Genomic DNA, 72,089 nt, shown 5'->3' with positions numbered 1-72,089 from the left:
GCTAATTTAAACACTAATGACTATATCAAGTGCTCAAAATAAAACTTGTCCAATCAGATTTAACGATGGTGATGCTTATACTCTGCATGGCCCTAGGCTCTAAGGATCAAAGTCACAGACAGTTAATTTGTAGAACACTTTGTAATCAATGAGAAAAACACACTTTAATACACAAAACATTTTCAGCACTTGATCTCTTCAAAATCACAAAAGATTTGCATTCATTTTAGCCTTTTGTACATATAAGATATCAAATACTCTTTCATCATGACCTTCAGGATGTACATAGAGCACAAGTAATACCTCACTCCACATAGGCCTTGTCTACACCAGGGGTTCTCAACCTTTTTCTTTCTGAGGCCCCCCAACATACTATAAAAACTCCAAGGCCCAGCTGTGCCACAATGATTGGTTTTCTGCACATAAAAGCCATGGCTGGCCTTATGGGATAGCAAACAGGGCAATTGCCTGGGGCCCCATGCCACGGGTCCCCCCATGAAGTTACATTGCTCAGGCTTTGGCTTCAGCCCCATGCGGTGGGGGCTTCGACTTTCTTCCCTGGGTTCCAGCGAGTCTAATGCTGGCCCCACTTGGCAGACCCCCTGAAACCTGCTCATGTCCCCCCCAGGGGGCCCCCAGGCCCCAGGTTGAGAACCACTGGTCTACACTACACAATTTTGTCGACAAAAGTCAGGTTTCTTTGACAAAACAGTGGAGATGTACACACTGCAGTGCTCCTTCTTCTGACAAAACTCTCCTGCTTTGCCGACAAAATAAAACCACCTTATCGAGAGGCGTGGAGCTTTTTGTGGCATAGTTACATTGCCAAAGTGTCAGTGTAGACAAAGCACTTGGTTATGTCACTGTAAATGGCCTCCAGGAGATGTTACAAAATGCCCATCCTGACCACTCTGGTCAGCAATTTGAATACACAAGTATCTGCCCCTCCCCCTTTAAAAGCCTGGGAATTTTTGAAATTCCACTTCCTGTTTCCTTGGCTTGGACAGCGCACATCTCATCTTCCCAGCTGACCATGGTGATCCACACAGCAAATGCTCTGCTGCTTGGAGCACACCTGAGTTTTGGGATCTGCTGGCACTGTGGGGAGAAGAGGCTGTGCAGTCCCCAGCTCTGCTCCAGCTGTAGGAACTTTGATACCCTACAACCAGATTTCTCATGGCTTGTTGGATAAGGACTAAAAACGGGACATGCATTAGTGCTGTGTGAGGAGAAAGGAGCGGAGGCAGACATAACAGAAGGCAAGGGAGGCAAACTGTCACTCTGGTGCTGCGCCAAAAACCTGACACTTCTATAAGGAGCTGGATGTCATCCTTGGCTATGACCCCACCTCCCCTGCCAAGAGCCCTGTGGATACTTTGGCAGAGCTGGATGTGGCGGACAGTGAACTCAACACTGAGGACAAAGTCATGGATGAAGAGGTGAAGTTGGAGGACGATATGGAGCGGTGAGTCAGGAGCACTTTTCCACTCCGGAAGGGTCTAGCCTGTCCCAGCAGCCCATCTCTGGCATGCATGATGCAGAAGAGGAGAGCTCTGGTAAGTGATCTTGTTGAGTTGATGCTGCTCAGTTATATGAGGTAGAGCTGTCTTTTTCTCTGTAGATTCTAGAAGTGGGTGAAAGGATAGAAATGTACAAGACTAACTGTGTTTGCATGTGTTCCACATTGTCCTGTGAGGCTAAGCAGTGCAGCAGAACAGTGTGTTAATGCACACCAAGATTTCACAGGAATCCTCCAGAGAAATCTCTAGGAAACTTTCCTGGAGGTACTTGCCAATCCTTTGTTGAAGATTCCTTGACAGAGCTCCTTTGTTCCTTCAGTCATTGTAGGAAACTTTCCCATGCCATTTGGCAATCACTTGTGCAGGGACCAGAGAGGCACACAGGCAAGCAGCATAGGGATCGGGTCTGAAGCCTCACGCATTCAGGAGATGCACCCTTGCATCCTTGCTTACCCTCAGGAGTGAGCTATCAGCTTCAATGTCTCCCGCCTGTGGAAAATGGTGGCAGAATTTACAATGTTGTCCCTATTCACCTGCAGTGATCCTCTTAAAAAAACACATAGGCCTTTTGCCCCATCTTGAACACCCAACCCCCCTTCCCCCAGTGCCAAACTCACCATGTTTAGGGTGTTTGCTGAGATGTGTGCTTGCCAAGGGACATTGAGAAAGTGATTCATATGTTAAAACAGATGTAGTTTACAATAATTATTGTATAGAAATAGAAAGGTGGGACAGAAAGGAGAATGAGGAGCCACTGTAAAGGGCTAGGAGCGGATGACAAATGATGGAGAAGCAAACAGAGACGTTGAAGTTGCTAATCACACTCCAGGCAGAACACATGCATACTCGTCCCCTCTACAGCTCATACAAAACTGCTTTCCATGTCCTCCCCAAACTCCTCCCACACATTCCTTGCAACTTCCTTGAACGTCTCGGTACCCCGTTCACTCATTTGCTTCAAACGGCTTCCAAAATGATAACTGGAATTACACACAGCTATGAGAGCCTACACTGCCCTGCACTCTTATCTTCCTTCCCACCAAGCCTTTTTCATTGTTGTTAATTGGTATTTAATAAGAACAAACTGTCTGAAAGATAACCAATATTTATTCATCTCCTACACATGGTGGTTGCTGCTGATAGTAATACATAGTGGCAGTTTGATCATTTGCTGACTTTAAATCCCGGTCAGGAATCATCACAATTTTCATGCAAGGTGGCAAATTAATAAAGCATGGCAAAGTGCTGTATAAAAAGACACATTACAGATGCCCATGGTCAAAGTGTTACCTCAAAGCCTCCCTGATTTGAATAGCCCCCCCACCCCACTCCACATTCTGCCACTCTAATAGTCTTGGTATCTGGCTGCTCAAATTCATCAGCCAGGCAATCCGCCTCCATGCTCCATCCCAGGGGAAAATGTTCACCCTTAGCCTCACAAATATTATGGAGCGCGCAGTAGGCTGCTATGACCACAGGAATATTTTCCTCATTTAGGTCTAACCTGACATAAAGGCAGTGCCAGTGTGCCTTTAATCTGCCAAAGGCATGTTCTAGGGTTCTTCTGCACCTGCTCAGCCTATTGTTGAAGCACTCCTTGCTGCTGTCAAGATTTCCCATGTAAGGCTTCATGAGCCATGGGAGTAATGGGTACTCTGGTTCTCCCAGGATCACTATAGGCATTTCATCATCCCCCACTGGAATATTTTGGTCTGGAAAGAAAGTCCCTGCTTGCAGCTTTCTGTACAGGCAGTATTCCTGAAGCTGCGCACATCATGCACATTCCTGGACCATCCTGCGTTGATGTCAGTGAAACACCCATAGTGATCCACAAGCACCTGCAATACCATAGAGAAGTACCCTTTTCTATTGACGTACTCCTTTGTAAGATGGTCCAGGGTCAAAACTGGAATATGCGTGCTATCTATCACCCCAATCCAATTGCTGCAAAGCCCTCCAATATTTCACATGCATTGCCAAGAGCCACAGTCCTCCGTAGCAGGATGTGATTAATGGTCCTGCACACTTGCGTTACCACAGCCCCAACAGTCAACTTTCCAACTCAAAACTGATGCACGATTGACCAGTAGCAGTCTGGAGTTGTCAGCTTCCACACAGCAATTACCACATGCTTCTCTGCTAAGAAGGCAGCTCTGTTTTGCTGTCCTTGTGCTGCAGTTGTGGGGTGAGCTCCGCACACAGTTCCTGGAAGGTGGCTTTCTGCATCCAAAAGTTCTGCCGCCGCTGCTCGTCATCCCAGACCTGTATAATGATGTGATCCCATCACTCAGTGCTTGTTTCCCAAGCCCCAAAGTGACAGTCCACTGTGTTCAGCTGCTCCGTGAATGCCAAAAGTAATCTGGTATTATTTTTTTCCATGGCACTCAGCAGGGCAGTCAACTCTGATTCCTGTTCAGATTCGGAGCTTGTGATATACCGCATGACCATCCGCGGTGTGTTCATAACAGTGACCACAACAGTAGGGAGCAGACAGAGATGACAGGTGCACAGTAAACATGGGACATTGAAAAATGCCACGAAAGGCAGTTGGAAGCCCATGGAATGCTGGGACAGAAAGAATTGCATCATGGGAAGTTGACCCCAAACCCATGATACACTGTGATCCACTCCACCTTCCCACAACTCCTAGCTGTTGATAGCTACTCACCGTGCACTGCTCTCACTGTTGATGCTAGAGCACAAACTGTGGACGCGGTCCGCCAACAGAAGGAGCATTGTGTGAACATGCACAAACGATGTAATTATACCTGTTTTTGATTGCCAGCTTAAATTGCATTGACAAAACTCTGTAGTGTAGACAAGGCCATAGTCTGACTGATTTCAGTGGGGCTATAAGTGGTGTAAGGTGCTTTTTGTTGTGAGTAAGGGTGGCAGAATTAGGCCTGTTTTGATCACATTTGTATAGTCTGTTGAAGATTAAGATCTTGTTTAACAGGTGACAAGTTAAATTCTCTGGCGCTACTAGGTATTATGAAGATAGCTTGAAGTAAACGGAACTGTGGGACCACCAAGCTTAGTTCATTGTTTCAAGGGAACAGTCAATTAAACTGAAAACTAGAACATTTGAAACTAATAAAAGAAATAAAATTTTGCAATTTATGGTTATCCTATAGCACTCATAACCATAAGATACTGCTCCTCTTCTGAGTGGTAGCAGATTTCAGGGCCTTGATAGTTGCTTTCCTGTTGGAGGAGAAATCAATGACATGGACATTAGGTATTTGCTTAGTGTAACTGGTTTTATTTCCATTATATACTCTAGAACTTGAACAGAGGTGGTTAAACAGCATACAGACAAAGCCTTCTTTCAGAAATTTCAACCAAAGCACCAATACCCAGCTTTTGGATGCAACTCTTTCTCAAGAATTGACTCTGGTTAATGAGATTAAGGTGGAGAGCAAACTGCTTTAAACAGCTCTGCCAAAAAGAAAGTAAATCACAAAACTAACAACAATGAATCACTTCTTCAGACTGAACAGTACTTGAAGGCATAAAGGGGTAACTGCGTAATGATGATGACAGTATCACTCTGGTCAAGAGCTTTGTGAGATTCAGAAAAGGATTGAACGCTTATATGGATAATGAGAACAACCAGTTTTATTACATAGAATAAAAAAACACACCAGCAGTTTGGCAGGGATATAAACCAACATCATTCAGGGCATAAGCCAAAATCAAGGATGGGAGTTGGAAAGAAATTTCCTCTGTGGGTAGGTTATTCCAGTATTACCCGCTTCAGACTTTTTTATACTTACCTCTAGAGTTGGTAGTAGTGGTCATAGTTGGAGACAGCCTACTGAAGTAGATGGACCAGTGGCATCTTCAAGCATGGCAATGCCCAAGTGGTGACTTATCATTACACCAAAACCCAGCCCAGGAGTAAATTGTGGTAGGAACATCTAGATCTGGGAATGACCCTGGGTTTCTGGCTCTTAATCTGTTGCAGCTCAAGTATCTTAGAGAGGTGACCAGTATATGATTGGCCCCTTCTATTCAAATGGCTCCCTTAGGTTGATACTGAAAATCACTAGTACTCCTTGTGAGAGGAGACTGATTAGTCCCAGCATGATAAACAAGGCTGCAATGGGAGTCACTAGAAAAGACTCTGAAGGGCAGGGCCATGTTAGGAATCATTATCATTCCACCTGCAGTATCTTTAGTTAATGCAGATACAAAGAGAGCCACTCAAGCCAAAAAGAAAAGAAAAAAAAAATGGAGAACTAAAACAACAAAAATCTGTATAAGAAACCCTTCTCAAACTAAAATGAGAACTGGAATGGTAACATAATATAACAAGAAGGTGACTTTTGGCATTTGATGCAGATGCTTCCTGTCCTCCAGCATGAGTCACACACATTGTTGGTTTATTTATAACAGTACTGCCATGTTCTGCAGTAATGTAAATCCATATAATAAAATAGAGAGGGAGTGCACACAGCAGGGTTAGTGCTGCTATTCCACATATTTTCTTTAATAATACCTGGGGGTCTGCAGGAGCTGACAGCTCCTAGAGCAGTGGCTGTTGACAAGGCATAGCACAGCATTACTCCTTAAACTCCTTTTCAAATGCAGTGATCACTGACATCAGCAGAAACTCATTCTTTATGCGTAAATGGAAGGAAGTAACATTAGTGATTAAGCATTTCAAAGGCTGCCGGAGGAAAAAAAATGTCTGTGCTCTCCTTTAAAAGATTCATATATGAAAGAAATGAAAATCCCAGAGTTTGTCTCTTTTTAAGAGCAATGCAATGATATTGGAAAGGTAGTGGTTTGATAAAAGCAACAGGGCTTTGGGATTGAAACCTACTGTAGAAATGTTTGCTGGATCTACCTTTTCAGCTCTCTTAAACTGCATTTTTAAATTCTTGGCCTCACCTTTCGTAGAGGGCTGTACACGTCCCAAATTTGCAAGTCGGCTCAATGTTTGCCTTTAATCAGAAAAATAACCTTTGAAACAAACTCCTAAAATGAAAAGAAATCTGGGGATCAGATGGCTCAGGAGACTGGGAATTGGGATTCAGAGCTGTTCAGCTGTCAATTGGTTCAGGTTGCTAATGACAGAAGGTCATTGTCATAGCATGGTTATTTCATGCCCTAGGTGAAATGTGTTGGGGGTCCCATTGCAGTAATGCTTTTTGTTCAACAATTGTTCACATCACAAAAACTAGTGTCACAGAATTGGTTTAGGCAGTCTTATAATTAAGAATGGGGTGTGAACTACTCTTTCACCTTTAGATGTGGTCCTGGCAGGCAGTGATAAGGATAGCAACTGTAATACCATTGCCAGTGCTGTGCTTTTGGGACCCAGTGCCACTCTCAGATGCATAACCTACCATCCACTGAGTATTGATGGAAGTAGCACTTGTGTTTGCCAGGGCAGAAATGGGCACTTTATGTTGGTTTTATTTACATGGCTGCCAATCCAGCAATTGCCACCAGTCACTTAAAAATATAAAACAGTTTTAGCTTTGTGATGATTTGAAGAATCTGCCTGTACAGGTGATATTATGAAGTTGTTACTATGAAAATTGAAACACGAATGCCTCTCTGTCTGTATATCCACCATGAGCTAGCAGGGTTACATTACATCTTTCCTAGACCAGGACAATGGAGCAAAGCTTGCCGATCCCTGTTCTAGCTGCTGCTGGAATCAGTTTTGACCCCTCAGGTTTCTCCTTAGTTGAAATACTCCCTCTCCCAGAATTCCACCAATGGCGTGAACCTTCTGGATTACAGTTTTCAGAGTAAAAAAAATGAGGAGTCCTTGTAGCACCTTAGAGACTAATACATTTATTTGGGCATAAGCTTTCATGGGCTAGAACCCACTTCATCAGATGTATGAAGCAAAACATACAGGAGCAGGTATAAATACATGAATGCATGGAGGTGCTTTACCAAGTGTTGGTCAGTCTAATGAGCTAAATCAATTAATAGTGGAATACCAAGGGAGGAAAAAATAACTTTTGAAGTGGTAAGAGAGTGGCCCATTACAGACAGTTGACAAGAAGTTGTGAGTAACAGTAGGGAGAAATTAGTATTGGGGTTCTAGCCCACAAAAGTTTATGCCCAAATACATTTGTTAGTCTCTAAGGTGCCACAAGGTTTGGCTGATTGTGGCTCCCAGTGGCTGCAGTTCACAGCTCCAGGCCAATGGGGGCGGCGGGAAGTGGTGGCCAGCACATCCCTCGGCCCACGCCGCTTCCTGCAGCCCCCATTGGCCTGGAGCGGCAAACCGCAGCCAGTGGGAGCCGCAATCGACTGAACCTGTGGACGCAGCAGGTAAACAAACCGGCCCGGCCCGCCAGGGTGCTTACTCTGGCGGGCCGCATGCCAAAGGTTGCCGATCCCTATGCTAGAGCTTATACGCACAAGGCCTGGTGAGTTTTAATAAGTACTCAGACACAAGGCTAAAGTGAAGGGATATTTTACTAGAGCTGGTAGAAAATGAAGAAATTGCAAATGCTGCAGTTATGGTGGCTTAACTAGTTCCTTTTTAAGGTAAAACATAGCTGTCCATAATTTGACCCCAGAGGCAGTACAAAAGAGGGTAGGGCTCCTCAGCCCCAGTATTGGGGGTGCACTTTCCAGTCCATTGCTCTATTAGAGGCAATGAGGTAAGCTGCAGGTTTCTCAGCCAGATTCAGTCTGTGGTGTGTCTCATCTGTGCTGTGCTGTGCTGTGCTGTGCTGTGCCGTTGTGGCAGTATTTCTCACATGGCTTCTGCTAGGTGGTTGCTCCAACCGCACTGGCAATTAGGCTACACGGCCACTCAGGATTCCTGGTTGTATTTAATTGCCTTTCAGAAGTATGGTAACCCCATCTCATGGTTCCAACACTGAGCACTTCCCAGGCTAATCCTCTGTATTTGTCTCGGGCACTTTGGCTGAAATGGTTGGCTGCTATCCCTTTAAGAACCTGGGCTGGCCACTGCCTCTGTCTTGAGAGCTCTCTTCAAGCTTCCCTATACTAAGCCTTCTGGTTGCAGGACTCCTGCCCGATCTCTGCCACTTTCCTCAAGTACTGTACAGATGAGTATGCTGCTGCAGTGCCTCCCAGTTACAGACAACTCCAAATGTGGCTTCTCAGTTTCCACTCTGCATGAGGCTCCTCAGATTATCTGCAGCCTGGCCCTGTTCAGCTCCTCTCTTGCCATGTAACCCCTCCAGCAGCTCTTCTCTTTCCGCTTCCCTCAAGCACAGTTCCCAGCTAGCTGTGTGGCCTCTGCAGCACCTCTACAGCTCTTCCTTCTCTACTCTGCTTCTGGTTTGCCATGTGGCTCCACAACCCGTCCTGCTGTGCGGTTCCCTTCTGGAGAGAAAGATCACTTCCTGGGTTAGAACTTTTCAAAGAGCTTCTGCTCCCTCCCCCTATGGCCATGAGGGAGGAATCGGTTTTCTCTTCCACCTGGAGGGCCACAGGTTGATGAAGATGGGGTTGAGGAGAATTATAGTTTCTTGTTGAACAGATTCAATGTCCTCTAGGTTGTGGACTCCAGTCTTCTTCTTCAGTCTTCTACATTCAACTTGACTTCTGTATAGTATGAAATCAAGGATTCTTCTAGCTTATAGCACCCTGATATGGGATAGGTTCTTCAGTCGTCTGGTAAAGCCACCTCTTGAAGGTACTGAGCTCCTTTGAAACTGACAGTTTTGTTTTAAAAGTTGCCCATGTTGTGTAGTAAAGAAGTCATGCAGTTTAAGTGCTTTGTAGTGTGTACAGTGTGGTAGAGGGAGAGAGCCTGAGACATGAGGCCTGGTATGAGGCCTGAGGCTGAACTAAAGTATTAGTCAGGCACTGCTGATATAAAGCAAAGTTAGCAAAATCAGGCTGTGAGGAGAAGTCAGGCCCTGTCACAAAGCATGCCTGCTTGCAAGTTCATAGACCCTGGCATGAACGGAGCTGGCACTGCAAAAACACTCCCCAAAGATAACAGGGAAATTCACTCCCCAAAGATAACAGGGAAATGACAATTCCTCTTAAAGAAATGTCCAGGAGGACAGTATGATGGATAGGGATGTTTTGATCAATCTTACATGAACAAGGTAAAGGGTGGTAACTAACTAGGTCAGAGGGGTAATAGGTAATTTGTTTGTATTGGTGTATAAAGAGGGGTCTCAGAGGAAGTGTCTTTGGCCAGCCAAAGGGGGAATGGAAAGTCCCACCATTCACTGAGCTGGTCCCCGAGCATACATGTGTTAGTGATCCTGTAGAGATACTAGGAACATGCTTAGTTGACAATAAATCTGACCAGGTGCCTTCGCTGCCGAAATGGGTCTGTGGCCTTTATGGGCAGTTCGATTGAGGTCTGCTGTGTCAGCTATCTGTGCAGAGCTGGCACAGTACACAGGAAGAACCCACATGCAGCCAACAACTAACTACATACAGCACCTAGTGCAATGGTCCTGGTCCATAATTAGGGCTGCTAGGTGTTATGCTATAATAATACAAATAAATTCAATGGATACATTTGTTAAGGAAAGGTAAATGGTAAGGATACTTTTGATAAGGATTCATTTGCTGGGTTTGAATTCTAGCTCAATTTAGGATGGCTGGATTAATGAGGCTTCAGACTGCATATTTCCATCTCAAAGAGCTTACAAATTCTGTGTTGTTGAAACTGAAGGAGCTTGTAAGTCCCACAAACTGAATGGCTCAGATTTTCTTTAAAGATCAGGGACATAAATGGGATTAATGGATCAGTAAAGTTCATAAATCAAGCATTCAGAAATCAGGAAATTCTAGTGCTCCACCTTAATTCTGTCATCTTGTACATAATTAGTCAAATGCATTTTATTTTTATATCACCCTATATTATTTATAAATAATATTTGATATAATACAAAGTGGAATTCCTTGTAGAATTTGACACTTAATATGTCAAACCAACCTAATTTCCTCCTTTGACAGGGTTACTGGCTTAGTGGATGGTGGGAAGCAATAGACATAATATATCTTGATTTTTAGAAAATGTTTTCACATAGTCTCACACACTCTTAAGCAAACTAGGGAAATGCCATCTAGATGAAACTACTATAAGATGGGTGTACAGCTTGTTGAAAGACGATACTCAACAAGTATTTATTAATGGTTCACTGTCGAACTGGGAGGGTTTATCTAGTGGTCCTGGGCATGATATTATTCAATATTTTTATTAATGACTTGGATAATGGAGTGGAGAATATGCTTATAAAATTTTCAGATGACACCATGTTGGGAGGGCTTGCAGTCACTTTGGAGGACTGAATAGAATTCAAAATGACCCTGATAAATTAAAGAATTGGTCTGAAATCAACAAGATGTAAGTCAATAAAGGTAAATGGAAAGTATTTTACATAGGAAGGAAAAATCAAGTGCACAACTACAAAATGGGGAATAACTGTCTAGGTGGTAGTACTGCTGAAAAGGATCTGGAGGTTATAGTGGATCACAAATTGAACATGAGTCAAAAAATGTGATGCAGTTACAAAAAAGGCTAATATGTACTAAGAGGCATGCTGTGTGTAAGACAGAGGAGGTAGTTATCCCACTTTGCTTTGCACTGGTGAGGGTCAGCTGAAGTTTACAATTTGGGGTGCCACACTTTAGAAAAGATATGGACAAAATGGAGAGAGTCCATAGGAGAACAATAAAGATGATAAAGCAATTAGAAATCCTGACCTGTAAGAAAAGGTTTAAAAAACTGGGCATGTTTAGTCTTGAGAAAAGACTGAGGTGGTGGTGGGGAACTGATAGTCTTCAGATATGGCAAGGGGTGTTATAAAGAGGATTGTGATCAACTGTTCTCTGAAAGTAGGACACAAAGTAATGGGCTTAACCTGTAACAAGGGAGACTTAGGCCTTGTCTACACTGGCAAGTTTCTATGCAGTAAAGCAGCTTTCTGCGGTGTAACTCCCGAGGTGTACACACTGCCAAGCCACTTAGTGCGCAGAAACTGTGCACTTGCAGTGCTGTTAAAAAACCACTCTGACGAGAGGCATACAGTTTTCTGTTCTGGGGCTACAGCACCTTGGTGCCAGTGTAGATACCCTGGGCCATTACAGCACTGCAATTGGCCTCTGGGAGGTGTCCCACAATGCCTGTTCTCACCTTTCTGGTCATCTCTACTGCCCTGCCCTCAGGTGATCAACCATGAGCCTCCCTCCCTTAAATTTCTTGGGAATTTTGAAAGTCCCCTTCCTGTTTGCTCGGTGATGTGTGCAGTGGTTTCAGTGCATCTTTCCAGGTGACCATGCCTGCTCCATGCACCAGGTAATCCCCCCTTGGAGCAATGCCAAACTGCTAGACCTCATCAGTGTTTGGGGAGAGGAGGCTGTCCAGTCCCAGCTGATCTCCTGCCATAGGAATTATGATACCTACAGACAGATTTCATGATGCATGACAGAAAGGAGCCATAACCGGGACACAGTGCAGTGCAGGAGCTGTGGAAGGCCTACCACAAAGCACTGGAGGCAAACCGCTCCTCTGGTGCTGTGCCCACAGGCTGCCAGTTCTATAAAGAGTTGGACGTGATACTTGGTAGCAACCCCACCACCACTGCGAAGGCCACTGTGGATACTTTGGTGGCTCGGGTGCCAGTCGAAAGTGGACTGAGCCAGGAGGAGGAAATCTTGGTCGAGGATGTAGAGATGGAGGGGGACCCAGAGGCAGAGGATGACTCGGAGATCAGAGATGCATGGAGCCAGGAGCTCTTCTCTACCCTGGAGGAGGCTAGCCAGTCACAGCTGTCGAAGCTTGGTGAAGCGCAAACAGGAGAGGAGCCCCCTGGTAAGTGACTTTGATTTGGAGAATAGCTGAAGCGAGTTGTTGAGGGCAGGAGGGTTGCAGAAAGCAGGCTCATGTCTGCATGATGCGCATACAACCACATGCCTATTCTGAGCGGTGGAACATGGTATTGATTGATTCCCTCACTTCATGGGAATCTGCCTCAGAGATCTCCAGGAAACTCTCATGGAGATACTGGGCTATCTGCTGCCACAGGTTCTTTGGAAGTATTGCTTTGTTGCTTTCTTGCCCGCGCCACTCTACCGTCACTGGGGGGGACCATTGCTGCACACAGGCGAGCTGCATAAGGGCCAGGGTGGAAGCTGCAGTCTTGGAGAAGACCCTCCCTTGATTTCCTATGCACCCTCAGCAGCGAGAGATCTTCCATAATGAACACAGCCTGTGGAAAATGTGGGGACAGTAATGATTATAAGCCCCCGCCCAGTGCTGGCTCTCCCCAAGAGTCACATGCCCAGTGTACAGTACAGTCCTGGAACTCTGCTTTCTCCTGCCCCTGTGGTTACTCACAATTTTGGGAGTCTTGTGGCTCATGTGTGCTTGCATTAGTTCAGCTAGTTAGTGACAGGTATGTGAATAGAATCCAAAGCCTTCTCTCCGATACCACCTGTGTAGCCATTCATTGACGTCCACGATTCGAAGGTCTCTACCCATGCCTTTTCCTTGCACAGGGAGGATGGACAAGAACACCACTTGCACCTCAAACTCCTTTATCCTTCCCAGAGTCATGTAGTCTGCAGTGATCCGCTCAAGGTCATTCTTGGCAGTATCATTATTGGTCCATCAATGGCTATTAGCCAAGTTGGCCAGGGATGCAACCCCATGGTCTGGGTATCCCTAAACTTCTGAGTGACAGAAGCTGGGACTGGATGTATGTGGGCTATAGGTAAAAGAATTTGCTAGGTAATGCATAAATATAACTTAAGGCAGTAATGTAATGTGCCTACAAGGCCTATAAGACAATATCTTAGCTAAACAAGGTATAAGGCCCAAAAGCCTTAACGTCAGCAGCTAACTAGGAGTAACCCTAGATCATAGGATATCACAAGACAGAAAGACTAAACTGCTGACAGGTAACCACAAGATGCTAGTTAATAGCAGCTTGGGGTATTTTAAGTTAGGAACATCAGCAGATGTGTGACTACCAGAATGCCATGGTAACTAATTGAGGTATAGGCTAATAAGCTTGAGAGAAACAGGTTAGTAACCTGCTGGAGAAGAGTACCCGAGCATTAGCAGGGTGAGGAAATACAGATAAAGAAAAGCAGACAAAGCCCCTAATGTATTGGGCACAGTGGCATCAGCATAACACACTATAAAAGTTGAATCCCTGGCATGTGTGCCTTGGGAAATGTAACTCTTGAGAGAGGCCTAGATGATGACCACTGGTGGTGGGGTTGATGGTGAGGATGATGATGAGGATGACAAACACTTTGGATCCTCTTGTGTGATGGTGTGATTATATGCCCAGGTGCTCAGATTACTTTCTGTATTAGCTTTATCTACCTTGCTGTGTGAGTGTTTGTATCTTTACTAATTGTGCTAATAAAATTATTGCAAATTCAGAAGTTTTTTCCTAAGTGTGACTATTACAACCATACCCGCTGGGGTTCTGAACTGAACAGTAATTCTAATAATACTGAGACTGATCTTGGGATAAGAACGCGCCAAGCCTCAGACTGTTTACTGTGAATTCTTAAGTAATCAATATAATTAATACTCAATCAATAGATGAGGCAACATGACAGGGAATGGATCACTTGGTGAATTGGCCTGTTCTGTTCATTCCCACTGAAGTATCAGGCACTGGCCATGGTAGACGACAGGATACTGGGCTAGATGGACCATTGGTCTGAGCCAGTATGGCCATTCTTATGTTCTTATGTTAATACATACTTTTTCTAGCGTAGATAGTCCCTCTGCCCCTAATCTTTTTTAATACAGAACTGGTTGCTAATGGAAAATAACTGTTTTAAAACTCTATAGAGAGCTGAGGCCAGAATTGGCACTGAAACCCAAGAATTCCTGGTTCCTAGTGTCTATGATCTAGTTACTAGACAACAGTGCATTTTTTCTGGAATATATTAGCAGGAGTGTTGTAAGCAAGGCACGAGAAGTAATTCTTCTGCTCTACTCTGCGCTGATTAGGCCTTAACTGGAGTATTGTGTCCAGTTCTGGGTGCCACATTTCAGGAAGGATGTGGACAAATTGGAGAGAGTCCAGAGAAGAGCGACAAAAATGATTAAAGGTCTAGAAAACATGACCTATGAGGGAAGATTGAAAACATTGGGTTCGTTTAATCTGGAAAAGAGAAGACTGAAAGGGGACATGATAACAGTTTTCAAGTATGTAAAATGTTGTTACAAGGAGGAGGGAGAATAATTGTTCTTCTTAACCTCTGAGGACAGGACAAGTCACAATGGGCTTAAATCGCAGCGAGTAAGGTTTAGGTTTGACATTAGGAAAAACTTCCTAACTGTCAGGGTGGTTAAGCACTGGATTAAATTGCCTAGGGAGGTTGTGGAATCTCCATCATTAGAGATTTTTAAGAGCTGGTTAGACAAACACCTGTCAGCAATGGTCTAGATAATACTTAGGCCTGCCTTGAGTGCAGGGGATTGGACTAGATGACCTCTCAAGGTCCCTTCCAGTTATATGATTCTATGATTCTATGAAGCATAAAAATGACAAAATCAAAATGAATATTTTATGAAAGGCAAATAATCTATTTACATACAACTATTTTATAGCTGTTGAGGAAAAATATTTAGGCTTTGTTGGATGGTTTAGATAAAGTTGGTTAATTATTTCTGTTCCATATAAGGCTTTTCATTCATTCATATATAATGATTCTAAAAAGCTGAACCAAGAGTTCCTTTCTGCACCCCATAATCTTAGGAACTTTTCTTATTGCAGAAAATAGCTGTTATGACTTAAAATGGGTTTAGAAGTGTCATTTTGAGAACATGATTGGAAGCGAGATTGCAGTGCCAGATATCACTAAGCATAACAGTATATTATGTAACATTTATAGCTCTCTTTTGTGCAATGGCTTTCTATGCTGATTAACTGAAAAATTCTATCATTGTCATTTTGTGGCCCAGAGAGCAATGTTATGTTATTTAATAAGATATATAACCTTCTTGCCTGCCTATTCTTCTTGACACCATTAAATAGGGTATACATACATCATGACTGTGGCAATGGGTCTTGTTGATCTAGTTATGGATTCAAAAATATTTCATTAAAAGACACTTTGACATTATTTTTTTAAAAGAGAGCTGTTTAGTTTCAGTTTCATACCCTCTTATCCCATAACCCTACAATACATTTACAAGATAATGTGCAGGAAGGTAAAGGTACTTACAGAGCTCTGTGTGAATTAAAAACAGTGAAGATGGTCACCAGCTATAGTGTTCTCAGATTAAATTGCAGCAAAATAAGTCCTCAAGTTATGTCTCCTACTCTCTGCTCTATTGCTCATTTGTAAAAACAAACATTTGCCATGAAGACATAACTGCCAATTTAGGCTAACTAAGACAAATGAGATAACGAGGCCAGTGGCAGCTTCAAGTTCACAAATCCAGAACAATGTCCAGCTCCAAGCTTTCCTTCCCTGCCAGAAGGTCTATATGCTAATACCAACTAATTTACCAACCTTGGCTCTGTATTGATTGACAATGGCAGAGCATCCCAATTTATTGCAGATGTGACATTAATTTGGATACAAACCATAGCTGGAGCTGGTAATCTATGCAACCTCTTCACCCAGGAACCAATCAAAAACAAATGTGAGGGAAAGTTTACTCAACAACAAATGATACAGAGAAAAAGAAGATGGAAGCAGAAATAAATAACTATTATAAATAAATTCCACTACAGCACTTAACTTTCACCTTCTCAAATCCTATTTACAGTTTCAGAGATCATTTTCCTTTACTGCCCCTTCCTTAGTGCCAAAAGACAGTTCAGAGTGTTTGCTCAAATTCCATATCCAAGACAAAAAGAACACATTAGACTTTCTGCTTACTCAAAGAGCTGTAACACAGTGAAAAGCTTTTGATGTGTTTGAAACATCCAGTTTAAATCATTTCTGTCCCAATTGTTGTGGTAAAACATTTCTTAAGGAACTATAACTGTTTTTTTTCTTTTTCCGAAGCTTCATAAACAAAATAAATAAAGGGGCTTCTGATTAGAAATTTAGTTCCATTTTCATAAATGTCTTAATGGAAAAGATTGCATTTATATCAGTTCATTCCAGATACAACCTTTTAATATGGATAGAAAATGCATTTCATAGATATCAGGAGCATTAAAGGATAAAAATTAAAATTTGTCAGTTTATACAAATTCTGACAATCTTTTAAGAAGGAGGATGGATTGATGATAGTGAGTTAATGAGTTAATTTTTTTCTTTACTTTAAAAAATAAAATAAATGTTAAGTTAGGTACAATCCTGCAGCGTTCTCTTAGGCAAAACTCATATTGACTTCCATTAAAATCATGCCAGAGTTGGGGCTGGAGTACTGGGACCTGTAAATGCAGTGTTAGTCTTATGCCAATGCATAAAGGACCTGATCCAATTTCATCAACGTCAGTAGAAGACTCCCACCGACATCAGTCAGAGCTGGACAATGCATGTAATGATGCTTATGGATGTAACAAAGATGTTTTAACATCTTGGTTTACTTGAGTAGAGGAATGATAACTTCTGTGACCTTGGATTTTATCCAGATCAGTGGCAAAACTCCAGATAACTTCAGTCAGAGTAGGATTTGATCAGGGTCAAATTCTATCCTAAGTTTACACATGTAATTTCATGCAGAGCACTTGTATAACTGAGGGCAGAATTGAGACCCCACAGGTAACTGATCCAGTCACATTTAAATAATGCTATCTACAAAGGATGAAACAAAAGAAAACTATTAAAATACTTCCAGAAGGTGCAACTGCAAAATTAAAATTGGTACAGGAATGGAATTTTACTAAACATTTTGAGTTCTACAGAGAGTAATTAGAGAAATAAATTGCATTAGTTTTTTCTGTGCTCTGTATGCATGTGGGGAGTAGTTGTGACCTAGTAACAACAATGTGAGCTTTTGATCATGTAGTATGATGTTCCTGATGTGTTAAGTGATGTTACAAATTTGGCAGGGTAATATTTGATCGCAATAGAACTGCTACTGACGTCAATGGGAATTGCATACATGGACCAAGAGCAGCAAATGGCCCTTACTTTAGGATATCTCACTGAAAAAAATGTTTATGCATTTGTTCACATTTTATCTAAAATTTGTCCATCCACAGATCATTCAAATAGCAATAAATATATCAGTGTCACTTTCCTTCTATTATAATTTAGCTATTCTAACATTCGCTTTTAACATGGATCAGGAAAATTAATCATGTTCTGTAAGTAATATATTTTGAAAGAGAGTGTTCAGATTGGAGTGCATTTTGACTTGTTAAATGATCTAAAAATAAAATATAGGCCTTCTTTTGTAAAGGCATTATTTTAATGTCAGGTAATTATATATCTGACCAGTCAGCTGAAATAGACATTTCAGCTGTAGTGAATTTTAATTTTGCTTTAACTGTATTCTACTATATTTTAGAACATACTTATTCTAGAAATAGCTCAATATGGGCTTAAAATGTTTTCCCTAGAAAATGGAGATGAGATGAAAAATACATTGAAACTTAAAAATGACACAGTATAAATTTAACTAATGTATCACTGATTCTTGGCTATTTTTCATAAAATATTAAGTTCTGGTGTTATTAATTATTATGACTATTAGTCAACATATTTAATGCGGTAGAAGATACAAAATTAAGACAGTTCCTGCTCTGAAGCCCTTGTGGTCCATAGACCCAATCCTTTAAACCAGGGGTCGGCAATCTTTGGCACCTGGCCTGTCAGGGTAATGGCACTCGTGGGCTGGGCTGGTTTGTTCATCTGGAGTGTCCGCAGGCACAGAGCCCCGCAGCTCCCACTGGCTGCTGTTCCTGGCCAATGGGAGCTGTGGGAAGCAGTGGCTAGCATGTCCCTCAGCCCACACTGCTTCCCGCAGCTCCCATTGGCCAGGAACGGCGAACCGCGGCCAGTGGGAGCTGCAGGGCTCCGTGCCTGCGGACGCTCCAGATAAAGAAACCAGACTGGCCCGCCAGCAGCTTTACCCTTGCGGGTCAGAGATTTCCCACTTGAAATCCCGGATGAGCCCCCAATTGTAACACTGACAGACCCCAGTCATCGGGATCAAGCCAGGGACCTCTGGAGTTTAGTGCATGAGCCTCTACCACATGAGCTAAAAGCCAACTGGCGGTTAGCTAAGGCTGTAGAGCAAACTCATTTAACTTTCTCTTTAAGTGGTCTCGGTGCTAGATGGGACAGAACACCACCCCCAGGAGGTGTGTGGGTTACACAGGCACCGCCCCCACACCTCCCATAGAATAATGTGGCTGGAATATAAACATATCAGTTGGTATTGACATTGATAATTCTCTGTTCCTTTGAGGCTTCTTCTAGTGTATGGCTTCTGTTGGCTCAACCAATGAATTACATGTTGGATAAGTGATGTAGCATTAGCTGGAGATATCAAGCACATCCATCCACCACTAAGTTGATAAAGAGGGTAGTCCATAACCAGAAGGCCTGCTGTTTGCTCTTGAGTTCTTGGGGCAGGATGGGGAGCTCAAGAAACTGCAGTGGTAAAGAGGCAAGCCCATGAGAAAAACATATCCTGTTGTAAATGGTTATTCTGATGTGCATGTGAAAGGTGATCTGGAGAGTCTGAAGGATGCAGATCTCAGTTGTCTATCTGCCAAGAAATGCACCATCGATCCAAAATATAGTCCCTCATCACTTGTTGCCACTGTTCCTTAGAAAGGTCACGTCTGATACACTGTCTAAGAAGCTCAACTATTTAAAAAAGCAGTGTCTTGACATTAGCTGGTGTAGCTGATGTAGCTTTGAGATGAAATTGTGAAGTAAGTTGTCTGGATAGTTGGCAGCACAATAATGTGGCTAAAGCCCTACCTTCATGCCTAATGATTCAGGGAGCAATGTCAGCCAGGATTGGAAGGCTTTAGGGCTGATGACTAAACAAAATTGCTGACTTCCCAGATTATTAGATAAACTCATAGGGAATTGGTTTATCTGATATCATTTAATCAACCTGATAATTAGATTAATTTGATGATTTGATATTAACCTACTTTAATTTGATTTGTTTATATTTATTTCGTTTCATTTTATGCTCTTTGCATAGTTATTTAGTTTATCTAATAAATAAAGTACCTTCTGGCAGGATATTTCTTCTCTAAACACCAGAATCAAACCAATGAACACCCTGTGGGTAGATAACAGACAATCCTTTGACCCTTCTAATGGTGGCTCTAAAGTCCTCCCTCTTTGCTGAGCTTTAAAGCACAATATAGCCCTATGTAATCTAATTGCTGTTTAAGATGGTCAGGGAGCACAAATAGTACCCTTTCTTGATACCTGGATGATGGGGTAACTCCTGGGTCAAGTGAAAGAACTGGAGAACAATTCAACTCTTTTGAAATGTTTGTATGTTCTAGTAGGATATTGGGCTTCACATTTTCAAATGGCTGTATCGGCAATGTCCGGTTTGTAAGTTTAAGATTCGTATTTGACTCTATGTCCACACTTGGTGTTTGTCTGAATCTTGACAAGAATTTAAACTTGTGTGTGGTATGTTTGTATCTGTTTTTCAGTTTTCTTGTACTGTGTAGTTCGGGCTGTGCACCTCCATAGCTAGATGCTTGTTGGTGTACGGCAGTGGAATCTGAAGGCTCAATGTGCAGAATATGAGCTCTGGTGTAATGTTTACTTAGGCTCCATTTTCAAGTTAAAATCTACGCATCTGGGACTAAGTGATACTAGCAAACTCCTGATCCATGCAGGTTCCATGTGATTCTTAAACACTGTTAGTTCTGACTGCATCAGTAAACACAAATTGTGATCAGAAATGTTATTGCTGTCATGTGGGGGACAATAAGAGTACATTGAAGTCATTTGCAGAATTATTTCATTTTATTACTTTGTCTTCCTGCAGCTAATATTTTTAGTTGTGCTTGAACTGGCTCATAGGATCAAGCAACACTACATACCTCTACATCTAACTATAAATTCATATTGCCATTGTAGCTCTGATATATGAAAGAGTATTTGCTTTTTCTAGAGAAAGTATAATTCTAACACTGATAATATTTTCTTTAATTCAGGGATAATTGGAGAAGAAGGATAATCTTGTGTTTAAGGCACTGGACTAGGACTCAGGAGAGCTGAGTTCAGACACTGGCTCACCCATGGACTTCCTTTACGACCTTGACCAAGTAACTTAGGGCCTCATCAAAATCCATAGAAATCACTGTAATGACTTCTCCAGGCTCTTAGGCAAGCTCTTTGTCTCTCTTTGCCTCAGTTACCCATCAGTAAAATACTTTGTTTGTCCGTCTTGTCTATTTAGATAGTAATCACTTTAGGACAAACACTGTCTCTTATTATATATTTGTAAAGAGCTTAGCACAATGGGGCTTCAATCCCAGTTGTGGCCTATAGGTGCTATTGTAATAGTGTAATAGAAATAATAAATAGCAATAGTTCAAAACAGCACATGGATGTGCACCATTTCTTCTTTATCCTCCATACCCACTATCTCAACTAACAGCTGGAAACTGTCCAAAATCTCTATACTTCTCATGGAATTTGAATCTAATAAAAACTGGGTTTGCTTTTCACAACATATAGTTCATATTTTCTTCAAAAATATGTTAGTATGCTGTTCACTGAAACTCCAGGTGTTAATGATGTCCGTGCTTTCATCACCAACCCACAATAGCACTGTGGTAGCTGTTCTTTATTGTAAAGCTTTTATTCAAACTCAAAGTGAAAATCCCTTTGGAGCCGGCAATGGTTCAAGAGACAGAGTGTAAACACACCGATGAGTAATGCAAATAGCTGTAGCATATTCTGTAAGAAAACTCAGCCTTGAGCAATTGCTTCTAGATTTTTAACTAGATACATGCAGGAATTAATCATTGAACTACCACCCAAACTTTCACAAATAAAAAATATGGCAGCTGGTTGAAAAATTTTGAATTTTGAGGTTTTTTTGGCAAAATAAAAATGAATATATTTTTTTCAATAATACTTTCACAAAATAGCTATCCCTTTTATGGGCTGCTCTAAAATATACTGTTGTGTCTCCAGCATTTTGTGTCATTGACTAGTACCACTGCAATAAATATTATTATTTATATTGCTCTAGTTCCTAGGAGCTGATCATGGACCAGGATGTTATTGTGTTGGGAACTGTACAAACACAGAACAAAAAGACAGTCTTAATTGCAATTATATAATCATCGCTTCATATTTGCAAAAGTAGAAAAATGTTTGTTTACACGTGAATTTACACAGTGGTTTTATATTGCAGTCATATAATATTTGTAACTAATTTTAACCTAGTAGAGAGAAAGGACTAACCTATATGTGTACTCTAATTATGTGCTTAATCTAATCCCTCAAATATGTATCACATGTCAGGGGGAAATCAGAATATGCTCTCAATATTTTGTTAGGGACAAGAGGACCGAATGAACATCATCAGGGTCTGCATCAAATATCAATTTCTTTGAAATAAAAAAAAAAGTTGAAAAGTCACTCAGACATTTTGTAAAAAGAATTTTCAATAATGTTCTGAGATGTTTGAAATATTCATCCAATATTTGTCGTATATATGGATCGTCCTGGTGGCATTTCCCCTGCTACATAGGAATGATCCTTAACTACTTTCAGTATCACCCATAATATTCTACTAATGTGTATCAATATGACCTATATTATGTAGACATAATAGATGCAAAGGAAATAAAACACAAACATAGTAATTGAATTACTTTTTAGACACAATTTAAAGGGAATTTCACAATTCTCCTTCCCTATCCCATGTAGATACTTTGGATAACTTTTATTGATTGGTCAGGCATGAAGGCAAGAATCTGTCTCATGTAAAGAATCTAGAAACCGATACACACATATACTATATATTTAGGAACATAAAGACTACTGAATATAGATAATATTGAAAATCAAGATTACCTCATTATGTGGATCAAGAACATAATGTTATGTTTATATGAGTCCCAATTCAGCAAAGCACTTAAACACATGCTTAAGTCCCATTTACTTCAGTGGGAGACAAGCTTTGATGGATCAGACCCATGAGGACGATAACAGTATTGGTTCAGGCACAATTTCTCAAACAGTGCAGCTCCCCTTCAAATTTCTGATCATTTTTTGTGTGTATGCGGCCTACTACGTTTATAATTTTTCAGATTTTTTAAAATGATGCCTCGCTTCTGTAACGTAAAAATAAAAACAATAAAAAAAAAATCCCACTGTCAACTTACATTTGACCCAACATTACAAGGTTTCAATTTAGGAAAGCATCTCAATTTGGGAAGGATGCATAAAAATGTGTTTGTAGCTCATTCTTTTTATTGTAAATGAAAACCAAGATTGTCACAAAATCACATGACTTCAGGAGCTTGGTTTTTAAGTACAGTGTGAAATGCCATGAGCCTTGTGATAAAACATGGATGTTGACAATATTGTAAGCACAAGTTCTTGTAAAAATCTGAGACCAGTGGAAATGTTTCCAATGGAAACATCTGATTTTAAGCAAACATTTCCTTGGATTCAGAGTAGCAGCCGTGTTAGTCTGTATCCGCAAAAAGAACAGGAATACTTGTGGCACCTTAGAGACTAACAAATTTATTAGAGCATAAGCTTTCGTGGGCTACAGACCACTTCTTCGGGTGCATATAGAATGGAACATATATTGAGGAGATATATATACACACATACAGAGAGCATGAACAGGTGGGAGTTGTCTTACCAACTTTGAGAGGCCAATTAAATAAGAGGAAAAAAAAACTTTTGAAGTGATAATCAAGATAGTCCAGTACAGACAGTTTGATAAGAAGTCTGAGAATACTTACAAGGGGAGATAGATTCAATATTTGTAATGGCTCAGCCATTCCCAGTCCTTATTCAATCCTAAGCTGATTGTATCTAGTTTGCATATCAATTCCAGCTCAGCAGTCTCTCGTTGGAGTCTGTTTTTGAAGCTTTTCTGTTGTAAAATAGCCACCTGCAGGTCTGTCATTGAATGACCAGACAGGTTAAAGTGTTCTCCCACTGTTTTTTGAGTATTATGATTCCTGATGTCAGATTTGTGTCCATTAATTCTTTTGCGTAGAGACTGTCTGGTTTGGCCAATGTACATGGCAGAGGGGCATTGCTGGCACATGATGGCATATATCACATTGGTAGATGTGCAGGTGAATGAGCCCCTGATGGTATGGCTGATGTGATTAGGTCCTATGATGATGTCACTTGAATAGATATGTGGACAGAGTTGGCATCAGGCTTTGTTGCAAGGATAGGTTCCTGAGTCAGTGTTTTTGTTCAGTGATGTGTGGTTGCTGGTGAGTATTTGCTTCAGGTTGGGGGGTTGTCTGTAAGCGAGGACAGGTCTGTCTCCCAAGATCTGTGAGAGTGAGGGATCATCTTTCAGGATAGGTTGTAGATCTTTGATGATGCGCTGGAGAGGTTTTAGTTGTGGGCTGAAGGTAACAGCTAGTGGTGTTCTGTTATTTTGTTTGTTGGGCCTGTCTTGTAGGAGGTGACTTCTGGGTACTCGTCTGGCTCTGTCAATCTGTTTTTCCTTGGAGTGGTGGAAACCCAGACAGTGACATATTAGGAACCTATTAAGTGAACTTCACCACAAACAAAAATGAAACTGACTTCATTAATATTCATTATCTAGGTTGAGAGAAAAGCAGATGGTAAGGAAAGAGAATTAAATTAAAAAGAAACCTGGATTTTAAATTTATTTCAATTTTAATACACTAAGATGTATTTGCAATAAAGGGAAGGACAAAATCTGCCTGTTTTTAAATTGACTTTGACACTTTACTAGGGTATATTCCCAATATATAATCTATTTTGTAGATGACAGAATTCTTGTTTAAAATAAATGAGTGAATTCCATGTTTCATTTCTCTGAAACAGAGCTGAAATTTTGGCAGAATCTGTATAGGCTGACCAAAACATAAATATACAGTACAAATGTAATGTTAGGCCTCAGTGCTGCAAGTGACTGGGACCTAAGTAGACTGGATTTCTAATTGACATTAATATGGAAATATCATTGCAATGAGAATGATTTCTTTTTTATAATTAAAATGATATTTCAGTTTGTCACTGAAAACAAGAAAAAAGGGTGATTTTCACTAATGAAAATGATGTGTGGATTGATTAATGTGTTACATTTTGTAGTATTCCAGACTTTACATTACAGATCTTAATTATGATCTTATATCAGCATATTTTACCCTCTCAAGTGCATCACAATGTCTATTTTCTTTATTTAATTCATCATCCAGATTTTACATTTACCCATATTTTACCTTTAAACTTCACAAACCAGAAAATTGGCAATGTAATAGTTAAACTGACTTATGTAGTTTGATAAGAACAGGAAAAAGTGCTTAAATAAAACATCAGCATTGTCTTTTTAAATTATTTTTATGCTGTGATCATACAATGAGACCCCACTTTGTTTAAGCAAAAAGAACATGTGGTGGTTGAACTGTAGACTTTACACAAAATAAATATGAGTATTTTAAAATGGCTTTAACTTATGGCATTTTTTGATTGGCGGTACAGATTCTGAAAGTGTAAATTAATTTCAATAAGTATCTTTTCTAAAGCAATTTAAATTGTCAGCTCAGAGTGATCCAAGTTATTCACATTAAATAATTTATCTATACATATTGCTAACATTAAATTTGGACTAGCAATTAGTATGATAGGTTTGTTGTTTGTTGTTTTCAAAACTCCCACCACATTAGTGAATATGAATTCTGTACCGAGAAACTTGAGTATTTGTTTTGATAATTATATACATCCAAATAAGAAACAAAAAAATGTCACATGACTAGAGCTGGTAAAAAACAAAATAAAACAAAAACAAAAAAACAGTACATTATTTTGTGAACACTTTTCAAAATGTTTTAATGGTTTTTCAAAATTTCAGTATTTTTTAGAAATGTTGTACAGCTTCGTATCTACTCAGAAAACAAACAAAAGTAATGATGGAAATTTTAGCCAACAATCTGAAAGGGTTTTGGGGGTTCAAAATTTGAATTTAGACAAAACTTGTCCTTAAAAATAAAAATTTATAATATTTCAATCAGCTTTACACATGACCAGCAGAAAAAACCAACACATTTTAAATTCCAAATTTCAAATAAGGAATATATAAAATGAGTTGCTTGTGAACAGTTTACAACATTTTCAGCCAAGAGGAAAATCTCAGGTTACCCCTTGTTGCCAGATGTGGCAACCCATTACAGTTGTTGCTGTACTGTTTGTGTAGATTGTGTTCTTTACTGTACCTGGAAATGAAAATCTAATCAGTTAATACTAAAGTATATTTTCCTGAAATACTGTCTGTAAACATTCAATTTCCATTTACTTACTTTGGTAGATTAACACTTGGATGTCGTTAGTGTCTTGCTATATTGTGCTATACCTGATGCTATAAGATAATGTTTTAACACTTAAATTAATAAATATTAGGGGCAGAAAAGACATTTATGATCCAAACTGATCCAAACTGCTGAATAACATAGGTCATAGAATTGGCCTCAGTAATTCCTGCATAGAACCCAATAACTTGTAATTGAACTACAAAAAATCATGAAAAATTAATGATAGAGAATTCAGTGAATTAATTCACAAATCAATCTATGCACATATATTTGATTATTATAAGTACATACCTCATAACATTTGTTTTCCTGCCCCTGCCCCTCATAGAGTCCTTTGACACTCATTCTAGGGAAAGGGCTATTTTAATTGTTTGGGAACTCTAGATCACAGCTTTTCGGGCTCAAAATTCATGAGAGGGAACAGTAAGTGTGCAGAGACATGTATAAAAGCTGTTGACCATTGTGCATACAAATAGCATCTGGAGAGTGAAAGAACTTTCTGGGAGGATGTAGTTTGTCAGAACAGAATCTCCGTACCCGGAGCAGCAGCAGGGTACTAAAGGGAGACAAGGGAAATGGACTGATGATGCCTGAAAATAGTATTGATATTTACTTGCAGTTATGCTACTGGGCCACTAGATGACTCTGAGGTGTACTGAAAGTTCCAGAAATGGCATGATATTTGTCAGGAAAGGGAAACAAGGTGGTATGAAACTGCAAAGAAGTTGCTGAGGAAATCTTATGTTACTTGTATGAGTTTTCTTTAATAAATGCCTAAAGCTGAGGGAGCACTAAGGGTTGGATTGGCATTTACAGACTGAGAATACTCATCAACATTGAGAGTCCAGGTTGATAAGGACAAAAGCAAGGAAACCCCAGGATAACAGAAACACAACTCAAAGCAACTCAGTAGAAAAGAATTTGTACTTTAAACAATCACTAGCCTTCAGAAGAAACAGTGGACATTGGGTAATGCTATTTGTCTCTGAATTACAAAACTGGAGAAAAAAATAATTACACTAGTATTTTTTTCTTTTATATTTTACTGGTGTGGGAAAATACACTTATTAAAGAAAATGCAGGTTACTGGCATCTAGTGTGCTGTAAATATATAACAAATGGTCTACAGACACATAGTTAACTTGAATCCTCTAGAAATGAATATTACATGTGCAACCACGTTAAGAAGAATATACTTCAGAAAGACCCACAAAGTGTCTTAAGAGCTGAATTTGCATATTCCTACTAATTATGCTTGGGAGACATGGAGGAAGAAAACTGCGAATCACAGGCTTGAGAACCCTTTGCTTGGCTAAAAACAGAACTTTTTGTCAATTATGACTTCACCTCCTTTTATTTCCACGTTTGCAAGTTTTTATCAGGGCAATTAGTAAGTCCTTGTTTATGACCTTTCTTTTTTGAGGAAAAGTGACTGAGAAGGTTATGGCAAGGAAAGTGGTGTTTTCTGGAGTCCTTGGACTTCCTTGACTATGGTCAAGAAGGTTGTAAGCCTTGGTAGAGGGTAGAAACTGCACTGGTTGCATTTGTCAATTAGCTCTTCCTGGAAAAGGATGAAGTTAAATGTCCATCCTGATTTTTTTATATTCGTTAGCAGCCTTTGATGCTGCTCGTTATGAGATTTTGTGGTCTCAGCTGTGAACATTAGCAGGAATAGATTGTGTTTTTCTTTAGTGGTTTCATTCCTTTCTTTTCAGGGGATGCAGCAAGAAGCAGTGGGCATTTGCTTCTCTACCCAAAAGTTTCTCTCAGACAGGATACCACTAATTTCTCTAGTTACTGCTGATTCTTTTAAAGATCTTTAAATTGTTCACTGATTTAGATTATATGCTCTTTAAGATAAGGTTTGTGTCTCTCTCTATATCTTGGATGGCACCAAATACACTGCTGGCATTAAACAAAAATTTTTGTACTATTTTCTTGCCTCAGCAATAAAAAAGGATGGGAATAGGGGAGAGAATGTGACCCAATAACTTTGATTTTTGTCGAAACAGAAATCTGGGAGGGAATGTGCAAAATACCATGAATTTCAATGGCAAAATGAAAATATAGAATTTTCTCAGTCTAGTTTAGATACTTTTTTAGTTGATTTTGCCATATGTAGTTTTGTGTCCCTCAAATTCTGATTTCAGTTCTGATTTCAGTTCCAGATTTGTTTGAGTCCCCTATATCCAAAGCAAAACTCAAAGTGAAGCAAGCAAGTTTCATTAAGTTCTATTCATTATATATGCATAAAGGTTTGTGAAGGCACTACTCTGTGGCCAGCTATTACAAGTTTTGTTATGAGACAAACCATGAAACTGAATTTTGAAAAATTGATGCTCATCTACAGTTTAGATAAAAGGTTAGTAGGCCCCAAACAAAATGCATCCGGTTTTCTTTCCAAGTTCAAACCTCAAAAAATAAGGGCCTTATTCAGATCTGTAATACCAGCTTTATAGTAGAGTAACTCCATAGGCTTCAGTGGCATTATTCCTGTTTTACACTGCTGTGAGTGAGATCAGAATCAAGACATAAAATGTCAAATGACTCCAGCTCTAAAAAAACAGGCTGTCCATAAATTATGCAACACATCACGGGGTGGGTCCTTAATTTTGCATGTTTGTTTCAGTGTTACAAGATGGGTCTTGAAAATCACCAAAAAGTATTCTATATAAGTTATGGACAGCCCCTAATCTACCAATTACAGAGATAGTAACCATTCTCTTAAAATAATTATGGTCTTTAGTCAGGTCATGATGTGTTACAAGGCAATGTTTCTATCCTTCACACACATTACTCTTAGGGCTGGTCCACACTAACCCCCCACCTCGAACTAAGATACGTTATTCACGTAGCTGAAGTCAAAGTATCTTAGTTTGAACTTACCGCGGGTCCACACGCGGCAGGCAGGCTCCCCTGTCGACTCCGCGTACTCCTCTCGCGGAGCAGGAGTACTGGCGTCAACGGTGAGCACTTCGGGGATCGATCCAGGATTGATTTATCGCGTCTAGACAAGACGCAATAAATCAATCCCAGAAGATTGATTGCTTACCGCCGGACCCGGAGGTAAGTATAGACATACCCTTAGTTCCTTCCATAGGGATTACTGATGACATTTTAACAGTTAAAATGAGTTTAGTATTATTCCCCTACATAAAAATATGCAAAACATGCTCACACTTTCCAACAGCATTGTAAGTGAGAAGGAATGAAAAAGAGGGATAATGCACTTCAGCACTAATGTAACATGAATATGAAATGATATAATATTAGCAGTCATGTATGAACAAGAATGTACACTTGTAGAAGCTATTATAATTTTGTGTAGGTGATATATTAAAGGTGAGAATTTCTAAAAGTCATCTAACTGGATATTTGCATTGCACAATAATTTAACTGTGTGCAGAAATTAGGAATGCAAATTGCATGCACATTGTATTCACAGCCTTAGCAATTTGAACTTTTGAAAATGTGACCTTACAAGTATAGGTGCAGATCCTCAGCGGGTTTAAATTGCCATAGCTTCACTGACTTCAAGGCAGCTATGACAATTTGCACCACTTGAAGATCTGACCCTGGAATATATATATATATAAATATAAATCAGTTGAATTCAGTGGAAGGATTCCCATTTATTTCATAGGGGCTTTGGATCAGTCTCAGCGTGGATACATTTTTTACAATATTAAGATAGAAAATAAAACACTCTCCTATCTATGATTCTTTCACATGCCCATATTCTGCAAAATAGAAAGCCATTTATTTATTAAGCATTTTGATATCTCTATATGAAAGGTTATCTAAAATAAAAAAGTATTATTATAATCATTCTCTAATTTAAATATATGGAGTCTTTCATTCTTTAACTGAGCTGTGTGCAAATTCCCTATTCTTTGTCATTTACCAACAGTGCTATGAAAATTAACGGTTTAGAATAGCACTTTTTTCATTAGCTTAAGTGTTTTATATTAATATCTTGCCAATATAATATAATTTAATTTAATTTAATAATAGAAATTAGAAACAGAAAACGTGTTCAGCCATTTTGTCCATCCATCCAATGTAAAAGTTGAAACAGGTTGTCTGAAATATATTGGTTTCACATTATTAAATGAGTGTATAGAAAGGTCATGAGTAGACTTGGGATATTACAGAACTATTCCCAATCCTACTCATTTTTAAAATGTTTAGGAAGATAGATATATATATACACTTTAGAATCTAAGTAGCTTAAAGTATCCCAGCCCTTTTTGAGTTATACAGGTTATGGTGCTTTCGCAGGACACCTTATTGAAGAAAAGGCTGAGCTGTTCAGAAGGCAGCAAAGAACACTCAAAAACTAATAGCAAGCCATGGATTTGTGGAGCTGCCTGAGGGCATGCATGTATCTCACTGTCTCCCACAAGTCAACAAACTCCGTATTATCTTCAGTCCCTTCCTCTGAATTGGGGCTGCAAGTCTTTGAGGAATTTCCAGCTCCAGATTCAGTAATTAATATTGTTATACCTGACCTTGCCAAGTGGCACATAGACTTGCAAATTCTTTTCCTTAGCACTCTTGGGAAGAGTTACAGATTCATCGCTTTTAAGGTCAGAAGGGACCATTTGATCATGAAGTCTGAGCTCCTATACTACACAGGTCATAGAATTTCATCCAGTTACTCCTGCAGTGAGACCAAAATCTTGTGTTTGACTAAATGACAACTTCCAGAAAGGCATCCATTCTTGATCTGAAGACTTCAAGAGATGGAGAATCCACCTCTTCCTTTGTTAGTTTATTCCAATTGTGTGTTAGTTCTAATTTGAATTTGTCAGCTTCTACCCACTGATTCTTCTTATGTCTTTCTCCATTACTTTAAAGAGCCCTTTAGTACCTTGAAGGTTCTCCCCACAAAGTTACTTATACACTGTAAACAAGTAGTCTCTTCATCTTCTTTTTTTTTCATATGCTATGTTGTTTTTAGCTTTGGGCTATGCAAGGTTTGGGTGTAAGGACACTGTGCAAGGAATAGGAGACTTTGTTCTCTGCAGTAGTCTCTGATTAAAGTCTATTTTTGAGACAAACTTGTGCCCTGGGAACTGGGCAATGGTGTTGGGTTGTATTTGCTGAATTAAGGGATTACCCCGCTTGCTTTTTCACCTTCTTGTTTCAAGATTGGTATGTATGTGTAAATAAAACAAGATACATTTAGAGTATACCCAGACTGTGTTTCTGATTACTCCTACACCAGACATCACCCAGCAAGGCTCTTGAATTTCTGCTGCCTCTTAGAAGAGGGACTACAACAGTGTCAGAACAAGACACTGGTGCTAGAAGAGGAGACAATAATACAACCATTGCAAGTGGAGTGGGGGGAGGAATTTCCCATCCCTAATTACTTAGGGCTCCTTACCCAGCATCTCAGAAAGAAGTTGTTGAGATTGCTTGTCCTTTGCTGGAGACTGTTAAGGAGTGAGATACCTCTCTCCTTGTTCTTCTTCCCTCTTCCCACTAAACATTGTGATGGGGATGGGGGAATGAAATCATGCTTGATGTACTGGTATGATGTGTGGAGTTGTCTAATTAGACTATTTGATATTTTCTGTAAAATCTGGAATGGTAGCCATCATCTTAAATTAGTGTACTATTTAGGAGTATAACAAAGGACAGTTATTGCTGATTCATTTATTTACATGATGGTCATTTTATGGTTATGGTCTTTGTAGCCTGACTTGGCTGTCATGATTTGAATGCACAGCTACAGCAGAAATGACCTTTTAATGGTCACCCTAGGGTAGCCAAGTGCAACTGTGCTGGCACTAGCTGGGGTCTTTGAGTACTTAAGGTCCTTGATTCCTGTGGCAAATGGGTATAAGGAAATAAGCTATGAGAAGTTATACAAGACATATTTTGGAAAGAGACACTTTGTATGGATCCATTAGTTTTCCTTCTTATCTCTCAGGAGGATGAGGATCTAGGATCAAGATCTTAGTATTCTCTTCTTGATGATTAATGTGAGGTTGGTGGTTTGTAAGGTATCAGACATCCATGATTTAATTTAGGATGAGACCCTTACTATAAACGCATGATTAAGAATGGTTTCTACACAGCAGGACTCATTGTGTTAGCGTTCATTCTGCGCAGGTATTTGAGGCAGCATGAATTGAACAGGCAACAAGGAGGTTGCAGGGCCATGCTTTTTGCATCAAACGTAATGTGCATAAGTGCTGATTTTCAAGGATCCTGCAAAACCCATCTATTTGTGTAGGCATTTTGGGTTGGCTCCAGCATGTGGAATATGGGATCTTGGGACCTGCGTTTATTTTTTGAGGGATTTTTCTGTTATATCATTGATTGCTGGCTGCTTTGTAGTTGGCTGAGTGAGGATTGGCTTTAGTCATTAGTTGTTGTTTTTGTGAACTATGATTGTAATTCTCTTCTCGGGCACTTACAGCCTTTGATTGGTGTCTCTTTACCCTATGTGCTGAAATTAAAACCAACAAAGTATCAAATTTAGCAAACTAAATAGGTTCTCTCAACTCAGATTGAGCTCTGGAAATCAGGAAGTCTTTGGGACCCTTTAAACTCAATTGGGAAGGGTATGTTTAAGCTTGTCACATCGCCAGGCCAGGGAGCCCCCTGAGATGGCATTGGGGGATTGGGATGCCTGCTAGATGAAGCAGTTAGCAGCCTGGATTGTGGTCACGCAACTGCACAATTGACAGTTCAACCTCCTTGGTGAGGATTCAGCAAGTTAACAGGTAGTCTATATCTCAGGCCTCTGAGGTTGAGGTCTGAGCACTTAAATCATCTATGGCTCCCATCATCTGGCTGGAGTGAACAATAATAGTCAATGGCTCAGACCTTCTAAAGAAAGGGCTGAGTACTTAAAGAGTCTCAAAAAGAAGAACAGGAGTACTTGTGGCACCTTAGAGACTAACAAATTTATTAGAGCATAAGCTTTCGTGGACTACAGCCCACTTCTTCGGATGCATCCGAAGAAGTGGGCTGTAGTCCACGAAAGCTTATGCTCTAATAAATTTGTTAGTCTCTAAGGTGCCACAAGTACTCCTGTTCTTCTTTTTGCGGATACAGACTACACGGCTGTTACTCTAAAGAGTCTCAGGCTCCAGCCACTTGGGCGAGGGCCAGGCAAATAAACATTTCCAGCCTTCTGGCCTAAAGGTTAGTATGCATCCAGCCCTGTGTACGGGGCCGGGGATAGGGAAACACAGGCCCACGCTGCTCCACTGGGTCCCAGCCATGGGCCCTAGAAGTGACGGGCGATCCCACCACTAGATCAGTGGGGAAACATGTAGTCTCTGCCCTATCTCCTGACACCCCATCAGGACCAAAGTTTCCCTGGGCTACTTCCTACCAATTCCTGATGGCACTGCTCTGTCATAGTTGGGACCTGTCTCTCCGTCTTGTGGTCAGGCAGCCTCTCTCCTTGGGGCCTCCCATCTCCCTGCTGAAGGTCATGGGCATAGCTGAAGGTTCAGCTCCCTGGGAGGGATTTCTGCCTCCTTCCCTGATCCGGCCCCAACTGAGTTGCAGGACGCTGCTCTTATACTTCTGGCCCTGCCCCTGCACTTCCAGAGGAGGGAGTGGTGGGGCTAGTTGTGCCCAATAGGGGGAGTTCACCCTCTCTGCACTGGAGGGAGGTCACTCTGCTTCACTACAGTGTAATGTGTGACTTCACCCTGGGAAGTAAGCAGAGATAGGTAGCTGTGATATTAAAGTTGAAAAGACCTATTAGATTATGGGTCCATTTGCCTGCCGGTGCAGGACTGCCCAGTATAGAATAGTGCTTAGTTCTTTGCCCTGTTCACTTTTAAATGACTGACGATGAGCATACCACTGCTTCCCTTTAGAAACTGTTTCACAATCTATTCAGTCTAAATGTTATTTTGGTTGGTGTGGTGGTGCTGGGGTACGAGCCTAGCTTTCAGTGCAGGAGGATATGGGCTCCATTCCAGGACCTGGCACTGATGGCAAAATAATGGTATCTGTCAAATTCAGGAAATCCTACCCTACAGAGAGATTTAAAAATCTCAGTTTATTTAGCTCATTGAAAAGAATATTAAGAGGTGACTTGGTCCCAGTCTATGATTACCTACATGGAAAAAAGATAACATAGTAAAAGCATCATTACTGTAGCACACAAAAGCATAACAAGATCCAGTAGCTGGAAGCAGAAGCTAGACAAATTCATACTAGAAATAAGACATATTTTATAACAGGGAGGATAATTATCATTGGAACTATTTATGTAAGGATGTGGTGAATTCTCCATTCTTGACCTCTTTAAATCAAGATTGGACCTTTTTTTTCTCCAGCACAAGAAGTTGTGGGCTTGGTGCAAAGAAATATGAAATTCTATGGGCCATATTATACAGAAGGTCAGACTTGCTGATCATGATGGTCTCTTCTTGCCTTAAAATGTAACATCTATAATTTGCATTTAGTTATTACACAGCCATTACCAGGGGAATAGTCCCTTGAAATCAGATGTTGAACCTTCCAGGAGTCCCATGGGATTTTCTATGCTCCAGTAGGTGATGGGGCTGCTGATCTTAGGAATAGTGACCTTCCATTTAAAACCCTGTTTAGTCTGTTAAAAACAGTCATTAAATTGCTTTTATTCACTATTAATAAAACCCCAATGTATTAATGGTTTGGTATAATCTATAGAGTTGATAATTTCATTTAAAGGATCTGCCTAACCTTTCCCTTGTGTTCTTTACTTAGCCCTCATGGCAGCAAAGGAGGAAACAGGTGTTTCACAGAAGTGGTGGAATAAGGCCCATTAACAATTAAGCTACTTAGCTTTATAATTACATAAACTGTCGGTATAAGTACCACATAGGGAACTTGTTTCTACCACCTGGGGCTGTAGGGAGGCATGCAAAAATAATTGTTCTTCTGCTAAATTTTGCTTATGCAATTTTAAATTGCAGACACAATTTGTGAGTGTGCAGCTATTTTTGTATTTAGTTTCTTATAAGAAAAGTCCCCCAAAAGCTTGGCTACTTTGATCATGTGCTTTTGACAGGCAGCTTTTGTTTTCCTCTAGGCTAGCATCATGTTGTGATGTGTCACTGCTGGTTGTGTCAATCATGCTGCTCCACAGTAAGGGATGCGAGAGTAGCGCAGAAAATTATAGTTTAAATGTTCAATCAATTTGAAACATATGCCATTATACCATAGTACCAAAATACATGTTATTATGATACCCATAATGGATGAAATAAGGCCCAGTGTTCATAACCATGATGGGTACCCAAACTTAAATCATATACATAGGCCTTTTTAGTGGTGGTTGAGGTGACCTGCAGATATTATAATCACTTTTACAAGAAGATTATCCCTTTGCAGGTCAGTTATGAAATAAGAGTGAGATAAAGTTTAAAAATTCAAAAAGTTTTCAGTAATACAAATTGGAGAAAGGGTGAGAAAGAGGAAGAGAAGAAGTACATAGGTGTCTTTCCCAGTGAATAAATAATATATGCAGTGGTTCACAGTCGAATTGCAAGGATACCCAAGAATTATGCTGAATAACATTAGCAGGAGCAGGGATGATGTGATGGTCTGGGATGGGAACATACAAATGATATAATTCAGATAAGCTTTTTAAAGCTACCTCTCATGAATTCAGATAAACTGCTTGCACTTCCCTTTTTGGAAGTGGTGAACTTTTATAAGTGCCCAGAAACACCTAATCTTGGCACTAATAATGCATATTACATTGACTTGCTATAAAGCACTGTGACGTAACAGTAAACTTTTGAATGGTCTCTGCGGTATATTTTCTTGCTTTGGGTGAATTGAATACATACAGTGGTTGTTGTAGTACATCAGTAGAATTAGTTTCTAGGGATTAGCATAATGCCATTCTATGAATCGTCCTTTCCATTTTAGTGTTTTTGTGTGGCTGTTTGTTTATAGAAAATCCTATCAATCACCAGGGTTCATTAAAGGACTGCCTAAACAGCATAGTTCTGTATAATATTTTAGCATCATTTTTAAAACTGTGCATGGAAAACTGGGGCCTGTGCAATTTTTTATTCAGTAAAACACTCTCCTTTGAGAGGTAGACTAGATTTACATCAAGGCTGATTATGCCAAAATATGATCAAGCTGCTATAAAAGTGTGTAAAAACATCTACACTTTTCATTAAAAAGGATCATTTTGATACAGAAGAGTTGTATACGAGATAGCAAGAAAAATGTTTTGCCAATGCTATTCCAGTGTAATGATGTTCAAGCACTGCCTAACAACCTATTTCAATACGAAGTTTTGGAAAAGCAGTATGTCAGAGAAACTGACTTTCATGGCTAGAGTGTTAACAAACAACTCTAGCCTGTTTCCAATAAAGCTAGGTCTATGGAAGAATGCAATTCTTCCCCCACAAGTAAAATTAGAAATGTGTTTAGCTAAATATAAGTTTGTGACCTATGTCCCCCTGAAATTCTGGCCTCTCACTAAATTAGTCAGTGAGTTCTTGTACTCAGAAGTATCATGGTGATGGGCTTCACCCTCTGAAAGCTTTTAACACATAGTTAATTTTTTCAGCACTTAAGTTAGAGTGTGAAAAACTCATCAGTGAGTTCCTGAGGGAAATGTGCCAAATGCCTATGAATGGGAAGACGAAGCTTAGCTGCCCTGGAATCAATGTTAAAATTCCCATTGACTTCAAAGGAGTCAGGATTTCAGCCTACGCTGTACCCATACTTTCCACCCAGAGAATCTTGTAGCTAACAACAGTTAAATTCAGGGAAATGATTTTGGGTTAGCTGGCCTGTCTTTGGTATTACTCCTCCTCCTCTAGTCTGTTTCCACAAATCTTCCTTCATTTACTTTTCCCTGTCCCCTTTTTTATATTGCTTTATATTTCTAATTTTGATGGCTGGTTGGGTCATTTCAGCTTGTTCTATGTGCCTTACAAGGAGAGGTACTAAAAATCCATAGCATATTTTGAGCATCCAGTGCCTGTGGGGTTTACAAACGTATATTATATTAGCATTTAATTGCTTTAACATTCCTTAATAAAATTTCATAGGCAAAGAAAAGATTCATAGGTTGCCTCAGACAGAAACATTTCTCTGACATGACCTTCCTGCACACAGTGAGACCCAGATGAAGCTAGTTATGAAGGATCTGAGCTGAAAATACATACACCTGAGAATGGAAAGTGGCAGCTGGGCCCTGTATCAATGCAACTATTTTCTCAATCTCATTAGGTGATAGGTGAGAGAAGGTTTAAATCAGCAGATCCGCCTTAGTAGTTGGAAAAAGCAACATGACTAAACACTGCTCACTGCTTATGTTTCTTCTTTCATTCATGCCTGCTTATATATTTTGGGGGTTTAATTATTTTGATTCTGGCTTTAACAAAGGAACCTAGAGTTTGTATATGAGGTTATGTCCAGTTTGTAGTATATGGGTTTTTTTTGGCTCAACCCTATTTAACCTGTAGATGGCAGTCACTACTACATTTACAAACCAGAATTATCCAGAATATAGCGGTGATTTACCGAAAAGGGCAAACTTGCCTATTACATTTCTTTATAGGCCATAATAGACAAAATTCATAAGAAACAAGTAGGATTCTCCAAGTAGTATGTTGGCTGTGCACATTCTATGGACGTATGCTCCTAAGGCTGAATTAATTTTTTATTTTTTTAGAAGAGGAACCTTATATAAGGGTAAACACAATATTTAGTTTTAATAATTCTTGAGTATCCTTACCCCATTTTACCTTTTATTATTTATTATTTATATTGAGGTAGCACATGGAGGAGAGGGCTCCTTTTGAAAAAGAGCATTTCTGTCCTGAAGAGTTTGCAAACTAAGGAGCAATGTTGTCCAGTGAGTAGGGCCCTGGACTGGATCACTCATTTGTGCCTCACTTTCCCTATCTCTGATATTGGATAACAAGACTTATTACCCTTTGTAAAGAATTTTGAGCCAAAAGATGCCTAAGTATTATACCGTCTACCCCTGGAACTAGATATGCAGACTTAAATAGTGTCAAACAGTCCTGGGGAGTAAGAAGAATCCTATTGAATTGTTTTATTACTAGGCCTTAAGGCTATCGCTTGTTAGATTGCAAGAATTCGATTAGGGTTAATGAGAGAATGTCATATGAGAACGATACACTAAATACACTGTCAAGTATAAGTCTGTGCTAGGCAGATGCAGAATGAATGTGAGCCATTATGCAGCTTTTCCCTCCCAACAGGAAATAAAGAGGAACTGTTTACACTTACAAAAAAATTGTTGGCATAGAAAATCTTGGTCTTGCATATGCAATGAAATTGCCTTCAAAGCACATTTCATATACAGTAACTTCCCACTTTCCTCTGCTTGCTTCATGCTCAAAAACTACAATTAACAGGGTCTGTGATCATAAAGCCAAGGCAGTCAGCACTAATAATCCTGAATGTGGTGGCTTTTTTTGCTTTTAACAATTTAATATAGATGTCATGGGAAATATAGTAAAGGGTTAAATTGCATGGTAAGATTGCCCCCTGATGGGCATATATTATATACAATCATGCTGGCAGTCCTATTTGTTGGGTGAGCTATCTAGGGACTAAATTGATGTAGGTGTGAATAATAAGCTGGGTGGTTGTTTTGTGTGGGGGTTTGATTTTGGGGGGAGTTTTTGTATGTTTTTGAAGGGTTAAAGAATAAATGAAAGGGAAAATGGGAAAGGAAATTAAAACAAATGTTCTAAAACACCCAGTTACCCATTTGATTCTTTTGTAATAGTAGATGACATATGGGAGATTATAGCAAATGTTTTCTCTTATGCTGCCTTTTTTTCTTTTTTTTTTTTGGTAATGCTGCAAATTCATTCCTGTGTTAGCATTCATTGCGCATGATTATTGTAATAGAACTATAAAGATTGACTGGTGATTCTGATTTCTTCTTCCCATCTCATTGATTGTGAAGAAAACTTCAAATGACTATTATGCCACCAAATAATCTTTATTGTTGACTATAATTTGTGATCACAATAAACCATAAATACTGCAAGCTAGACAATCCTGAACAAGTATTGAAGACTATTGCATGTGAGAGAGGGATTAAGTATGAAAATACCCTGCATTTTTAATCGGAGTGTCCACCCCCTGTGAAATGAGCCTTCTCAAGTGAAAGTGAATGTCTGCAAAGTGAGACAGCTGCACTTTCAAAATGGTCCATTGTTCCAGACACACAGAAAGATAGACAAGGGATGTGAAATATCAGAGGGGTAGCCCTGTTAGTCTGTATCCACAAAAACAATGAGGAGTCCGGTGTCACTTTAAGGACTAACAGATTTATTTGGGCATAAGCTTTCGTGGGTAAAAAACCCACTTCTTCAGATGTACGGAGTGAAAATTACAGATACAGGCATAAATAAATCCCAAAAGGGAGGTGCTTTAACTAGGCCTCCACTTTATTAACGTTAATAACTCTTATGGGACAAGCTATATAGTGCAGAGCATAACTCTTTCCTTAATAATTTCCACCTGATGGAGAGATGCCATCAGCTCTACACCTAGTTTCCAATGGTTTGCTGGGACTTCCGCTCCCTTCCCCTTACATGATAGTTCAAGGACTGGGACAAGGGGGTTGTCTCGCTGCTGTACCAGACATTAGGAGTTCCAACCCTGTTCCCCAACAGCTGTAGGGGATACTTTCCCCTAAATCCTCTTCCAAATTTAGTTGATTAGGGAGCCCCTCTGGAAGAAGTTACTGCACTGGACATCTGCCACAAGGAGCACCAGCAGTTAGCTTTGCTGTCTGTCCTCAACCCTCAGCAACATTTCTTCCCTCTACACCTTCAAACACAGGCCAAAAATATATTCACTCCTCAACCTGAGATGTGTACCTCTTCGTCATTGAATAAGTCGGGTACCCAAGATGATATTTTTAGTGGGTAATTACCAATCCTCCCGGATCCCAATGATTCACACATTTCTGGGCTTGTCAACTTGTGGCAATCAGGTGGCCCCCCACCATACTTTCCACTGCAGCATTTTGACTAGTTTAGAGTCATCCCTGTAAAAAAAAAACTGGATCTGCCCTAAATCTCTTTGTACCCTGATGCATTGAGTCACCGCCTTACAAAATCCCAAATCATTTTCACGCCGGTGTAAAATAATCATTTCAAGTGGCTGCTTCCTGGCTGCCAAGGAGAGCAGAAGGGCATCAGCTGATTCCACAGCATGCCCCTTCCAGTGCTAAATTTGTTCCAGGGCTTGTCAGGACTGAGTCCCAGCCCCTTTGGCTTGGCAGTTCATAGCCCCAGCACTTCTAGTCTTGCTTCATCAGTTATGAATGTAAAATAATTGCTTGAGCCCTGGCACCTCTTTCGTTACAAATTAAGCACTGCCCTCTCCTGCCATGCCATGTCAGATTCACCTCACTACTGAGGCCTGTCTATGCCCACAAGTCAAAAAAATCAGCTCTTACGACCTTTCCTCTTGTTCTATGTAGTTTGCCCATCCATCCATGCCAACTCAGAACAAAATGCCCATCCCACTGGCATTCCCTTGAGTGTGAAGTTGAAGATGGTCAAGCTTCTAGTTCATGCAAAGTAATCTCCTTGGATGCCCCAGTCCTCCTAACCAGCTCTGCAATCATGCACATTTATTAACAGTGAGTAGAAATAGCCTGTCTCTTACTTGTCTACAGACTAGCCAGCCTAGTGAGGAAGGTTTTCATTTACTGGCAGTACTTCAGTGAAGTAAACAGGCTTGTATCCTCTGTTGAATCAACCCTGGCTTCAAATAAAAGTGTATCCAGATGGCTCATCACGTGCAAAGCTGGTACTTCCTGGGCTTCAGTTATCAGTGTCAGGTAGGGAAGAGATTTATGGCATGCCCTCTCTGATCGTCTGTCTCTGCCCTTGAGCTATGTGTATATGAGTAACCATATCCCCTCCTTCAGATAACCCTATGTTCCTTCCCTAGGAAGAGATTCCTAGGTGGTTTGTGAGTCAGGGTCCCTTGACTGAGGTGTCTCCTGATATCCATGGCTAACCTCTAAACATGATCTTCTATTATGGGCAGTGGCCTTGTGACTGCTTGGGCTTTTCTCACTCTCATGTAGGAGTCACATGTTAAGCAGTAATCCTTAACTTTATCAATTTCTGCTGGGGTCTTAGCCACAGAAACATTTAACTGTGCCTCTGATTCTATGCTAAGGAAAGGCATTTGGCTCTTTACTATTTTTGTAGGCTTCCACTGCCCCTTTCCCATGCAGAGTCATGTTCATGAAGCAACAACTCCTATTTAAAACTGAGACTATTACCTGGCGGGGGGGACGGGTACTTGCCATACTTTATGCCCCCTTCTTGCAGGGGAGATCTCTCTCAATGGCTGTTGGTCTCAGTCCCTACATTTCCTCACTGAGTTGGATCAAAGGTATTTGATCTGTAACATTTTGTGTGCGAGGGAGACCCACACTCGGTTGGATGCAGGGTATCAATTGGGTTCTTAATGTTCAGATACTAGGATTTGCTGTAAGATTGAAGATGATCATTTATATCATTGTTGATACCACTATTGCACAATTGCACTACATTCCCGCAGCCCTCATTGGCCTGTATCGGCAAACCACAGCCAGTGGGAACCGCGATCGGCCGAACCTGCAGACGCGGCAGTTAAACAAACGGGCTCGGCCTGCCAGGGGCTTTCTCTGAACAAGCGGTGGACCGGCTTTGAGAACCAGTGATGCAAAGTGTCAATGGAAAAGTTAAAATCTGTCAAGTATGATTATCCTGATTAAATCCATGTATCATCCCTGTATCTAAGTTATGAATATTGGCTGTGTATTTGTATCTCCAATATGTTTTGTACTCAGGTGACACCCACAAGGTAGTTTATATCCAGTTTTGCCAGCCCATTGTGAATTGACTATTCAAACTTGATAGGCCATTAAGAAGAATCAAATCTCCAGATAACTCTTCCCTTCCAATGGTCATCCCTGTGATTCAGCAAAACATGTAATGGCATGTAATATGGACATGTGACCTCAAACTCCATCTTTCTCAGTAACTTTCCATACATAGGGACTGTGGGCTTTGTTTGGGACAGTAAATTTCGATGCACATGACAGAGGATATCAAAGACACCTGAGATATCTCCATTTTGCCTAATTCCTGTCCAAATTCTCTCGACTGTGGATTTACAACTAAAGGGAGTATTTTGAACAATAGACTGAGAACCTTCCAATCTTTTGGAAGTTACTGGTGAGAATTTTGCAAGCCAGCAGTCTATTCCATCACTGCTACAAGCCTAATTTAAGGATGTTGCAATCATTTGTATGTAAATGATCATTTAGCCATTTTAACTTTATTCTTTTCTTTTATTAATAAATCTTTAGTTAGTCTACTAAGGATTGACTGACAGTGTGATCATAGAATCATAGAATCATAGAATATCAGAGTTGGAAGGGACCTCAAGAGGTCATCTAGTCCAACCCCCTGCTCAAAGCAGGACCAATTCCCAGCTAAATCATCCCAGCCAGGGCTTTGTCAAGCCGGGCCTTAAAAACCTCCAAGGAAGGAGACTCCACCACCTCCCTAGGTAACGCATTCCAGTGTTTCACCACCCTCCTAGTGAAATAGTTTTTCCTGATATCCAACCTAGACCTCCCCCACTGCAACTTGAGACCATTGCTCCTTGTTCTGTCATCTGCCACCACTGAGAACAGCCGAGCTCCATCCTCTTTGGAACCCCCCTTCAGGTAGTTGAAGGCTGCTATCAAATTCCCCCTCATTCTTCTCTTCTGGAGACTAAACAATCCCAGTTCCCTCAGCCTCTCCTCATAAGTCATGTGCTCCAGACCCCTAATCATTTTTGTTGCCCTCCGCTGGACTCTTTCCAATTTTTCCACATCCTTCTTCTAGTGTGGGGCCCAAAACTGGACACAGTATTCCAGATGAGGCCTCACCAATGTCGAATAAAGGGGAACGATCACGTCCCTCGATCTGCTGGCAATGCCCCTACTTATACAGCCCAAAACGACGTTAACCTTCTTGGCAACAAGAGCACACTGTTGACTCATATCCAGCTTCTCGTCCACTGTGACCCCTAGGTCCTTTTCTGCAGAACTGCTACCTAGCCATTCGGTCCCTAGTCTGTAGCAGTGCATGGGATTCTTCCGTCCTAAGTGCAGGACTCTGCACTTGTCCTTGTTGAACCTCATCAGGTTTTTTTTGGCCCAATCCTCTAATTTGTCTAGGTCCCTCTGTATCCGATCCCTACCCTCTAGTGTATCTACCACGCCTCCTAGTTTAGTGTCATCTGCAAACTTGCTGAGAGTGCAGTCCACACCATCCTCCAGATCATTAATAAAGATATTAAACAAAACCGGTCCCAGGACCGACCCTTGGGGCACTCCGCTTGAAACCGGCTGCCAACTAGACATGGAGCCATTGATCACTACCCGTTGAGCCCGACGATCTAGCCAGCTTTCTATCCACCTTACAGTCCATTCATCCAGCCCATACTTCTTTAACTTGGCGGCAAGAATACTGTGGGAGACCGTATCAAAAGCTTTGCTAAAGTCAAGGAATAACACATCCACTGCTTTCCCCTCATCCACAGAGCCAGTTATCTCATCATAGAAGGCAATTAGGTTAGTCAGGCACGACATCCCCTTCGTGAATCCATGCTGACTGTTCCTGATCACTTTCCTCTCCTCTAAATGTTTCATAATTGATTCCTTGAGGACCTGCTCCATGATTTTTCCAGGGACTGAGGTGAGGCTGACTGGCCTGTAGTTCCCCGGATCCTCCTTCTTCCCTTTTTTAAAGATGGGCACTACATTAGCCTTTTTCCAGTCATCTGGGACCTCCCCCGATCGCCATGAGTTTTCAAAAATAATGGCTAATGGCTCTGCAATCTCACCCGCCAACTCCTTTAGCACCCTCGGATGCAGCGCATCCGGCCCCATGGACTTGTGCATGTCCAGTTTTTCTAAATAGTCCCGAACCACTTCTTTCTCCACAGAGGGTTGGTCACCTTCTCCCCATGCTGTACTGCCCAGTGCAGCAATCTGGGAGCTGACCTTGTGCGTGAAGACAGAGGCAAAAAAATCATTGAGTACATTAGCTTTTTCCACATCCTCGGTCACTAGGTTGCCTCCCTCATTCAATAAGGGGCCCACACTTTCCTTGATTTTCTTCTTGTTGCTAACATACCTGAAGAAACCCTTCTTGTTACTCTTAACATCTCTTGCTAACTGCAACTCCAAGTGTGATTTGGCCTTCCTGATTTCACTCCTGCATGCCTGAGCAATACTTTTATACTCCTCCCTGGTCATTTGTCCAATCTTCCACTTCTTGTAAGCTTCTTTTTTGCGTTTAAGATCAGCAAGGATTTCACTGTTTAGCCAAGCTGGTCGCCTCCCATATTTACTATTCTTTCTACACATCGGGATGGTTTGTTCCTGCAACCTCAATAAGGATTCTTTAAAATACAGCCAGCTCTCCTGGACCCCTTTGCCCTTCATGTTATTCTCCCAGGGGATCCTGCCCATCTGTTCCCTGAGGGAGTCAAAGTCTGCTTTTCTGAAGTCCAGGGTCCTTATTCTGCTGCTCTCCTTTCTTCCTTGTGTCAGGATCCTGAACTCGACCATCTCATGGTCACTGCCTCCCAGATTCCCATCCACTTTTGCTTCCCCTACTAGTTCTTCCCTGTTTGTGAGTAGCAGGTCAAGAAAAGCTTTGCCCCTAGTTGGTTCCTCCAGCACTTGCACCAGGAAATTGTCCCCTACACTATCCAAAAATTTCCTGGATTGCCTGTGCACCGCTGTATTGCTCTCCCAGCAGATATCAGGGTGATTAAAGTCTCCCATGAGAACCAGGGCCTGCGATCTAGCAACTTCTGCTAGTTGCCAGAAGAAAGCCTCGTCCACTTCATTCCCCTGGTCTGGTGGTCTATAGCAGACTCCAACCACGACATCACCCTTGTTGCTCACACTTCTCAACTTTATCCAGAGACTCTCAGGTTTTTCTGCGGTTTCATACCGGAGCTCTGAGCAGTCATACTCCTCTCTTACATACAACGCAACTCCCCCACCTTTTCTGCCCTGCCTGTCCTTCCTGAACAGTTTATTTCCATCCATGACAGTACTCCAGTCATGTGAGTTATCCCACCAAGTCTCTGTTATTCCAATCACATCATAGTTCCCTGACTGTGCCAGGACTTCCAGTTCTCCCTGCTTGTTTCCCAGGCTTCTTGCATTTGTGTATAGGCACTTAAGATAACTCCTCGATCGTCCCTCTTTCTCAGCATGAAACAGGAGTCCTCCCCTCTTGCGCTCTCCTGCTTGCGCTTCCTCCCAGGATCCCATTTCCCCACTTACCTCAGGGTTTTGGTCTCCTTCCCCCAGTGAACCTAGTTTAAAGCCCTCCTCACTAGGTTAGCCAGCCTGCTGGCGAAGATGCTCTTCCCTCTCTTCGTTAGGTGGAGCCCGTCTCTGCCTAGCACTCCTTCTTCTTGGAACACCATCCCATGGTCGAAGAATCCAAAGCCTTCTCTCCGACACCACCTGCGTAGCCATTCATTGACTTCCACGATTCGACGGTCTGTACCCCGGCCTTTGCCTTGCACAGGGAGGATGGACGAGAACACCACTTGTGCCTCAAACTCCTTTATCCTTCTTCCCAGAGCCACGTAGTCTGCAGTGATCCGCTCAAGGTCATTCTTGGCAGTATCATTGGTGCCCACGTGGAGAAGCAGGAAGGGGTAGCGATCCGAGGGCTTGATGAGTCTCGGCAGTCTCTCCGTCACATCGTGTATCCTAGCTCCTGGCAAGCAGCAGACCTCTCGGTTTTCCCGGTCGGGGCGGCAAATAGATGACTCAGTCCCCCTGAGAAGGGAGTCCCCGACCACCACCACCCTCCTCCTCCTCTTGGGAGTGGTGGTCGTGGAACCCCCATCCCTAGGACAGTGCATCTTTTGCCTTCCAATCGGTGGAGTCTCCTTCTGCTCCCTTCCCTCAGATGGGTCATCTAGTCCACTCTCCGCATTAGTACCTGTAGAGAGAACATGGAAACGATTGCTCGCCTGTATCTCCATTGCTGGTGCATGGACGCTCCTCTTCCTCCTTCTGGAGGTCACATGCTGCCAAACCTCCTCACAATCCTTCTGTCCCTGCTGCGCCTGCTCTGATTCTTCAGAACATTGTGGCCGTAGAAGCATCTCCTGACGTCTGTCCAGGAAATCTTCATTTTCCCTTATGCAACGCAGAGTCGACACTCATTTCTCCAGCCCTCGAACCTTCTCTTCCAACATGGAGACCAGCTTGCACTTTGTACAGACAAAGTCGCTTCTGTCCTGTGGAAGAAAGACAAACATGGCACAACCTGTGCAGGTGACAACAACTGATCGCTCACCTTCCATATCACCGTCCTCTTAAGAGCTTCCTCAACTGTTGCAGGAACTACTCAGAGAAACCTGCAGATGAAAGTCTCAGTGAGCTCTCCCCAGGCAAACTCCCGCTGTTAGCCTCTGCTGTTCGCCGTGATATGTGGGTAAGATCTATTAAATATATTGACATGGGGGTACATGTCTGATCCTTTGGGACTGATAGAACTATATATATGGTGAATTGGGTTTTCAGTAACCTGTCCCTGTATTAGACCTGTTTGTCTGGATGGGTGCCAAGGGCTGGAATGCCTAAAGGGGACTGTGTTTGGCTTCTTGTTAAGCAGGTGGTGCTATAGAAGCTCGTTTGTTACTGGTTTGTTTAATCTAATTATGTGTGTGGCATTCTCAGTGTGGTCCATTCCAGTCACCCATTCACACTGGGATTTCAAACCATGGTTTTGTCCCTGTCCCTCACAACTCTGTGGTGTGGCTACAGCCCAGTAAGCCACCTTATCCCCATAGAGGTGACTTCCCCTTCCTCAGCCTCTGCAGAGAAGAGGAAAGCATCCACATTCACCACCTTCTTCTTGGTGCTCCCCATTCCTTCTGCACATGCTCTTGTTTGGGCTAAAGGGGAGAGATTGGCCAGGCTATCAGCTCCCCCCCGCACCTCCCAGGGACTGCTCAGCCACCCTAGCTCAGAAGAAACTCCCGGTGGGGGAAGACACTAGTGTTTGCTGACTGCCCATGCATGTGCTATCCACTGCTGCCCTGGCTCCCTCTGGTCTGACTCTGAGGTTATTTTTAGCCAATCCTCACTGGAGCCCTGCATGGGGGGTTGGCACAGCTGTATGGATGGATGCCTAGCTCCTTATCTATCTCCTGCTGGTGGCCCAGCATGTGCTGCTAAATCAGGCATGAGAGGGCCTTAGGCTGGATGAGCAGGGCTTATATACCCGCTTCGGGTGTGCAGGAGCCAATAGCTTACCTGAGACCCAACAGCCTACATGACCTGCTCCAGTGATGGCTTCTCTTCTTCCAATTATTCCCCTCTCCTAGTTCCAGAAGAAGGGGGACCCTTAAAGGAGCCACTAATCTTCTTTTCCACTGACCGAGAAAAAAAGCTTTGAGGCCAGGATTGCATTTTAATGGAAGGTTGCGTAACCATAAAACATCTTTGGACTGTGCTGTTTGGGTCATTATAAAGCATCCGACACAAAATTATAGTCAAAATAACCACTAGCTGTCTGCAGTATTTAATTTACCAAAGAGAGTATCTAGTTTCACACTGGTCGTGCATGTAGCATTCTTATTAGCAAATCTAAAAGGAGTTTGGGGGCAGAAGGAGAGTTCATTACAACCTTTGTATTACACCCTTTGAATTTTCTGCAGAAGCCAGGCAGATTTCTAGCGTGTGTGCTGAAAATGGGCCCTTGATAATTCTGAGTTGCACAAGAATGTGTCTGATTACTCTAAACTACCTTTCTTTGTGACTGATGTAACATTTTTTAAACTTGAATGTGATTTATTAAGAACACATGTATTTGCACTATGGCAACAAATATTCCTTCCTCCAAATAATTAACAACTGCTGTTCATGTGCTTTGGGAAAACAGAGAAGTCAGAAAAATAAATATTCTTTTGGAATAAATCAGGCACTCTTGAAAATGACATCAGTGTAATCTAAGTGAGTTATCTACAGACCAGTTTAAATTGTAAGGGCTTTTAAGCTTCTGAGCTGAAGCTTTTGTTTTATGGCAAGTTATTATACAGTAAGTGCACGAGAGACAACATGATATGATTTCAAAGACTAATCTTGACAGATCTTCAGCATTCAGATTTCTTGTTCTGAATGCAGGAACAAGTATTTTACTTTGCTATATTTTTGTTTACCATGGTGAATTACCTTTCATTTTACTGAAAACACTCACAACTTACATATAGGAAATTGACTTTCTTGAATCATATGATGAATGGATGAATTATGACAAAGTTTTTGTTGATTCAGGCTAAAAGCAATGACAATCTTACATTACGGGGACAAAAAACAAAAAAACAACCCCCCAACTTCTTTCTCTCTGTATATATACAGAATGTGATAGTTTAAATATGAATCAACTTTAAATATATGACATTATACCATATCATCATGTACATGTCATTGTGATTCCTGCATGGTTTCGGGTGTGGTAGATAGATAGATAGATAGATAGTGTGTATAAACCATATATATGTCAGTATGGCGTGGTGTTTAATTGGCTATTCACCAGTCATGATATTGCAGCCATTGTAAGCTCATGCTAATGAAATCTTTAAAACATATCACATCATCAAATACACCACACCCATCATGTGCAGGTACTGATCACCTGTCTTGAATGTCATAGCATTGATCTGTGCATATTGTTGCTTTGTAGGTGAAAGAGACTTTGATGTAAAAGCTACAGGCTACCCTTCCTGTAGCAGAGTTGCACTTAGTCCCTTCTCAGTTGCATCACATTTTCCTAAAGGAAAAAAATAACTGTTGATATCCACGGATGTTCCTGAGATATTAGACTTTAAAGTTGTGATTTGTGTATACATAGAAAAACCATTTTAGATAATTTTAGGGTTTTTTAAAAGATTTATCTATCATTTTAAAAGGGACTATATTACATCGAAATAGTATTATTCAACAGAGCCATCGATAATAATTATAATACATCAACTGATAAAGGCAGCATTTCTAGATTTCTGTCAGTAATGTAAAACACTATTTGGCCAATCAAACATCTGGTCATGCTGCTAGCAGAAAAACACATTCAATGCATTCCAGAGCATAAAAAAATCACTGGGCCTGATCCTCAGCTGGTTAAATAGGCTGATTAAATCTAGCTTCCTGTGTCTAATACATTCTAAATGAATTGTCGGCTGAATCAAAAGTTAGGAAGATTAGAATTTTAGTAAATTCAAAACCATTAGATTCTTCTAATACCAGGACAACAATTGATGGCTGCAAAGGCAATTTGGGGAGTAAGAAGTTATATGTCTTGTCATAATATAAAAAAAAATAAATTTCTCAGTCTTTTGTATAACAGGAAGTTTAGCTAAATAAAAAAAATAGCAAATTCTGCTCTTCTTTTCATGATTTACACCTTAATCAGTGGGTTTGTGTCTCTTGGGCCACATCACAAAAAATTAGACGCTGATGGCTCTTATAGTTAACTTTCCTTCCTGCAATTATTTTTGAAATGTTATAACATCCCTGAAGATTTTAACAAAATTCAGCAAATCCCTTGCTTCACAGCTCCTTTTTGTCTTGAGATGAAGACAATCAAAATGCCCTTTGTATTGGTAACATCAAATCAAATTTACTATCCAACAATTCTTCAAAGTTTGGCAAAGTAATAAGAGGATTGTCTCTTTCTGCATCCTCCTTTAAGCCTCTTACTTAGAAGGGAGCTCCTCACAATCTTGCTTTATTGTATTTGATAATTTTAGACCTATTTAAATCTATCTTAATTTGATCTTATTTTTTTAATTACAACAGACTGATTTTTCCCATCTGTTCCACAGAAGTTTCTATGTTCTGAATTTTAGGAAAAAGAATTTCTCTTCGACTGTTTAAATAAGTTGATATAAAGTGTTTAATATAACATCTTTCTCTTCCTGTGTTGAAGAAGCCAGATCAATGGAGAGACTAGATTTGAGGGTGGGGCAAACGACCTTGTAGACAGAGGAATTTTCTAATGAGTGAGCACCTTCTCTACTTTCTTTAATTTTTAAAACTTGATTCAGTTGCTTCTGTGTAAAAATGGGGAGAGTAATTTTTTACAAAGATACTTGTGAAATTTAATTCCTTTTTAATCAGTAAAACCTAAAACATCTTGAATGTTTAGCTTATTCAGAATGGGCTAGATCAGTGTTTCTCAAACAAGGGTTAGAGTACCCCTTGGGGTATGCAGAGCTCTTCCAGGGGGTACATAAACTCATCTAGATATTTGCCTGGTTCAGTGTTTCTCAATCCGTGCCCCAGAGGGGTCATGGGATGGGTTTTGGGGGGTTGCAAGTGCATTAAGGGGTGGCAAGCAGGGCAATTACCTGGGGCCCCATGCCACAGAGGGCCCCATGAAACTAAGCTACATGCTTGAGCCCCTGGCAGTGGGGCTTGGGCTTCAGCTTCAGACCCAGCTGACAGGGTTTGATCTTTGGGTTCACTGAAATGTAAGTACAATATTTATATTCCAATAGATTTATTTTATAATTACATAGACACCTTTTACTAGAAGGGCTTCTGAACTTAATTGGAAGTGTTCTAGTTGGGAAGAGTCTGAGTGCTGTAATCCAGCCTTGGAGACTAAAACTCCCATGATGCCTTGGGGAAGAGAGATCTCCCAGCCAGAACATGTGATGGGCTCCATTTTGGAGAAGAGCTGAGATTGCTTTTGTGGAGCTCTGTCCATACCAGGAGCTGCTGATAAATTGCTGATAGGAAGCTGCTGCTGAGAACCTGCTGGGCCTTTGATCAAGCAGGGAACCTCCGAGGTGGTTGGTGGATTCATTAGAGCCAGGACAGAGACTGTTGCTGTGGCCTAGAGCTGACTGAAGTGGACCTGCAGTGAAGGCCGTGTGAGTAACTAACACCCTTGTTTGGGAAAGTACTTGCAAGGGAAGGGGGACAGCAAAGAGACTTTAAGGGGTTTTCTGAGTCTGAGAAGAGATGGAGTGGTCTTTTCATTGAGCCAGAACCCAGGGTTGCTGACATCTGGTTAAAACAACTCCAATCTTCAGAGGGGTTGTGCAGCTTGGAATGATCCCAAATTAGAATTGTTCTGCCCCTTGTTGCCTTGACTGGACTAATTCACTGGACCAACAGAGTGCTGTCCTCAGCTTCAAGATCTTCAAGCGCGCCCACACAAACAAGTGTTTAGAACTCTGAAATCCATAGGAGTGTACACTTGGGGTGGGGTAAATGATGTCAGTGTAAATGCAAGTTAGATAAGTTTCATTTACTACTGTATTTGTTAATTGATTTATCGAACTGCCCCCTGCTGATTTAAATTAGTAGTAACATTGAATCTCAATCTGTTATAGCATGTTTCCTTACGTTGTTAAGTAAAGGTGTGTTAACTTTAATCTAAATGCATATTGGGTTATATTGTTTATAATTGGCATTTTCGAGTTAGGTACATTGCAAAGATTAGCTTAGGTTTATTCCTAGAGGCCCCGAAGGCACACCAATCAGTGTGTTCAGAGCCAGGTGGAGGCACTGCCAGTTTTAATTTCCTTTACAAGTAAAAGGACTGCAGCAAAGGGGTGGACAGAGGATTCCCACCTATCCAACATCACCAATGGGACACTAAGGATCTCTTTTACTGTCAGAAACATCAGCTGCCCAGGCACACAGGTGAATGTTGCCTGCTCCCGAGTAACCCAGGGAGAAAAGGTGGGGGAGGGTGGGTTACAATTATAGGATAAAAATGAGAAAGGAAGCAATTTTCAGTAATAATGTGCTGTAACACTTTTGGATTTTTATATCTGACTTTGTAAGCAAGTACTTCTTAAATGAGGTGAAACTTGAGGTATGCAAGACAAATCAGACTCCTGAAAGGGATACAGTAGTCTGGAAAGGTTGAGAACCACTGGGCTAGATTGGTCCTGTCCTTACGTTGCTGCATAAGGGCACAGGAGGGAGTGAGAGTACTTTGTTCCCCTTTGTGCTTATTATAGAATAACAGACCCTGTGAGGGGCTTCTATGAATATTTGATCCCTCAGAAGGAGAGCTCTCAGGGGAAGGGGTTGTTGAAGTAGGTAGATCCATCCACTCTGCACTCATGCATTGGCTATCTGAACTTGCTAGAGTATGAGTTATCTTTTAAAATGTTAAATCACTCTCCTCCCATTTTGAGGACAAGAAGAGACCAAGGAAGCAGCAAGGCAAGAAGAGTGGATGAGGAGTAGATAGAAAGAAAAGCTGAGTAATAGGCAGAATTTTGCTTCACCTTAGAAGTGATGCGAAGGAGTTTAAACTTGATGAAGAAAGAACAAAAGAAGGTATTTGAGGAGCAGAGGAGGGAGATGACATGGCCAGAGGCGCAACAGAAAAAGGAAATAGATGGCATTTCATTTGTTGCCTGCTCTCTGAAAGCTCAGCACTTAAAGCTCTCTGAAAGTTCAGCAAAGGGAGTAAGATCTTTTTCAGAGGTGTCTGAAGGGCAGGAAGGTTAGAAATTCCCTGCTACATGTGAACCAGAGTCAGGAGCAGCTTCCCCTACCTTCCTGCCTTCCCAGCAGCTGACTGTAAAAAATGGTCAATGCCTTTCCATTAACCATGAAGATTTGGTAAAACTCTTAGAGCTGGTTGAAAAAATACATACAATTATTAATGGGAAAAAATGTTAATCAATTTTTTGAATATTTGACCAGCTCTAGAAATTTCTATCTGAATTCCATCATATTAGGTGTACAGAATAATGGATAAAACAAATAATGGAAATAAGATGGATTAAATAAATATCCAATATCTCCCTCTTGCAAGTTCCGCTAAACAGCAAAGACCATTGCAGTAAGCCGCAGGGCATAGATTTAAAAAGAAAAATCTAAACGATCAGATATTATTTTGAGACAGTTTCTCTATGAAAATTAATGATATTGCTAAGATTATACTGCTTTCTTATATATTCTCAGGGTATAATTTTCAGAAGTACCCACTGTTGGGCTATGCCCCATTGAAGTCAATATTAAAACTCAAAGTTAGGCCAACCTAGGACAGTCTTTTTTGTGTTTGTATGGTGCCTCGCATAATGGGTTTCTGATTCATAAGGAGGGCTCCTAGGCACTATGGTAATACAAATAAAAATATGTAATGGGTTGATAGGGTTTAAGGCCAGAAGGCACCGTTGGATCAAATAGTCTGACCTCCTATATAACACAGGCCCTTAAATTTCACCCAATTAGCCCTGTATTGAGCCCAGTAATTTGTGTTTGACCACAGCACATCTTCAAGAAATCCAGCCAGGCTTAATATGAAGACATCCAGAGATTGGGGATCTACCACTTCTCCTGACAGTTTTTTTTCTCCAGCAGTTATCATTTTCAGTATTAAAATGTTGGCCTTACTTCCAATTTGAATTTGGCTTTAGCTTCCAGCCATTGGTTCTTGCTGAGCTTTTCTCGACTAGAAAATAATAATAATACATTCATATTAGAAATACAGCTCAGTGAATAATTTGTAGAAAACAATGTATTCAATTAATGTAGTCTGTTTTTCTATTCCAAATTTACTCTTGAGCAATTTGTGATTTTCTAGAATTTATTTTAATAAAAACTATTCACAGAACAGTTTCAGCAAATGTTTCTTGATCTATATATTATTCACATGCATGTTATTGTAAAGTTTCCGTGACTCTGTATAAAAAGCGTATATCACGGTTGCTACCACTGTTATACAATTGCAGTAGATCTGTACAAAGTTTGTCTTGTAAGGTATCGACAGAAATGTTATAGTCTATTGAGTATTAATATCCTGTTTATTCATGTGTATTATCATTGTATATGAACTTATTAATCTTTGATATGTGTTTGTATCTCAAACATGTTGTATTCCTGGGTAACACCCAGAAGTTGATGGGCCATTAAGGAGAAGCAACCCCTCTTGAAGACACTGCAGAGAGCATATGGACAATAGAGGCCCAGTGATTCAGCAGGTCACATAGAACATGTGATTATTGACTCCATGTTTGAGACAGTTACTTTCCATGCACATGGGCTGCGAATATAAACTGGAGACTCTGACTTCACCTCTTTGCCTCTTTCCTGCTCCACATCTTTGGATTATTATTTCTAACAAACGGAAGTTTTGAACAGTGGATTGAGGACCCCCAATCTTTTTGATGATTCAGAAAGACTTATTACAAGATGGCAGATATAACTTCACTGCTATTATCCTGATCTACAAACTCTGAAATCAACTAATGTATATAAGAACATAAGAACGGTCATGCTGGGTCAGACCAAAGATCCATCTAGCTCAGTATTCTGCCTTCTGATAGTGACCAATGCCAGGTGCCCAGAGGGAATGAACAGAACAGATAATCATCAAGTGATCCATTCCCTGTCACTCATTCCCAGCTTCTGAAAAACAGAGGCTAGGGGCACCATTCCTGCCCATCCTGACTAATAGCCATTGATGGACCCATCCTCCATGAATTTATCTAGTTCTTTTTTGAACCCTGTTATACTCTTGGCCTTCACAACATCCTCTGGCAAAGAGTGTGTCGTGTGAAGAAATACTTCCCTTTGTTTGTTTTAAACCTACTTCCTATTAATTTCATTTGGTGACCCCTAGTTCTTGTGATATGAGAAGGAGTAAATAACACTTCTTTATTTACTTTCTCCAAACAAGTCATGATTTTATAGACCTCAATCATATCCCCCCTTAGTCATCTCTTTTCCAAGCTGAAAAATCCCAATCTTATTAATCTTTCCTCATAAGGAAGCTGTTCCATACCCCTAATAATTTTTGTTGCCCTTTTCCAAACCTTTTCCGATTCCAATATATCTTTTTAGGGATGGGTTGACCATATCTGCATGTAATATTCAAGATGTGGGCATACTATGGATTTATACAGAGGCAATGTGATATTTTCTGTCTTATTATCAATCCCTTTCTTAATGATTCCCAACATTCTGTTCACTTTTTTGACTGAGTGGATGTTTTCAGAGAACCAGCCACAATGACTTCAAGATCTCTCACTTGAGTGGTAACAGCTAATTTAGACCCCATCATTTTATATGTATAGTTAGGATTATGCTTGCCAATGTGCATTACTTTGCATTTATCAACACTGAATTTCATCTGCCATTTTGTTGCCCAGTCACCCAGTTTTGAGAGATCCTTTTGTAGCTCTTTGCAGTCTGCCTGGGACTTAACTATCTTTATTAATTTTGTATCATCTGCAAATTTTGCCACCTCAGTATTTACCCCTTTTTCCAGATCATTTATGAATATGTTGAATAGGACTGGTCCCAGAACAGACCCCTGGGGGACACCATTATTTACCTCTCTCCATTCTGAAAACTGATAATTTATACCTACCTTTTGTTTCTTCTTTTTTAACCAGTCCAAAATCCATGAGAGGACTTTCCCTCTCATCCCATGACAGCTTACTTTGCTTAAGAGCCTTTGGTGAGGGACCTTGTCAAAGTTTTCTGAAAATCTAAGTATACTATATCCACTCGATCTCCCTTGTCCACTTGCTTGTTGACTCCCTCAAAGAATTCTAGTAGATTGGTGAGGCATGATTTCCCTTTACACAAACCATTTTGACTCTTCCCCAACAAACTATGTTCATCTATGTGTCTGACAACTTTGTTCTTTATTATAGTTTCAACCACTTTGCCTGGTACTGAAGTCAGGCTTACCAGTCTGTAATTGTCGGGATCACCTCTGGAGCCTTTTTTAAAAATTGGCATCAAATTAGCTATCTTCCAGTCATTTGGTACATAAGCTGATTTAAATGATAGGTTACAGACTACATTTAGTAGATCTGCAATTTCACATTTGGGTTCCTTCTTGGGTGAATACCATCTGGTCTCGGTGACCTATTACAGTTTAGTTTATCAGTTTGTTCCAAAACCTCCTTTAATGACACCTCAATCTGGGACAGTTCCTCAGATTTGTCACCTAAAAAGAATGGCTCAAGTTTGGGAATCTCCCTCACATCCTCAGCCATGAAGACCTATGCAAAGAATTCATGTAGTTTCTCCGCAATGGCCTTATTGTCCTTGAGTGCTCCATTAGCATGTTAATTGTCCAGTGGCCCCACTGGTTGTTTAGCAGACTTTCTACTTCTGATGTACTTAAAAAACATCTGCTATTACTCTTTGAGTCTTTGGCTAGCTGTTCTTCAAATTCTTTTTTGGCCTTCCTAATTATATTTTTACACTTCATTTGCAAGAGTTTATGCTCCTTTCTATTTTACTCACTAGGATTTAACTTTTTAAAGGATGCCTTTTTGCCTCTCACTGATTCTTTTACTTTGTTGTTTAGCCATGGTGACACTTTTTTTGTTCTCTTATTATGTTTTTTAATTTGGGGTATACATTTAAATTGAGCCTCCGTTATGGTGTCTTTAAAAAGTTTTCATGCAGTTTGCAAGGATTTCACTTTTGGTGCCATACCTTTTAATCTCTGTTTAACTAAATTCCTCATCTTTGTGTAGTTCCCCTTTCTGAAATTAAATGCTACAATGTTGGGCTGCTGTGGTGTTTTCCCCGCCATAGGGATGTTAAATTTAAGTATATTATGGTCACTATTACCAAGCAGTCCAGCTTTATTCACCTCTTGGACCAAATCCTGTGCTCCACTGAGGACTAAATCAAGAATTGCCTCTCCTCTGGTGGGTTCCAGGACTAGCTGCTCCAAGACATTTAAGGTGTCAACAAACTTTATCTCTTCATCCCGTCCTGAGGTGACATGTACTCAGTCAATATGGGGATAGTTGAAATCCCCCATTATTATTGAGTTTTTTATTTTAATAGCCTCTCTAATCTCTCTGAACATTTCACAGTCACTATCACCATCCTGGTCAGGTGGCCAGTAATATATCCCTCTGGCTATATTCTTATTATTAGAGCATGTACCATAGAGATTACATGGTACAGTTTTGTTCATTTAAGATTTGTACTTCATTTGATACTATACTTTCTTTCACATATAGTGCCACTCCCCAATCAGCACGACCTGTTCTGTCTTTCCAATGTATTTTGTAGACTGGTATTACCAGGTCTCATTGATTATCCTCATTCTACCAAGTTTCTGTGATGCCTATTATATCTATATCCTCATGTAATACGAGACACTCTAGTTCACCCATCTTATTATTTAGACATCTAGCATTGGTATATAAGTACTTTAAAAACTTGTCACCTTTTAGCTGTCTGCCATTACATGATGTAATTGAATGGGACTTTTTTTCATTTGACAGTTTCTCATCAGATCCTACCTGTATTTTATCATCTGCCATTCTCTCCTTCTTACTAGGACATAGAAAATCTCCATTAATTGATCCTCCCCTAAGGGGTGTTTCTGTCCGAACCATGTGCTCCTCCACACCTGTCGGCTTTTCCCTAGCCCTTAGTTTAAAAATTGCTCTACAACCTCTTTAATTTTAAGTGCCAACAATCTGGTTCCATTTTGGTTTCCATTTCCTGTATAGGCTCCCCCTTTCCCAAAAGTTTTCCCAGTTCCTAATAAGTCTAAACCCCTCCTCCCTACCCATCATCTCACTCATGCATTGAGACCCTGCAGTGCTGCCTGTCTAACTGGCCCTGCATGTGGAACTGTAAGCATTTCAGAGAATGCTACCATGGAGATCCTGCACTTCAGTCTCTTACGTAGCAGCTAAATTTGGCCTCCAGAACCTACATTTACCACAACCACTGGCTTCTGCCCAGAACTACACATAAGTCTATCTAGCTGTCTTGAGAGATCCACAACCTTCGCACCAGACAGGCAAGTCACCATGCAGTTCTCCCAGTCATCGCAAACCCAGCTATCTATGTTTCTAATAATTGATTCCCCCCAACTATTCCCTATCTCTTCCAAATAACTGGAGTTGCCTCCCCTGGAGAGGTATCCTCAGTGCGAGAGGAGACCACAACATCTGGAAGGAGGGTCCCAACTATGGGATCATTTCCCTCTGCTCCAGCTGGATGTTCTCCTACCCTGAGACTTTCATCCTCCTCAACAGCACAGAGGGTGGGACCATTCTACTGTGTCCTGGAAAGTCTCCTCTATGTACCTCTCTGTCTCCCTTAGCTCCTCCAGTTCAACCATTCTGGTCTCCGTACACAGTTTCTGAGAGCCAGGAGCTCTTTGCACTGAATGCACATATACGCCACCTGCCCATAGGGCAGGTAATCATACATGCTGCATTGGGTGCAATTAATTAGATAGTCCCCACTCTGTTCCTGGACTTGGGCCTGCATTATCTTTTTAACTCCTGAAGCTCGTCCCTTTGTTGTTTTGTTTTTATCAGGAGGTGTTTTTGGCTTTAAGTTAAAGGAACGTTAAGTGTATCTAGCCCCCAACACACACTCCCCCATCTAAACTCCCCATTAGCTGCTCCTGTTCACTAGGTCCTCTGGTCACTTAGGATCTTCCTGAGTAGCCCTGCCCCCTGGTTAAGGGTGCTAAAGAGCTTAGAGATCAAAGCCTCGTTAAGACGCTCCCCCGCTTTCAGCCTTGCCTAGCAGGCTGCTAAGCTAAGCATGCACATGGTCCCCAAACACACAGACCACATAGTATATTTCAGTCAAGCAGCAAGCACACCACAAACACACATACTACATGTACCAGAGATCCTTGCAGCACACCTGGTTGTTCCAGGCCTTGTGGTAGCCATTGCGCCCGCTCCAGATGTAGAGGCGGGTGTTGATGGAGACGGTACAGTGCCCTGCCCGGGCCCGCGGGATGTTGTCCTCCAGCCTGTCCATGAGGATGGGCTCCCATGCCATGGAGTCCAGGTTGAGGCAGGCCAGTGTGTTGGTGCACTTCCACTCCTTCTCGTGCATGGCCACTTTGATGTCATCCATGACGAGGGGCACCCAGCCCCCAAAGACGTACATCTTGTTGGTGTGGTGGCGGAGTGCAGGCTGCGGGGGAGGGGTGCCACTACTATAGACAACAAACTTACCCCAAGGGTCACATAATTGCTCCTCCTTCACCTGGAAAACTCCCTTGCAAAATTCTCCTGTTCACATTTAACTCTTTAATAAATTTCTTTCTTTTAAAATATTTTTTATAAAGTTTTTTGTTTACTAAAGGATTAGTTACAAGCGTAATTTTTGGGTAAGAGCTGAAATATATTTCCATGCGGGGTGTGTATCTGCTTCTTTAGAACTGAATCACCTAATATATGTGATTTCTGGTTTTAAAAGTCATTTATCACAGAAATCTGGTTTGCCTGGGTGGTGCATGAAGGGACTTTCTGTGGCTTCATAAGAACTAGTATAGTATTTTGGAAGCACACATCTGTTACTGGGTTGGTGAAATCTTGTGATAGAATATACCACCAGTTTGGGGTACATGCCCTGTTTTCTGGCAGTCTGACCTGGGATTGGCGCTCTTAGCTGTGCCCCATACCAGGCAGCGTGACAGTTTCAACATTCAAAATTTGACCTGTATTGGATAGTTTTGCTGGACATATAGGTCATTTGATATATTTATTTTCCCTGACTCAATAAGCATGACTCTTAGAATCAGGTTTCTGGGTGTGAATGCTTGCATTTTATGGATAGAAGTTTTCCAGTTTCAAATGTGCTTCTAGCATTCACCTAAAATACACCTTTCCCATGAACATTCCTGCCAGTAAAGTAATTCCCTAACATACTCTTGGAAAACAAACACAAAATTGCACAGACACAATTGAAGCAAATTCAAGCTTTTAATCAAGTGAATATATAAGGAATTTATGGTGTTATGCACACAGTGCTAGTTAGTGGTTATTGGAAGGAATCTGGGATTCAGGCCTTTTTTCAGTCTTTTCTCCTGAATCTCTCATTATATTTTGGCCATTCTGTCTTGTTGTTTAACTTACTTATTGCAGAAATATGCAGTTATTTGAATTTTCTGGTACTAAAACTCCGGTTCACAAATGAATCATTTCTCTTCTGAGTTACCATACCAGTCTTTTTTGTAAACCCTTTTCTTTTTTCTGTCTCCTCTTGATAGGCATTTCTGTAATATGATGTCTGCTAATTTTTTTTTAATTCTTGTTATTCTCTTGTCACTCCATTATTTATTTATTTGCTCCAAACTTTATAATCAAGTTTTACATCTTTTTTATTGGTTTTAAAAATTCTTAAGAATTCAGCATCTTTTTATGTATGTGGATTACTTCAAGAATACGCGAATGCATCCCCAAAGCTAAACCTTCACGTTTGCTCCTCAGCTGGTGTAAATTAGCATCTATTCAGAGATGTTAATGGGCTATGACCTTTTACACCAGCAAGGATTTGGCCCACAGTTTCCTGGGTCCCTGATTTCAATAGAGCTATGCTGATTTGCACCATCTTTGGATTGTGCCCCAAATCTTTTTCTTGGAATACTTATTAATTGTTGTTTGTGAGTCCATACACCTTTGTTGTTTTTGATGCAGTAACAATACATGTGAGTGACTCTATATAAATGAATGACTGATAATATCCAGGAAACATCGCTCTAGCTGAATCATGAAGCAAAAGCCAATATAAGGTCATCAAGCAAGAAATACTCTTTAGTTTTGGCAAAGTACATCCCAATCTCATACTTAAACAAGAGACTAAGCATATTTTTCTTTTCTTATATGCACCATTAGATTTTACTGCATTGGTTTCATTCATTTTTGAAAGAAACACAATATACAATATGTTTCCCAAAATGCTCTGCACAGGATTTATCTCAAGAGTCTACACAACAGATTTTATTTGATAATAAAATATTAGTGCTGAAAACTACTTGTCTGCTTATGCTACAGATTCTTATACATGTTCTCAATTTTTGCAGAATCTCGTGGGTATTTTAAGTGACTTTTGCAGTGCTGGTTGTCGGTATCATCTTCATTCCAGACTGTTGATGACATGATATAGTGTTCCCCAGCTCCTCCTTTGGAGTTTTGCTAAACGTTAAGGGAGTGCTGCAGAAAGAAAGTGCAATCACAAGCCCCAGAAATAAGATATTGTGCTACATCTGGTCAATTCTTGATCTAAAAGTGTGCTTTGTATTACAAGTCAGCACCATCTGTGGTATACTATTACGGAACCCCTGGAATACCTGCACAATTACATTTTCCACTGCACTTAAATTTTAGTATTGTACAGAAGGTCTTATGGTTCAGTCACCTGATTTGATTACTTATTATTTCTCCTATTGAAAATACTTTTCATTTATATAGATGCATTCATCTGAGGCTCTTAATAAGGATTAATTAGTTAAGCCTCAAACATTCCTATAAGGCAGGTCAGGGAAGTAGATACAGGAATCACTTGACCACTGAAAAGGATGTGAAATATGGCAGCTCTTTAAAGAGGTAAAGCTATCCTAGTCAACAATATAAAGAAAAAATGCTGTATTCAAATGACATTTCAAGGGGTGTGTGCAATGGAATGTAATTACCTAAATGAAAATTTAGCTAGGACTGTGAGGAGAGTACCCCTGAACTTGTTTTATTTGACCACAAATCGCCAGGACTTTGGGATTTACTTGTCTTCTGAAATACCACCACTGTAACTGCACAGTGTCCTCTAAAAGCATCGAGGGGGCATTGATCTGTGCTGAATCACAGGAAAAAATACAACATACCAATTCACCAGTGCTATTTCTTGCATCATCCAGCTTTTCCTTGGAGGCTTTTCATTTACATATTGACCTGACCTCCATCCTTCTTAGTCTGTGTGATCTATCACAAACACAGTAGAAGATGGTACAGCTGCAGGCCTCCTGAACATAAGAACCTAAGAATTGCTGTACTGGGTCAGATCAATGGTCCATCTAGCCCCGTATCCTGTCTTCTGACAATGGTCAGTGCCAGGTGCTTCACAGGGAATGAACAGAACAGGGCAATTTCACATGACCCACCCCTTGCCATCCAGCCCCCTTCTGGCAGTCAGAGGCTTAGGAACACACAGAGTATGGGGTTGTGTCCCTGACCATCTTGGCTAATAGTCACTGATAGATCTATCCTCCATGAACTTATCTAAATCCTTTTTGAACCAAGTTTTACTTTTGTCCTTCACAACATTTCCTGGCAACAAATTCCACAGGCTGAGTAGGTGTTGTATGAAGAGTACTTCCTTATGTTTGTTTTAAAAGTGCTGCCTATTAATTTCATTGGGTGACTTCTGGTTCTTGTGTTATGTGAAGAGGTAAATAACACTTACTTATTCACTTTCTCCACACCATTCATGATTTTACATAAAATATTATGCTATGTTAAGTACTAGTATAGTATAGTACAATTCAACAAAACATTTATGTCCTTAAAGTCTATGAGCATACTATGTTGGATGGGATAAGATATGTTGATGGTCACATCTACATTCCACCAGGGCACCCCTAATTGGAGGTACTGTGGTTATGCCAAAATATCCTAGTAGTGAGCCATTTCAGCCACTTCAAAAACCTCTTGTCTGGCCTTCCACACCTTCTGGTGACCTAGAATGCAGACTGAGATCCAAGCGCATGCCAATTAAATGTGTGCACCAAGGCCCTATGAACCAAGCCTCTCAGCACCCTCATGGGCATAGAAACCCTTTTCAGGCAGTGAGCAGCTATTACCATGGACTTCTTTGTAGAACTACCCAAACCAAATGGCCATACTACACTATTCACTGTAGTAGATCAGCTAACCAAGATGCCATATTTCATTCCTTGTATCCAACTACCATCAGCCCAGAAGGCTCCATGAGTTCCCTAATAATATCACATTGGATCAAGGCCCACAGTTTGTCTGATGTTTTTGGCATTAGGGCCTCTGGCTGCTAAAGTTCTTCATTTTGTGAGTGTATCATCAGATGGATGGGTGGACAGAAAAGGTGGACCAGCTGCAAGAGTAGTACTTATGATGTTTTATTAAATATCACAAAGACAACTGGTCTGTTCACTTTTCCTATGCTTAGTTCAACACTGATCATGCCGCCACTGGCAAAGCCCTTTCTTTGCCATCTATTGGTTTCATCCCCATTTCAACCTTGTGCTATCTATGACCTCCCAAAATCCTACAGCTACCAATACAGTTTGACAGATGCATTACATCCAGGAAGATCTGAAGGGTCACCTTGATAACACTAAGGGGGGCCTATTGGTGACACGCAGGCTGCCAAAGACAAGAGGATCTAGTTTTTATGATGGGTCAGAAGGTATGGGTATTTTTCAACAACCTCCACATGGAGAAGCCATGTCACAAACTGGACCATCAATATCTCAGGCTGCACCAAATTTGCCAACAAATTTACCTCATCACTTAAAAACCCATTGCTTGCCTATGTCTCTAAAATACACTCAGTCTTCGACCTCTCCCTCTTGAAACTTGTTTCCTGACCAGACACAATCATCTCCTTCACTTGTTCAGGTCCAAGGCCTGTTGTCTGGGAAGTTTATAGCCCTGATGAACAGTCTTGGGAACCTGCCAGTCATGTACATGCCTCTGAACTGGTGGAGGCCTGCCACAAAAGTCCCCCAGACAACCTGGCCCTGTGATGCTCCAGGGTCACCCCTTGTAGTAGTTAGGGGTGATATGAGGAGCCATAGAGCTAGAACCTGGTCTAATGGTCCCTGGGTGACTGCCGCATCCATATCACTACCTAACGGCTATGACAGGGCAGTGATTGACAGGCTGTGTTGCCCACAAAGGGCCTGATTTAAATTGTTCCTGGGGTCCAGGAACACTACTTATGCCTGGAGGGGACACCAGGAAGTTATCTGCAACTAGGAGGATCTGAAGCAGGCTGCTAATGCAGACCTTGCTCCTTCTCCTTGCTTTGGATCCTGGCCTCCAGCTCTGGTTCTGACCCTCATTTCTGGTTCCTGGCCTCAGATTCTGACTCTGACTTTGGCTCTGGCCTTGGGCATCTGACTCTAGCTATACACGCTAGTCCAGACTGCCAGCACCCTCGCTGTGACAGTGAATTGCTGAAATTCACACAAGAAGTCTGTAGCATAATTGAACCCACATCTCCTGAATCACAGTTGAGTAACTTAATCATAAGAATGCTCTTATTCTCAAATATTGACTTTTTAATAGAGACCTCTACTTTAAACCAATAAAAAACTCTTTTAAATATAAACCAGTTGTTGTTTGTTTTCTCTTCCATGCATCCTGTCAACTTAACAGACTATGGAACTGGTGGAAGCTATGTAAAAATATTTGTATAGCTAATTAAACACATGAAAATCTTTTACTTTTTATCTTAGGGAGACATTTTGTAATATAATGAGGTGTTGATAGTGATTGGTTCTGGTACTTAGTGTGAATCTGCTCATTTTGATAGGTTAATAACTATAATTTAATGTCTAAAATATTGAATCTAGTTGTTGTAACAGCTTAAATGAGACATTATTACTCATACATAATGGCTTTAAGCTTTTTAAAAACTTTGGAATATTGATAGCAATGACACTAAGTTAGTCTATAAATTTTTAGAAGAAATTGTGTTACACTGTGCTTTGAAAGGACATAAATATCCAAAGAATTCCTCACTTTCCTTGACATTACACAGTTCATGTGTTTTTTCACCATGGCACAGAAGTATAAATAAACATATTGTAAATCTGAATGCACTTTGCCTTGAAATGCTGTTATTTTTAAACACAAATTTCAGATCTGTCACATTTCCAGCTTATATGTTGACACTCCCTGTCACTATGGAACTGATATATTGATCTAATAATAAAGTATGGGCAAAATTTATTGCAGGGCATTAAAAGGGACTAAAATTTCATTTTAAAGTAGAGACAAAGAACGTCTTATACAATATAGTATATGGACTAAGAAACTGATATTTATTTGCCTGGTGGTGGAATGTTGCGTACTGCGGTATGGCTTATTTAAAAACACAATTACAGGCTAACAAGCCTAACTTCACTACCAGGCAAAGTGGTTGAAACTATTGTAAAGAACAGAATTATCAGACACATAAATTAACACAATATGTTGGGGAAGAGTCAATGTGATTTTTATGAAGGGAAATAATTTCTCACCAATCCATTAGAATTCTTTGAGGGGGTCAAGAAACATGTGGATACGGGTGATACAGTGGATAGAGTGTACTTGGACATTCAGAAAACCTTTAACAAGCTAAGACCTCTGTAAACACTCTTAAGCAAAGTAGGTAGCCATGGATAAAAGGGAAGATTCTCTTCTGGACCAGTAACTGGTTAAAAGACAGGAAACAAAGGGTAGGAATAACTGGCCAGTTTTCAAGGTGGAGAGAAATAAATAGTGGGGTCCCACAACGATCTGTATTGGGACCAGTGCTGTTCAACGTATATATAAATGATCTGTTAAATGGGGTAAATAGTGGGATGGCAAAGTTTGCAGATGATACAAAATTACTCAAGATAGTTAATTTGAAAGCTGACTGAGAAGAGTACCAATGGGATCTCCAAAAATTGGGGGACTGGGCAACAAAAAGGCAGATGCACATTGGAAAAAATAATCTCAACTATACATACAACATGATGGGATCTAAATTAGCAGTTATCACTCCAGAAAGTGATCTTGGAATCATCGTGAATAGTTCTCTGAAAACATTTGCTCAAAGTGCAGTAGCAGTTAAAAAAGCTAAAAGAATGGTAGGAATTATTAGGAAAGGGATAGTTAATAGGACTTAAAATATCATAATGCCACTATATTAATCCATGGTATGCCCACTCTTGGAATACTGCATGTAGTTCTGTTTGTCCCATTTCAAAACAGATATATGAGAATTGGAAAAAGTTCAGAGAACTGCAATAAAAATGATTAAGGATATGGAACAGCTTCCATATGAGGAAAGATTAAAAAGACTAGTATCAGAGGGGTAGCCGTGTTAGTCTGGATCTGTAAAAAGCAACAGAGAGTTCTGTGGCACCTTTAAGACTAACAGATGTATTGGAGCATAAGCTTTCGTGGGTGAATGCATGGATCCGACAAAGTGGGCATTCACCCACGAAAGCTTATGCTCCAATACATCTGTTAGTCTTAAAGGTGCCACAAAACTCTCTGTTAAAAAGACTGGGATTGTTCATTTTAGAAAAGAGACAGCCAAGGGGGGAGTCAAGGGGGGATATGATACCAGTCTATAAAATCATGTGGAGAAAGTGAATAAGGAAGTTTTATTCAACCCGTCAACCTAACACAAGAACCAAGAGTCACCCAATGAAATGAATAGGCAGCAGGTTTAAAACAAACAAAAGGAAGTACTTCTAAACACAATACACAGTCAACCTGTAGAACTCATTGCCTGGGGATATTGTGAAGGCCAAAATGATAACAGGGTTCAAAAAAGAATTAGATAAGTTCATGGAGGATAGGTCCTGGCTATTAGTGAATGATAGGGACCCAATTATTATTAGGTCAATGGCTTTAGTGAAGATTGTCAGGGACCCAATCCCATGATCTGGATGTTCCTAAGCCTCTGACTGCCAGAAGGTGGCACGAAACAACAGGGGATGGATCATGCAGTAATTGCCCTGTTCTATTCATTTATTTTGAACCATCTGTCACTCTCCACTGTCAGAAGACAGGATTCTAGGCTAGATGGACTATTTGTCTGACCCAGTATGGCCAAACTTATGTTCTTATGTTCAGGAAACAGTGACCTAGCTTTCAAAACTGAAAAATTGTGGCCTGAACCTGAATGCTTTTAAAATTTGGGTAATTTTAAAACTCCTATTAACTTTGCTGAGAGTAAAATTAGGTTAATAGGAGCTGATTCTTCTCCCATTAAAGCCAATGACAAAATCTCCATTGACTTTCATAGTTCAGGATTAATCCCATAGTGAGCATTTCTGAAAATACCACTATATGAGTTCACAATCTGGAAGCCCTCATTACATCCAGTGAGAAAGAGAGTCTGTCTCAGATATACATATCTATATCTTTTGACATTGCTATGCTATATTCAATCTCTTATATCTGTTAGGAACATTAAATCTGATAGAGTAGAACAATTTTGTCTTGGTATTTACCTTTCACCTGTTTTTTCCTATGGTAGTTCTGCTCTTACAAAGGAATTACAGAAATCCTTTTCTGTTTGTCCTGTATGGTCATGTCTGTGAGCTGTGAAAATAATATTTTAATATTGGTTACATATTGACAATATACTTGGTGCTGCACAAAAGATAGAAGAAATTCTGTATCTTTGGACATAATAATAGAAATGAAAGTTATCTTAAAGCCGTGAGGAAACTGCAATTTTCTCTTAAATACTAAGATTACTTTCAATAACAAATTTTCTTTTGTTGTAGGATTCTCACTGCTAGTCCTTGAGAAATGAAGAAAACCATTTGACTTGTAGTACTTTGTGATTCTCTCTTCCACAGTGTGATATAGGAATCTCTGAGTTTTCATTTTCATCTAGTGAATTTGAATCAGTTTTCTACAGAATTGCATCACTATCTGTTATGCTTATATTATTTAGCTTAACTGTACCTACAGCTGTATTTTAATATTTTTTCTAATTATATTCTGTTTATGCTTCTCTAGATATCAAATTATGGATCATTCAGATCATTTCCCCTGATGATGGACCTTCTACACATTGTTATGCAAGATAGGTCCAATTACCCCAACATCTGTTGGAAAAGTAATGCAGCAAAACACAAAATTTCCAATAAGTTCTTGGAACATATTGGGGGCAACACTTTGTTTCAGAAAGCAGATGAAGTAATCAGGGCATTTTAACTTGCCCTGACCAACAGGAAGGAATTAATTGCGAATCTGCAGATGGAAGGCAATTTAGATAGAAGTGATTATGAAATGATAGATTTCATGATTCTAAGGAAAGGAAGGAGTGAGAACAGGTGAATCAATAGACTTTGTTAGAGATGGAAAGGATGAGCAGGAGGACCCAGAGACAGATTGAGTAAATGGACCTCTTTATTGCGGTATTGTTCCGTTCCTGCAGTTCTTAGCTGCTATTTATTACCAAAAAAAAAAGGATCCAGAATCTCTCTCCATTTTTCCAGTTCTGGCTGACCCAGCCAGGAACATATCCTCTGGTTCTTATTTAAAAGATATTACACTTTATAAAAAAACATATAAGTACCCAAAGGGTTAAATGCTAAATACCAAAGCCACATCACATTAGCTTCCCATGTCTAGCACAAGGGTCTGTCATGGTTTCAACTTTGAATGAGAGATTCAAATGGAGTTTTAGTGGCATTGTTTTTTTAATTTAAAAAACAAAACAAAACCAATTTTGTTTTAAACTTACAAACAGGATTTTACAAACCATGAGCACTGGTCTAGGTCCTTAAAACTTTACATAATTACACACACACACAAATTATTTTTTGCCTAACACTCCTTTCATTATTTTTTTTTACATAACTACCCAGATTTCATTCCCATCTTGTACAATCGGAGGCAGTCAAGCCTTCATAAGACAAGGTTTAACAAACTCAGAGAACTGGTAGGTAAGGTCCCATTGTAAGAAAATCTAAGGGATGAAGGAGTTCAGGAGAACTGTAGTTTTTCAAGGAGACAATATTAAAGGTACAACTGCAAACTATCCTGATGCAAAGGAAAGATAGGAAGAATAGTAAGGGATTGCTATGGCTCTCCAATGACCTGAAAATCTATAAGGAATCCTACAAAAATTGGAAACATGGACAAATTGCTAAGGAGGAATACAAAAGAATAGCACAAGCATGTAGGAACAAAATCAGATAGAATAAAGGCACAAAATGAATTACACCTATCAAGGAACATAAAAGACGATAAGAAGAGGTTCTTTAAATATATTAGGAGCAAGAGAAAGATGTAGGAAAGTGTAGGTCCACTACTTAGATGGGAAGGAGAGCTAATAATCAATGACATCAAGAAGGCAGAGATGTTTAATGCATATTTTGCCTCTGTCGTCACTAAAACAATTGACTGTGACCAGATAGTCAATACAATTAATGCTAACAACAAGGGAGACAGAGCGCAAGCCAAAATAGGAAAAGTGAGCAGATTAAAGATTACTTAGGTAATTTAGAGGATTTAGGTTGGCAGGGCCTGATGAACTTCATCTAAAGGAAGTAGCTGAAGAAATCTTGGAACTTTTAGCAATTATCTTTGAGAACTCATGGGGGATGGGTGAGGCTCCAGAGCACTGGGGCAAACATGGTACCTATCTTTAAAAAGGGGAACAAAAAGGACCTATAATTCCCCTACCTGGGGAATTATAAACCAGTCAGCCTAACTTCAATACTTGGAAAAATACTGGAACAAATTATTAAACAATCAGTTTATAAGCGCTAGAGAATAACCAGATTTATAAGGAATACCCAGCATGGATTTGTCAAGAAGAAATCATGCCAGACCAACCTAATTTCCTTCTTTGAGAGGCCTACTGACATAGTGGATGGGGGAAAGCAGTAGATGTCATATAGCTTGATTTTAGTAAGCCTTTTGACACAGTCCCACAGTACATTCTCATAAAGAAACTAGGGAAATATGGTCTAGCTGAAACGGTTATAAAGTGAGTGCACAAGTGGTTGAAGGAATTTACTCGAAGAGTACTTATTAACAGTTTGCTGTCAAACTGGGAAGGCATACTTAGTGAATGCATGGGTCATTCCTGGATCTGGTGATAGTCAATATTTTCATTTATGACTTATAAAATTTGCAGATAACAGTCTGGGAGGAGTTGCAAACAATTTGGAGGATAGGATTAGAATTCAAAGTGACCTTGACAAATTGGATAACTGGTCTGAAATCAATAAAATGAAATTCAATAAAGACAAGTGCTTAGGAAGGAAAAATCAAATGCACAACTGCAAAATGGGGAGTACCTAGCTAGGTATAAGTACTGCTGAAAAGGATCGGGGCGTTATAGTGGAACACAAATTGAATGAGTCAGCAATGCACAGCAGTTGTGAAACATGCTAATCTCCTTTTCAGGTGTATTAACAGGAGTGTCATATATAAGAGATGGGAGGTAATTGTCCTGCTGTACTTGGCACTGATGAGGCCTCAGCTGGAGTACAGTGTCCAGTTCTGGTTGCCACTCTTTAGGAAAGATGTGGATAAATTGGGAGTCCAGAGGAGAGCAACAACAAAGATAGAAGGTTTAGAAAACTTCACCTATGAGGAAAGATTAAACAAACTGGACATATTCAGTCTTGAGAAAAGAAGACTGAAACTAATGCAATCCTTGGGTTTGGCAGCACACAGCTTGTCCTGTTGAGGAGTAATTTCAGTCAGTGAAGGTCATCTCCAACATTCTTTCTTGAACAGTGTTTGTTTTTAATGCTGGCAAGGGCTGAGAATCCATTTTCACGACAGTAAGTGGTAGCAAATGGAAGAAGGACTTGCAAAGTGTGGTTAGTCAGTTTGAGAAATTCACCAGACATATGAAACCAGAATTCAGCAACAGGCTTGGTGACACATGTCAGAGTAGTGTTGTTTCTCAGCTCAATAAACTCACCGTCCTCTTTAGGAATCATTTCCAGCAATTCCACATCAGTAGATAAAAAGGGACCTGTGAACCATAGCATTTCAGTATTGCGTAACATGTCACTGAACTGGTAAAGAAGAAAATCCATGTGTTCTGTCATAATAGCACATACATTCAGGTGGTTGGCCTTGACTTTGTCAAAGTTCAAAAATTCCTGACGGAGCAGAAACATGCTCACGTTCCCTTTGTGCACTCATTTCTGCCAGAGATCCAGTTTCTCAATGAATGCAGTCACTTTCACAGTGCAACAAGAGTTGACTGGCACCTTTGCATGCTAATATTAAGGTAATTCAGGTGATCAAAGTTATCAGCAAGAAAAGCAAGCCGAGCACGATAGTTCTCCTCTGAGAATCTACCTGCTGATTTGTGCATTTTCTCTTCCAAAAATACCGTCAGATACCCCCAAAGCTCAAAAACGTGATTAAAAACTTTTCCCTTGGAAAGCCATCTGATCTGTGTGCAAAAGAAGGTTGTGATGCAATTCACCCATTGCCAAAAAAATGTGCATTCAATAGGTGTGCTTTGATAAAGTTAACAACTTTTATTGTCTTGTCAAGTACATCTTTCAGGTGATCCGGCATCTTTCTTATAACTAGGTTATCCCTGGGAAGCATGCAATGTGTTAGGTTTGTGAATTTTGCAACATCTATAATTTTTTTTGCAACCCCACTATGCCTCCTTGTCATTGCAGCAGAACCATCTGTGCACACACCATAACACTGCCCCCAGTCTAGGTTGTTGTTTGTCATGAAATTATCTAGACGCTTAAAAATCTCATCACCTGTTTTCATCTGCAGTGATCTGCAAAACATCAGTTCTTCTATTTTCCCATCACAGATGTATTGCACATAAACCAACTGCTGAACCTCATCCAAAGATTCGTCCAATTGTAAGCTTTATTTTCCACTTGCTTTAATCTGTGTAACAACTGGTCTTTCATATCAGCTGCAACATCTGTAATTCGTCTTTTAATGGTGTTGTTTGATACTGACACATTCTTTAATTTATTAGCAGCTTCATCCCCAACATTTCATGGAATATATCAATTGTAGCTGGCATCAGTAAAGTTTCAGCAATTGTATGTTGCTTTCTGTTTGTAGTGATTCTAATTGCAACCTTGTTAGGGTGCTTTGAGAGCCTTCTCTTGTACAGTTGACACAGTTTGTATACTCTTTTTTTGTTTTAGTAAGCAATTCTGCTTCCTTTCAAAATACACTACTGGCTTGTCAATGCTTTCCGCATGCAAAGACCTCAGATGTCTTGTAAGTTTTGCAGGCTTAAGTGCTTCGTTAGAAAGTATTTCTCCACAAATTACACACTGGGGTCTTGATTCTCCACTGACACATACATACATAAAACCAAGTTTAATGTAGCTGTTTCCTCAGTTTTTGTTTTTCTGAAGGGGGTTCAATTTTGCTTCTTTCTTGCTCTTCTGTCTTATTTGAGATGTTTTCTGCTTCATGAACTACCGAAGTTGACTCTGTCATTTTACGACTAACAAACTTATCCATTATAGAAGTAAAACAAATTACACAACTGGTATAAACCAGATGGGTGATTGGCACATGATAAATAAAAAAATGAGGAATCTCAGCTTTGCTTCATAATTTAAACATATCAGACTTGTATTCCTGTGCATCGTTCTCAAATTATTTTCAC

Source organism: Malaclemys terrapin, chromosome 1, assembly GCF_027887155.1.
Source record: "Malaclemys terrapin pileata isolate rMalTer1 chromosome 1, rMalTer1.hap1, whole genome shotgun sequence".
Lineage (NCBI taxonomy): Eukaryota > Metazoa > Chordata > Testudines > Emydidae > Malaclemys > Malaclemys terrapin.
Note: the sequence above shows the minus strand (reverse complement) of the source record.